The following is a 72,089-nucleotide window of genomic DNA, read 5'->3' as shown; positions in this document are numbered from 1 at the left end:
TAAATATGGCAGGCGACCAGCTTGGCTAAACAGTGAAATCCTTGCTGATCTTAAACGCAAAAAAGAAGCTTACAAGAAGTGGAAGATTGGACAAATGACCAGGGAGGAGTATAAAACTATTGCTCAGGCATGCAGGAATGAAATCAGGAAGGCCAAATCACACTTGGAGTTGCAGCTAGCAAGAGATGTTAAGAGTAACAAGAAGGGTTTCTTCAGGTATGTTAGCAACAAGAAGAAAGTCAAGGAAAGTGTGGGCCCCTTACTGAATGAGGGAGGCAACCTAGTGACCGAGGATGTAGAAAAAGCTAATGTACTCAATGCTTTTTTTGCTTCTGTCTTCACGAACAAGGTCAGCTCCCAGACTGCTGCACTGGGCAGCACAATATTGGGAGAAGGTGACCAGCCCTATGTGGAGAAAGAAGTGGTTCGGGACTATTTAGAAAAACTGGACATGCACAAGTCCATGGGGCCAGATGCGCTGCATCCAAGGGTGCTAAAGGAGTTGGCGGATGAGATTGCAGAGCCATTAGCCATTATTTTTGAAAACTCATGGCGATCGGGGGAGGTCCCTAATGACTGGAAAAAGGCTAATGTAGTGCCCATCTTTAAAAAAGGGAAGAAGGAGGATCCGGGGAACTACAGGCCAGTCAGCCTCACCTCAGTCCCTGGAAAAATCATGGAACAGGTCCTCAAGGAATCAATTATGAAACAGTTAGAGGAGAGGAAAGTGATCAGGAACAGTCAGCATGGATTCACCAAGGGGAGGTCGTGCCTGACTAACCTAATTGCCTTCTATGATGAGATAACTGGCTCTGTGGATGAGGGGAAAGCAGTGGATGTGTTATTCCTTGATTTTAGTAAAGCTTTTGATACCGTCTCCCACAGTATTTTCGCCAGCAAGTTAAAGAAGTATGGGCTGGATGAATGGATTATAAGGTGGATAGAAAGCTGGCTAGATCATAGGGCTCAATGGGTAGTGATCAATGGCTCCATGTCTAGTTGGCAGCCGGTTTCAAGCGGAGTGCCCCAAGGGTCGGTCCTGGGACCGGTTTTGTTTAATATCTTTATTAATGATCTGGAGGATGGTGTGGACTGCACTCTCAGCAAGGTTTGCAGATGACACTAAACTAGGAGGCGTGGTAGATACACTAGAGGGTAGGGATCGGATACAGAGAGACCTAGACAAATTAGAGGATTGGGCCAAAAAAAACCTGATGAGGTTCAACAAGGATAAGTGCAGAGTCCTGCACTTAGGACGGAAGAATCCCATGCACTGCTACAGACTAGGGACCGAATGGCTAGGTAGCAGTTCTGCAGAAAAGGACCTAGGGGTCACAGTGGACGAGAAGCTGGATATGAGTCAACAGTGTGCTCTTGTTGCCAAGAAGGCTAACGGCATTTTGGGCTGTATAAGTAGGGGCATTGCCAGCAGATCGAGGAACGTGATCTTTCCCCTTTATTCGACATTGGTGAGGCCTCATCTGGAATACTGTGTCCAGTTTTGGGCCCCACACTACAAGAAGGATGTGGAAAAATTGGAAAGAGTCCAGCGGAGGGCAACAAAAATGATTAGGGGTCTGGAGCACATGACTTATGAGGAGAGGTTGAGGGAACTGGGATTGTTTAGTCTCCAGAAGAGAAGAATGAGGGGGGATTTGATAGCAGCCTTCAACTACCTGAAGGGGGGTTCCAAAGAGGATGGAGCTCGGCTGTTCTCAGTGGTGGCAGATGACAGAACAAGGAGCAATGGTCTCAAGTTGCAGTGGGGGAGGTCCAGGTTGGATATTAGGAAACACTATTTCACTAGGAGGGTGGTGAAGCACTGGAATGCGTTACCTAGGGAGGTGGTGGAGTCTCCTTCCTTGGAGGTTTTTAAGGCCCGGCTTGACAAAGCCCTGGCTGGGATGATTTAGTTGGGAATTGGTCCTGCTTTGAGCAGGGAGTTGGACTAGATTACCTCTTGAGGTCCCTTCCAACCCTGATATTCTATGATTCTATGATTCTATGACAGAAATAACTTATTGGAATATCATAGTTTTGATTTCTCTGTGACATAGATGTAACCCTTCTGCTAGGTGGAGCCAGCAGCAACCAAGGCTAGGTTCAATATCTAGGGGTTCCTCTTCAACAATACAACAAATAACTGGCTTGAGCCCTCACCCAGTAACCTGGGGAAATTACCCACCTGGGCGCCTCTGAGAGGCAATACTTCCCCACTTCCAAGCACAGAATCTGAGTGTAGAAAAGAAACTTTTAATGAAAGGAGGGAAGTCACCTGACATAAATTAGGGAAAACGCCACAAGCAGGATTCATAATCATAAAACTGTGAGCAGGACACCCACCCCAGAGTGCATGGGGCAGTGCCTTCTGCCTCATGTTCTTGAGTTCTGCAACCAAGAGTTCCTTTTCTGTGCCCCTCTCTGCTCCCTCACCATGCCCCCCTCACAGTGGTTGTCCTTGGTCCATGAGGACCCAGGGTTCAGAGGCGCATCTGTGTGAGTTCACCTCCCACCCTGGGAAGAAGAGACCTGGCTTGCTTCGCCATCTGAGCACTTACTCTGGCTTGCCGCCCTGCCAGCTGTGGTTCCTGGCTGCCCCGCCAACTGCTCATGCCGCTCCCAACTGTCAGTTACCATCTGCTGCCTCTTTGCTGTGATCTCTACAGGTCAGTCTTTTAGTGATTTTCAGCTTTTAGCAGGCTGGGTAGAAATGCTGTCCCACCACAAGTGATTTCAGATCTCAATTTGCTCCAATCCCTCAGACAGAGACAAACACCTACAAGATCTTTATCAAGCATTCTTAAAACTACAATAATCACCTGGGGAAGTGAGGAAACGGATTGACAGAGCGAGACGGGTACCCAGAAGTCACCTACTACAGGACAGGCCCAACAAGGAAAATAACAGAACACCACTGGCCATCACGTTCAGCCCCCAGCTAAAACCTCTCCAGTGCATTATCAACGATCTACAACCTATCCTGGAAAACGATCCCTCACTCTCACAGACCTTGGGAGTCAGGCCAGTCCTCGCTTACAGACAACCCCCCAACCTGAAGCAAATACTCACCAGCAACTACACACCACAACACAGAAACACCAACCCAGGAACCAATCCCTGTAGCAAACCTCGTTGCCTACTCTGTCCCCATATCTACTCTAGCGACACCATCAGAGGACCCAACCACATCAGCCACACCATCAAGGGCTCATTCACCTGCACGTCTACTAATGTTATATATGCCATCATGTGCCAGCAATGCCCCTCTGCCATGTACATTGGCCAAACCGGACAGTCCCTGCGTAAAAGAATAAATGGACACAAATCGGACATCAGGAATCGTAACATACAAAAGCCAATAGGTGAACACTTCAACCTCCCTGGACATTCTATAACAGATTTTAAAGTAACTATTCTTGAACAAAAAAACTTCAGAAACAGACTTCAAAGAGAAACAGCAGAACTAAAATTCATTTGCAAATTTAACACCATTAATTTGGGCTTGAAGAGGGACTGGGAGAGGCTGGCTCATTACAAAAGCAGCTTTGCCTCTCCTGGAATTGACACCTCCTCATCTATTATTGGGAGTGGACTACATCCACCCTGATTGAATTGGCCCTGTCAACACTGGTTCTCCACTTGTGAGGTACTCCCTTCTCTTCATGTGTCATTATATAATGCCTTTGCCTCTGTAACTTTCACTCTATGCATCTGAAGAAGTGAGGTTTTTTACTCACAAAAGCTTATGCCGAAATAAATGTGTTAGTCTTTAAGGTGCCATCGGACTCCTTGCTGTTTTTGTGGCTACAGACTAACAGGGCTACCCCCTGCTACAGATCTCATTTAAGCACTTAAAATAACAAAGGCTCCTAATGGAGCCTATTTAGCTCTATGTTTGAACAGTAGGGAGGAACAGGTTAAACCAAACCGGGGACCTGTAGGGAATGTCCACACCTCCTGGCTAGGACACCTGTCCCCTTCCCTCTTACTTTCACAGGGCTCTGGCATTCAAGCCCCTAGCTTAATATGGTCCTTTCAGCTGAGGATGACCCCTCATTTTGGCACAGTTCTGCTCTCCTTTATTCATACAATAAAGGCAACAATATTGATAACAACATTTCACTACCCCTGCATTCTGTACTAAAGTGATGTGTAACCCAACACCAGCCAAAGTTGATCACTTCAAGCAACACAGCTCCATCTGCTGGCTATCTAAGCAGAGTAGATGTGTTCATGTAAATACGGTTTGCTTCTGAAGTTTCTCTCCCTCCCAGCTAGCTGTCAGGCGAAAGTTCATTCACACCCTGCTTACATAGATATTAATATTCCCTCATCAAAGATCTCTATCAAAGGAATTGGGGGGATTCTTAACTGATCTTCCCCAGGAAGCGGGGAGGGGAAAGGGTGTCCTTTCTTTCCCTTTCCCATGAAGCCAGGAGAGGAGCAAAAGGGCAGAATCATGAAGCAGAAATTGGATAAAAAAGGAATAAAAGCAGCAGAGAAAAAATGCACTATGGTAACGGATAAAGGATGAGGCCCTGCTCAAAGCATTAAAGAACATTAAGAGCCTCCAAGGAAGTGAAGTGTTATACTGCAAAAGCCTTAAAGGGACATGGGAGAGAGACAGTAACAGTGTCTGTAACAGAGGCAGAGCTGTTTAACTGCAAAGATGTAGGAAGATGCATTAACAGTGCTAAAATTAGAGCTGGGTGATTTTTTTTTTTTTTGGCAAATAGTTTATTCACTGAAAAATGCAGTTTTGGGTCAACTGTTTGTGAATTCGGGTCAAATACGGTGACAAGAGTCTAAAATTTTTCATAGCTTCATAGATTCTAGGGCCAGTCTGATGTTCTGTCAAAACACAGAACACTGAACTTCTCCCAAATTATTCCTAGAGTATATCTTTTAGAATAACATCCAATCTTGATTTAAAAATTGTCATGATGGCAAATCCATCACAAATTTTAGTAAATTGCTCCAGTGGTTAATTACCCTCTGTTAAAAATGTACGCCTTATTTCCAAGTCTGAAGTCATCTAGCTTCAACTTCCAGACATTGGATCATGTTACACCTTTCTCAGCTAGACTGAAGAGTCCATTATTAAATATTTATTTCCTATGTAGATACCTATGGACTGAAATCAAGTCACCCCTTAGCTTTCTCTTTGCTAAGCCAAATAGATTGAACATCTTGGGTCTATCACTATAAGGCAGGTTTTCTCATCCTTTAATCATTCTCATGGCTTTTCTCTGAACTCTCTCCAATTTATCAACATCCTTCTTGAATTATGGGCACCAGAACGGGACACAGTATTCCAGCAGCAGTCACACCAGTGCCAAATAGTGAGGTAAAATAACCTCTCTACTCCTACATGAGATTCCCGTATGTATGCATCCCATGATCGTATTTCCTCTTTTGGCCACAGCATCACACTGGGAGCTCATGTTCAGCTGATTATCCACCACAACCCCCATATATTTTTTTCAATTTTTTTTCAAATGTTTTGTTGCCAGGGTAGAGTCCCCCAACCTGTAAGTATGGCATACATTCTATGTTACTAGATGTATATATTTACATTTAGCCATATTAAAACACATATTGTTTGCTTGCGCCCAATCTACATCAAGCGATCTACATCACTCTGACTTGCCCTCTTCCTTATTTACCATTCCCCCAATTTTTGTGTCATCTGCATACTTTATCAGTGATGATTTTATGTTTTCTTCAGGTCATTGATAAAAATGTTAACTAGTTTAAGGCCAAGAACCGATCCCTGCAGGATTCTACTGGAAACAGACCTGCTCAATGATGATTCCCCATTTACAATTACATTTTGAAACCTATCAGGTAGCCACTCTTTAATTGATGTAATGTGTACCACGTTAATTTTATATGACTCTAGATTTTTAATCAAAATGTTGTGTGGTACCAAGTCAAATGCCTTACTGATGTATAAGTATATTATCTCAACACTGTTATCTTTATCAGCCAAATTTGTAATCTCATCAAAAATTATATCAAGTTAGTTTAAATCAAGTCCCATATCAGCCGCTCCATTATATAGCCCAAGATCAATGTCAGGCTGAGAGGCCTATAATTATCCAGGTCATCCCATTTACCCTTTTTAAAATTAGTACAATATTAGCTTTCTTCCAGGCTTTTGGAACTTCCACAGGACTCCAAGATTTACTGAAAATCAATATTAATGGTCCAGCAAGCTCCTCAGTCAGCTTTTTTAAAACTCTTGGATGCAAGTTATATAGATCTGCTGAATTAAAGGTGTCTTACTTCTGTAACTTCTGTTTAACATCTTCCAGAGATACTAGTAGAAAGGAAAGAGTGTTATCATCACCATGTGGTGAGAATTTATCATCTGTTTGTTGCCAAATAGAGAACAGAAATATTTATTGAGCACTTCTGCATTTTCTCCATTATTACTGATAAATCTTCTATTTCCATCTAGTAGTGGACCAACACCATTGTCAGGATTATTTTTGTTCCTCGTATATTTTTTTAAAAACTCCGTTTTTATTGTCCTTAACTCTGCTGGCCAAAGATTTCTCCTTGTGTCTGTTGGCTTCCCTTATCAATTGTCTACAATTCCTAACTTCTGATTTGTTACCAGCAATTTCCCCTTTCTTCCATTCGTGTACCTGTGTGTGTATAGACAGATATAAATATATTATTTTTTACAGTTGCTTTCACTTCCCCTCTAATCTAGGTTGGTTTTTTTAACTAGCACATCCTTCTTCCTCGGTTGTGGGATTGTGACTTTTGGGGCATCTAGTAAAGTGTGGTTAAATGATTCCCGATTATCATTCACATTTTTCTGATTAAATTCTTCTTCCCAGCTGATTTGGCTCATAATTGTTTTCAGCTTTGTGAAATTGGCCCTATTACAGCACCAACTATATATATATTACTAGTCTGGACTTTATTCTGCTTGCACATTATAAATGTGATCAAGTCATGATCACTTGTACCCAAGCTACCATTAATTTTTAGTTCTGTGATCATTTCCTCATCATCTGTTAGCCTGATCTAATGCTTATTGAAATCAGTGGAAACCTTTCCACTGAAGTTAATGAACATAGGAATCTGGCATCAGTTTATCACAAGACTTCTCTGAATGCATTTAAATCTTGATACCTTAACCAGATACAAGGGTATATGTTAGGAAAAATAATACGTTCACATTTAAAAACTACATATTATTTGTTTGATTGTTTTTTTAACTTTAGGATAAAAAATATGGGCGGTACAAGCACATAATTTAGACTGCCTGGGGCACTGTCTAATGTCAGGCCAGCCTAGAAATATTCCTGGGAGAAAACACTTGATTGCTGACTCATACCCCTGCTGCTTCCTGAGCATCACTGTGTTGACTGAATCACTTATTAACTTCTATTGATTGGTTCAATCTACATCTATCACACGGTTACACTGGTACTTACAATGTGCTATATTGGCCGAAGAAGTTAATAATAGTATAAATCGTCTCTCAAGTAGTAATTCTCAGAGATAGAATTACTGCAAGAGCATCACCTGCTGTCAGATTAAGAATTAACATTAGCATTTGCTGAGGATGCTGATGCGTGTCTGTTTTATTCTTTTTAGGTCTATTTTAGTTGAAATAAAAGAAGCCAGGTTTGGGATAGAAGGAAGGGTTATTGGTGCTCTGTAGATAGATAGATAGATTTACATGTGCTTGGGTTTTCACATAATGTTGTCAGTAAGATGACAGCTCATATGAAAGGGATACAGATATCTTACTGTGGAGAAAACTGTAATTTAGATGTTGTATTCTTTTAGATATTTTGCGCTGTACAAAACAGAGAAGAAGACACTGTCTCACCAGGAAGTATAAATAATGGAGTGAATTCTTGTTTTTGTAAATCAGTTTTACTATCAGACTCCTGCACAATTCCACAATTAGGAATAATTTATTGGAATATTGGATTACTGTACCTCTTGGGTTTAGAATTATAAATATTTAAGAGTACTGTCTTCTTAAATCAAGGAGTACATTCCACTTAAATAAATAAGGGCTATTCTGTAAAAATCAAGGACTATCATATGCATCTTGATATAGTTAGTTTTTAAGTACAACTCTTCTCCCATCAAAATAAGAATAAGGTAAAATTTTCAAAAGTGGCTGAGTGATTTAGGGGCCTAAATCCCATTGACTTTCAGTGGAGTTGGGCACCTAAGTAATTTAAGCACTTTTGAAAATTTTACCCATAGCGAGTCTGGGCTCAACTGAACCTTCAGAACTCTGAGTGTACAGCACTGTGCACATTGTAAAATCAGTTCTCAATCTTAGACACACAAGTGCAGAAGCTGTTTCTACAAGGTTTATGGTGATGCATGAATCCATACTGGAGGGAAGAGAGTCCTGAATATTCTCAGGATTTTTGTGTCAAATCTCCCATTAAAACAAAATATATGCTTGCATCTAACCTGGTCTCAGCTTTATCCCCCTCAAATCCAGCACGTCCATTAGAAATATACTTCCCCCCCCCCAAGATATACGTTATACCTCCTTTCTTATACAGTTCCATTACCTTCTTCTTTCTTTTACAGTTCTTTTATTTTCAGTCTCCTGTTCTTTGGTCTGTTAACCCAATCCAGGAAAGCACATAAGCATCTATGCTACTTTAAACACACCAGTAGTCCCATTGAAGCCAATGGGGCTATTCATGTGCTTAAAGTTACACACATGCTTAAGTATTTGATCATGGCCTCATGTAATATTAGTCTTCCGATCTCTTATCAACTTCAGGTCCACCCCATTTTGACATCTAATGTTATCTATTTATCGAAATATACTATATCTGTCTCTCTCTGTCTTCATATTCAGAGTATGTTTTATCATAGTTTTAAAAAGGTACATAGCTTATTTACAACACAAGTAATCAAATGGTATCATACGCTTTTTCTTGAAAAAATATTACTAAATTCAACGCTTGCAAAGAAAACAAGGAAGCAGAAAACATGAGATGTAGAAACAAGTAAGAATACTGGTGAAGGTTCCATCACTTTAGCCTTTTTTAAAACTAGACTAGAATTGAATAAATGTACAACAGTGAACAATTCTGCATTGGCAGGATGATGTTAGGCTGGACTACCTAACAGATGTTTATTCTTTTCCGTTGTAATTTGTACTGGAGGGTTTATCTCTGCAACCCCCTCTGTGGCCCTACATTTCACTCTTCCAAGGACTGACATAAAAGGCAAGCCAAGGTGGAGATGGGAAGGTGGGAAGGGGCAGTGCCATAAGGGATGCTGCTACAGCCATTGTGGCTTGCCCCGTAAATGATAGGCAGTTCCAGTGATGCTGTCATAACAAAGGCTTCCTTCCAGGCTGCCTAAGTTATGTCTGGGGCTTTTTTAGCTCCTAGATCAGCCCAGAATTGGGATGGCTTAAAACCTTCTTTGTTCTCCTCCCTCTAGGCTGGATCTTTTGTGCTGCATCTCCTAGAAGGACCGCATAGAATCTGGGCATGCGAATGAATCAATGGAATACCGCAGAGACGTTTTAGGGCTGGCCACATTTAATATCTTGATTAGTGACCTTGAAGAGGGAGTAAACAGTATTGGTGGGATTCACAAAGGTACTTGAATGCCTACACCCCAGACTTTGGTGTCTAAGACTGGGTTTAGTAGCCTAAGTCTTAGTTTTAGGCTCCACTGCAATTCACAAAACTCCTGCTGAATTCTGTAGGTGCCTAAACTCAGTCAGCACCTACATTTTTAGGGTAAAAGTTCTCTAGGTGCCTACATTCCTGCCTCTGGGTATGCACAGGGCCGGATTAAGGCAAGGGCTTTAGGGGCTGCAGCCCAGGGCCCCGCAAGGGGGGCCCCTCAAAAATAAATCACAGGCAGCAATCTCCAGGCCGCTAAAAGGGATGTTCAGGCAGGCTGCCTGAATGCCTTAGCCCCACGCTGCTCCCAGAAGCGGCTGGCTGCTGGCACATCTCTGCAGCCCCTGGTGATGGGGCTGGAGGTGGCTCTGCGCTCTGCCTCTGCCCCCAGCACCATCCCCGCAGCTCCCATTAGCCGGTTCCCAGCCAATGGGAGCTACGGGGGCGGCGCTTGCAGGCACGGGCAGCGCATGTAGACCTGCTGCCACCCTCCCCCCAAGGGGCACGCAGAGACATGCTAGCAGCCAGCCGCTTCCAGGAGCCACTGCATGCAGGCAGGCAGCCTGAGCCCTGCTGTGCTGCCGGCCAGGAGCCGCCTGTGGTAAGCACATCCTGGCCGGAGCCTGCACCTCGCACCCCCTCCTCCACCCCAACCCCCTGCCCCAGATCAGAATCCCCTCCTGCACCAAACTTCCTCCCAGACCCCGCACACCCTCCTGCACCCCAATTCCCTACCCCAGCCTCCTCCTGCACTAAACTCCCTCCCAGACCCCGCACACCCTCCTGCACCCCAATCCCCTACCCCAGCCTCCTCCTGCACTAAACTCCCTCCCAGGAAAAGGACTTGTATACAGGGACCCCACAAAATCTAATAGCTCCAGGCCCACAGAAGAGTTAATCCGGCCATGGGTATGCACACTGCTGTCTCACTCTAGGCATCCAATTGCCTAGCTCCCACCTCAACCCTCAGTATGATTCACACACTGGGGAAAGAAAGTCGCCCCTCCACCTATCTCAAGTACAAGACCCAATGTGATAGGTGGCTGGGTCTCATTTAAAATCAGGACAGAGGAGCAGAGGGAGGTGGTAGTGCTTACCTTATAACTTTTAGCCCATTGGTTGGATAATTGGGATGTGGGAGACCCAGGTTGAATTGTCCCCGATGAGGGGGGAAGAGTAATTTGAGCTGTGGGATTCCTTCAGTCTCTGCTTGAGGTTGTTCCATTGTGGATAAAAACGTAGAGTCATTGGAACAGAAAGAGTGAGCAAGAGAGTGACTCTGTAGTCTGGTAGTTAGGGTACCCGTCTGGAAGGTGAGAGACCCAAGGCCCCAATAAATTGGGTTCCTAACTCATTCTCACAAGAAGTGTGTAGGTATCTAAGCCATGTGATTCCAGGAGAAGGGTTACCACTTGTGAATCCCTAGCAGAGATAGGTACCTATCTCCATGAGGGCCAGGGATTAAGACACATCCCTGTTGTTGGCATCTCCCATTAACTATTTTAGGCAGCTCCCTGCCTAGTGTGGTGACTTTTGCAGATCACAGTCTAAGGCGCCTGTCTTTCTCCATTCATTGTATAGGGAGCCTAGCGCCAAAGTCAGGCTTTGTGATTTGCAGTTTTGTTCCTGTGATTTCCAAGATTTCTAAAAATTAGGCATTGCAACACTCGGCATCACAATGCCTAAGCCCCCTTGTGAATGTAGCCCCACAACAATAAAATATGAAAGGAATATCAAATACCAATGAGAGCCGAGAAATAACACAAATGAATAAAGAACAGGAGTACATGTGTATATATATATACATACAGAACATAATAGCTCATCTTAATGAATTAGCCTCTTAGAGTTGATATGGCTACTTCCACCTTTTCATGTTCTGTATGTATATATATCTCCTTACTATATGTTCCATTCTATGAATCTGAAGAAGTGGGCTGTAGCCCATGAAAGCTTATGCTCAAATAAATTGTTAGTCTCTAAGGTGCCACAAGTACTCCTGTTCTTTTTGCGGATACAGACTAACACGGCTGCTACTCTGAAACAAATGAATAAGAAACGTAGAAAGAAAATTAGCAGCTGAGATTAATTTCAAGCCAATGCATCCAAGAAAAAAATAAACAGGAACACAGATATACAAGAGGCTGTATAAGCAATGATATTGCATTGTGGCAGAGCAGACCAATAGTCTATGGAGCTGATTATGCAGCCACTTCATATGATTAGCTCCCATTGAAATCAACAGTGGCTCCTCAGACAACAGTGCAATCACATAGAAATGTTGTTTTCATGTCTGGGCATTCCATTGCTAGAAAGATATTGATGAATCTAAGGAAGTTCAGAGGAGAGCAAAATAAACAAATAGGGGGCTGGGGCAGTTGAGTAATGAGGAATGGTTATAAGATCTATATTTGTGCAGCTTGGCTAGAAGACAGCTAATGAGATTTCTGAGAACAGTCTGCAAATATCTGAACACGTGTAGACTAAGATGGAAGGAAATTAAGTTGCTTTGTACAGGTGTGGTATAGCTAGGACTAATGGAATGAAATTAATAAACAGGAAAATGTAGGCAGAATGCTAGGAAAGCATCTTGAGGTCCAGATCCATTAGGCTGTGAAATAAATGCCTTAGGAAAGAAGTGGAGACCCCATTGGTCACTGGAACACGTATTGCAGAGAACAATCCTGCGTTGACATAACATGATAGGTTTTCTCCATCTCTAACATCTATGATTCTAACCCTCACCCCCCACTCCCAGCATCAAAGCCTGTAGCAATATTTCCTTGAGTAGTGATCTTATCAGAAATCATAAACTAAGCAATGTCAGGATGGGAGACCTATGAAAAACCCCAGTGTTGTTGAAAGACGTGTTGGTAATTTAGTAGGTGGTGTTTTTCTCAATGAATTATTACTGAACCAGTAAACCAGCCTTGTGCTAACGGGTGCTGTGCTGGTGGAAAACAGCCTCCTTACAATTTATTGTTATTAAAGATTTTATGGGACCTTTGCAAGTGTCAGAATATTAACTCTGGAGTCCTTGCCAAATTCCAGTTTGGGTAATGTTCTGCTCACTGAAAACTTCCTCTTTCTTTCAGCTGGTATTCCTCATGTGGTAGAGTAACTCAAAGAGTTACATGCACTTACACTGGTGGGCTAACTGAGGGCACGTCTTCACTACCCGCCAGATCGGCGGGTAGCAATCGATCTATTGGGGATCGACTTATCGCGTCTAGTGAAGACGCGATAAAATCGATCCCTGATCGCTCTGCCGTCGACTCCGGAAATCCACCGTGGCAAGAGGCGGCAGCGGAGTCGACGGCGGCGCGGCAGCAGTCGACTTGCCCCCGTCCTCACAGCCAGGTAAGTCGACCTAAAATACGCAACTTCAGCTACGCTATTCACGTAGCTGAAGTTGCGTATCTTAGGTCGACCCCCCCGCTGTAGTGTAGACCTAGCCTCAGTGGCCTCTGCACACAAGAACCTCTTCAGAATTCCAGGCTTCAGGGCTTCTGTTTTATTTCTTCAAAATAACGTAAGTTCAACATATCTATCACATCTTTTTCCCCAACCCAGAGTCTTCTGCAGCGGCCCATCTACACCTGCAGGATTATACTTTACAGGCATCTGCCTGAGGCTCATGCATCAACTGGGATCTTGTTCCTGACACAGGGACAGATATATGTCTGCTTCTCTGTCTAATTTAGGGTACGTCTACACTACCTGCCGGATCGGCGGGTAGCGATCGATTTATCGGGGATCGATTTATCGCATGTAGTGTAGACACGATAAATCGATCCCTGATCACTCTCCCGTTGACTGCTGAACTCCAGCAGTGCGAGAGGCGGAAGCAAAGTCGAAGGGGGAGCCGTGGCTGTTGATCCAGTGCCGTGAGGACGCGAAGTAAGTAATTTTAATTCGATCTAAGATACATCGACTTCAGCTACGCTATTCTCATAGCTGAAGTTGCGTATCTTAGATTGATCTCCCCCCGCCCCCAGTGTAGACCAGGCTTAAGGTACTGGCTTTGATGAGGACCAGGATTTCATCCAGCTCAGCTGTCACCTGATCCCTGTGAGTCAGCTGATTAGTCACAGGTGTGGCTGGGCCCCAACTCCCCTTTAGAGACCAGCCAACTGTGGCAATGCATCAAAATGTATTAAACATATTTGGATCTAAACAAGGTGCCAAGAACCATGGGTTTAACTGTAGTTATATTAACTAGTTCAGATATGGGAGGGAGATAGTTGGCTGATGGTAACAAAGTTGCCATCAGTAGCCTTTGCCAGATCCTTCAAAGGAGGGTGCAAGAAACCCTGCGGTGGTGAGTTACGGGACAACCTGTCCTCAGAGAAACCATCGCTCTAACCCCCAGTTGTTAGAGATTGACTTAATCTTGAAGCACGAGGGTTCATATCCCTCTCCGCACCCTTGTTTATTTTTTCTTTAGTATTTATTGTCATGACTCTGGATATTTGTGTTATCCATGTAAATGTCCAGCCCCTTTTTGAATCCTCGAAACCCAGGGGAGCCTTAGACTTCCTGTGGAAGCCAGGCTCCATTCCTGGGTCTGGGCCTTTCTGGGTGCCTCTGCATTACTCTCATGGATCTCCCTTCCCATGGCAGTACAGCTCTCTCGGCCTGATTCTCCACTGCCTCGTGTAGTCATTTTCAACTGTAGAATGTGAATATAAAGTAGGTGCAAATCATGACTGCGTAAAGCTGGTCATGTTCAACACCCACTCTGCACAGATATTCTCTTTTTGGTGGCTTCTTCTTAGAGCCCCTTAGGGGACATCTCCAGGAGACATACCCATGCTAGCTGTGGGTGCAGCTCAGGCTCTGAAGCCTAGGGAGGTGGGGTGGGCTTCAGAGCCTGAGCTCCAGACTGAGCTGCAACTTCAAAGCACTGTCTATACAGCTATTTTTAGAGTGCTAGTGTGAGCCCCTCAAGGTTGACAAGAGCTGAGAGGCTTGTAGACTCGCCCTAAATGTTTGCTTAGCCAAACTCTTAAATATTTGAATTCAAGAATTTTCGTGTCAGGGAATAAAATTAAACCTTTGAAGAAATAATTAAACTAATTGTTTTCAGTTAAACACTTTTTATTCAGTCAACAAATTATTTAGCATGAACATTCAAAGTGTTTAGGGGAAAATAAATATTACTGGGTTTTCTCCACTAGAGGTCTCCAGAGAAATACAAGTTGCACTAGTCAAAATTACTACAGATGCATTAAAATTTTTATCTTGACACTGTTCAAATGACTTTAAAGACAGAAACCAATCTCTACATTTTGTTAAAAGAATGAATTTTGTGATCTATCCCTGTATTTGTTCTGATACTTTTCTCTTACTGTAGATAGGATGTAATCTTTGCAATCATCACTAAAACAAAGGAATTTCATCCCTTATTTATTTTTAAAGTATTTTTAATGTACTTTTAATTAGATTTTCAGCACCATATACCTTGGGGAGTACAATATTCCAGAAAGTAATAAGGCCAGGCAAAATAAACAAAGGGATCAGGCAATAACATTGTTAAAAAAATTAAATAATAGATTAAAATAAATATAATGCTAATACTTACAGATGAATAAACCCAGGATTGGTTAACCAACATAGTAGTTTGGTTTAAAAATTACAAACTGAACATATAATTGTTTCCTTTAGTACTTTGGTGTGCCATACATCTAATTTTTTGTGACACCTAATGGTATGTATATGGGCTCGAGGGTGTGGGTATGTTATTTATTTTAATCATATAATTCTCTGTATTTTATAGGGCACAATTATTCACCTGGAATTTGATTCACGAAGCCTATTTCCTTTTTTCTTTTCTAGATTCATGGCAATTTATGTTTTTTTAACATATGTTTGCTAACTGGTAAGATTGCACAATTTCTGTCAGTTTGATTAGTTATAAAATGACAATTTTCAGGATTTACAGAATTTCTTTAGTCATAGAGTCATAGGTAATAAGACCAGAAGGGACTATTGTGATCATCTAGATGGACCTCCTGTTTAACACAGTTCATAGGACTCCCTTAATTAATTTCTGTTTGAACTAGAGCATATCCTGTAGACAAAAACATCTCATCTTGACTTTAAAATGACCAGGGATGGTGAATCCACAACAACCCTTGGGGTACATCTACACTGCAATTAAAAACCTGCAGCAGACCCATGTCAGCTGACTCAGGCTCACAGTGTCCAGGACAAGGGCCTGTTTATCTGTGGTGTAGATGTTCGGGCTCAAGCAGTAGCCCAGGATCTGGGACCCTGCAAGCAGGGAGAGTCCTAGAACTCAGGCTCCAGTCCAAGCCCAAATTTCTATGCAGCAATTAAACAGCCCCTTAGCCCTGAGCGCTGTGAGCCTGAGTCAGCTGACACGGGCCAGCCGCTGGTATTTAACTGCAATGCAGACCTACCCTTGGAGACCATGTGTATTTGTAGTCACACTTTCCCGACAATCCTTAATGCATGCAATATTAGGCCAATGGCTTATGAACATTATAGGAATATTAGGGTTGGAGGTCAAAGATATTCATTCCTTTCAATTATGTTTTCATTTGGCTCACAAAGGCCTCAATCCTGCACACACGTACACATGTCAATCACAACCATACTATTTCTGTAATGTTCCTAACTGTTCTCCTAATGTTGCCTGAGGTAAGCTTTGTCAGGAAAGAGTGACTGTCTAAAACAAACAAACAAACACTCTGCAATGGGATTATTCATGTGCTTACAGTTAAGTGTAGGTATAAATCTTTCCAGGATTGCACAAAACCTTTATTAGACATGGCTAAATCTGTGTCGGTCACCATGTCAACAGCTTCCTTGAACAGCGTTTGTGGAAACTCCTGCAGTCGCACGATATATGAAATTCCGTATTCCACACTTGACTCCCGTGAAGAGATGAACAGAAGGCTGACCTGCATTACTGAGATTTTTACAGGAGTGTATGTTTTTCTCCCAAAACTTTGCATCTGTGTTTCTTTATTTTTAATATAACTGTTGTCCATATTACTTATCCAGCAAATGAACAGTATAATGACATGTCACTAGGGATGCTACAAATTAAGGTTGATTTTCTTCTAAATGGGACTGATTAATCTGACTCAGTTAATATTTATATTTTTCACCAGCATTTGCTGTGCTGTTTTACCACCTCTGGGAGCCCCCTCTGATATTAAAGCAGCTATATATTAAAAGTGAGGCATGTAATATTCATTTTAAATTCTCTTTGGATGCATTTGAAATGGAAATGAGAGTTACTTAACACTCATCTTTACTCTTTACATATGAATGGAAAGCAAAAAAAGTTTTGGGATTTCTGTGATTTAATGCTTAATATGGGATCTGCACTCCCATTGGTACATTTGTGCAGCTCCCATTAGCATCAATGAGAACTGCAAACAAGCAATAGATGTTAGAAAGGGATTTCTGCCTATGAGTCAAGGCCCAATACTTTCCCTGCAAGCCGGTAGAAAGCCAGCCATACAAAGTCCATTCAGCTGGGGTTCTATGGGAAGGGGTGGGGGGAGAGAATCTGTCTAGCCAGAGGTTAAGATGAGCCTGAAAATAGTTGCCCTATCCAGCATGCTCCTCCTCCAAACCTGGAGGATGTTCCTCTATGTGAATGGAACTCAGTGTTGCTTGTTGCAGCATTGACTTCCACCTCATGCTTAGTGAGCCCCACTGAAGTTGTCACAGTATCAGTACAGGAGAGGGAACAAGGAGAAAATGACGTGTACCAAATGGGAGGGGAAGCTGGAGACCAGCTCTGACGAGCTTGCTGCAGGGATGAAACTAGATTTGCCTGGCGTCCTTAGCGTCCTTGAACTCGTTAAATCTGCATCTCTTTTCAATCAAGATTGAATCTCATTTCCATTGACCTCAATATTTAAAGGTTTGGGTTCGTTTTTATTTTAAATGAGACTCGAAAGGTACACATTTGTGTGGTCATGATACCTACTCTAGTTTAAAAGTACAGCCCACTGTGGAACAGGCAATGCATAAGAAGTTAAAAACCAAATTCTAAGTGCAAATCCAGCCCAATTCAATAATGAACAAAAGGCATTGGCACTTTATGGCTGTTTTGTGGTAAATTAACTTTACCACAGTGATAAACTCACTTTAGTTCTGAGTCACAAAATCCATGAACATCATATGTGGCACTAATTGGCAACCTTTTTGGAAGTCTAGAAAGCCAAGGCAGAATGGGCATAGAAGAGCCAGGAACTCCTGAATTCTAATTCTGGCTCCACTGCATAGTTACTTTATGACCGTCGGCAAGTCACTTAACCTTCGTATCTCATAGTTTGCCCATCTGTAAAATCTTAGAATTGTAGGACTTGAAGGGACTTTGATAGTCCATTCCCTTACACTGAGGCAGGATTAAGTATGATCTAGACAATCCCTGATAGGTGGGAACATGAATATTATTTACCTACAAAGGTTAATTAATTAAGGTTTTATATATAGTGGCTCTGGTAGGCACAGCCAGAGTTGTGGATTGCAATGGAGAGGCCTCGCAACTGTGACTTTTCTCAGAGGCAAGCTGTCTGCAGAGACGAGAGGGTGATAGAAGGTTTCCAAGGCACTAGAGGGAGCATGCCAAGAAGTTCCTATACTTTCTATTTTAGAGTTGTACCGTATGCTTGCCCCATCACTGTCCCTGGGCCATCAGCTGGTATGGAAGAGGTGAGTACATGGCCTTTGCTCTTCCCCTTGGGAGGGACTAGGGATACTGATAGTCTTATGACACCTGCAGGTAGGACAAGCATTGGAATTCTGTCTGCAATAGAGAAGGGCTCTCTATATTTTCTCCCTGCACTTTATGTGCCTGCATGGTGTCATCCAGAATCTGGTCCTTTGAAGACATAAAGTGCTATATTGGTTCAATGTATTATTATAATCCTGAACTATCTTCTCCTCCTTAGATATGGTCCCTCCTTGTACTTATGTCTGGGGAAAGTCCCACTATCTCTGCCCAAGCTGTACCTGTTCTGTAGTGAAACAGAGAGCTTCAGTCCCAGGAATGTTAATCCAACATTTTTCATGAGCACTGCACTCTCCTGCACCACATATATACACACCTGTTTGTTTAATTTCAAAATGTGATAATTACCAATTTTTATTTCACTTTAACTGCAGTATGGTAGGTCTTTTAAACTTAGGGTTAACATTTTCCCCATTTTCATAAATGATGGATTATAAATTGAAACTGTAGGCATATATTTGTTTAAAATATTCAAAAAACATTTCTGTGTTGAAATGGAGAAATTTGCACTGATCTGGGGGTCAGGAACTTCTGTATTCCAGTCCAGTCCTCTGACACTGACTCAGAATGTGCCCTCAATCATGTCACTTCACTTCTCTGCCTCAGTTCCTTCATTTATCAAATAAAATTGACACTTATGAACATAAAAATGGCATACTGAGTAAGACCAATGGTCCATCTAGCCCAAAATCCTGTCTTCCAACAGTGTTTCAGAGGGAATGAACAGAACAGGGCAATTATTGAGTGATCTATCTCCTGTCATTGAGTCCCAGCTTCTGGGACACCCAGTGCATGGCATTGTGTCCATAACCATCTTGACTAATAACCGTTGATAGACCTATTAACTTATCTTCCATTAACTTACCTAATTCTTAAATCTGATACCCAATAATTTCATTGGATGACCCCCTGGTTCTTGTGTTATGTTAAGGGGTAAATAACACTTCTCTATTCACTTTCTCCACACTATTCATGATTTCATAGACCTCTGTCATACCTCCCCCCACCCCCAAGTCATCTCTTTTCTAAACTGAACAGTCCCATTCTTAATAATCTCTCATAATATGAAAGCTGTTTCATACCCCTAATTATTTTTGTTGCCCTTATCTGTACTTAGTCCAATTGTAATATTTCTTTTTTGTGATGGGGCAGCCAGAACTGCATGCAGTATTGAAGGAATCATATAGTGGCATTATGATATTTTTCTGTCTTATTATCTATCCCTTTTCTAATGGTTCCTAACATTCTGTTTTTTGACTGCCACTGCACATTGAGAGATGCTTTCAGAGAGCTATCCATGATGAGTGGTAACAGCTAATTTAGACCCCATCATTTTGTATGTATAGCTGGCATTATATTCTCCAATGCGCATTACTTTGCATTTATCAACACTGAATTTCCTCCGCCATTTTGTTGCCCAGTCACTCCGTTTTGTGTGATCTCTTTGTAACTCATCCCTAGTCACCTTTGGACTTAAGTATCTTAAGTAACTTTGTATGATATGGAAACTTTGCTACCTCAGCGTTTAACCCCTTTTTCCAGATCATTTATGAATATGTTGAACAGCACTGGTCCCAGTACAGATCCCTGAGACACCCTGCTATTTACTTCTCTCCACTGTGAAAACTGGCGATTTATTCCTACCTTTGTTTCCTGTCTTTTAACCACTTACTGACAGGGCCGACGAAAGGGGGGGAAGCCGGTACAAATTACCAGGGCCCGGCTTCCCCGGCTTCCCCCCGCTCTCGTCAGCCCTGTTTAGCCGGTCCACCCGTGCTGTGGGGCCCAAAAAAATGTGTTCACCGGGGCCCAAACCCGCTCTTGGCGGCCCTGCTTACTGATCCATAAGTGGACCTCTCCTCTTATCCCATAACTGCCTACTTTGGTGAGGGATCGTGTCAAAAGCTTTCAGAAAGTCCAAGTACACTATCTCAGCTGGATCACCCTTGTCCACATGCTTGCTAGCAACCTCGAAGAATCCTAATAGATTGGTGTGGCCTGCCCCACCTGCCTCATAGGAGGCTTGTGAGGACTACTAAGGCCATAGTTACGCTATGGATGCTATAGCACCATAGATATGGGGCCATAACTGTACTACTGTAACCCCATAGTGTAGATGCAGACTACAGTGATGCAAGGTGCGTATTTCTGTCATGGTAGGAAGTCCATCTCCCTGAGCAACAGAAGCTAGGTTGATGGAAGCATTCTTCCATTTCCTCACTGTATCTGCACTGGGGGGTGGGTCGGCATGGCACTGGCACTCCCCGCGCGGTGTGTGTGGATTTTTCACACCCTGAACACTGTAGCTATATCAGCCTAAGTTTTAAGTGTAGACCAGGCCTTAATTAATGTCTGTACAATGCTCAATGTAAATACTAAGTATTATTATTATTAAATTAATTCACTAGTTAAGCTATCATTAAATTATATTACTAATTAATAAGTGTATTAATATCACTTTTTCTGATCACACACTATCTCATGTTAGTGTTATTGACAAGTATTGATAGTGACATTAGTCAGTTTCACTAATAAGATGACTGAACTCAGGTTACAATAGTGAACACACAAAATACAGTAAAAAAAGCAAGGTATAGCTCTGTGAGGCAGAGACAGTGTCTCCCTCTGTGTTTGTGCCACACCTAACACAATGCAACTCTGATCCCGTCTGGGGCAGCTGGATGCTTCTGTATTCTATCATAAATATCAAATCATAAATCATGCTCTAAAATTCTTTTAACTACGCTGCTGTTTTAAGTGTCAACTGAACAAAATGATAAACATCTGCTCTTTATAAAATAAAGAACATTAGTCACAATGGTGGGAGAGGGGGATGACACATGCTTTGCATGTTTGATGAATGGTATTAATTCAACTAATTGAAGCTGGCAGTTTGAAGTTGCTATTCCTGGAAGAGTCTCAGGTTGATACAATGTTCCCTCCCACAACCCTGTAGCATGTATATAAACTGTGAGCTCTCCAAAACTTTTTGCCAGTTCTCTCCTTAGACTAGGCAGGAGGAACAGGGGATTAAGGATGAAGATCCTTTTTTTATCCACCTTCTCCATTTTTTTGTTGTCTGCTTTTGATCCAGCAGACTCTTCTGCTCATTATGACAAGATTTTGTCCCATAGTCGAATCAGGGCACGTGAGCAGGGGTAAGTACGTGTTTTCTCTTTTATAATACCCTAAAAGGAGTGTTTTAAAGTTCTCTCCCCTACACGGAGCTCAAGATTAGCCATAATATTAAAATGAGATTTGTGCACTGTAAATTCTTATGGTGTGTGAATCAAATATATTATTTCTAAAATGCAAATGGTATGAAATATATTTCCAAATTATTTTTTGTAGAAAAACCATACAAAATAAGATTAAATATTGTTAAACTTTATGAACTGTTTGAAAGCTAAAAATTATATCTGAAGCTAAGTAAAATACATGTGTTTCAGTATCATTGAAAGTAATTATAGTTTACAACAGATATAATGTGTGATCAGACCTGTTTAACATGGCCCATTAAATATTTTACCAGCATTAGTGTATATTTCACAACATGTACTTTTTTTTTTCTCGTAGTGAGACGTATGAACTCTACCCAGTTTTCTGGCAATTTGTAAATGCACAATTAAAGTACTTTTCAAAAGTTCACTTCCCACTTAAGCTTTATAATAATATTGCACAGTAAGACACTGAAATGCAGTGATTAGAAATTATTTATTTTAACAAATTGTCTCAGAGTAAATATTAAGGAATCTAAACATATCTGTTTTAAGGTTTATTAGTAAAAGATAGTTTAGCTCTGTGGTTTTTTTTTTTTTAAAGAATCAAAAGGATTTTTGCCCCCCTGCTTACAAGATGAATGGGGCTTTGTAAAATAAGAGTTTAATGGTTTCCTCTTTTGAAAAGTGTTATGTTCTAACACGCCGACAGAAAAATTACTGTAATATATAAATTAGAGACAAAATGGAAATTTGCTTTTGAGGAAATGTCTCTTTTGCACACAACAACATTACAAAGTTTTCCTTATTTGAATTTTCTGACTTTTTTTATACAACAGTTTACCCTTTGGTCCTGTGTAATTACTAGGCTGTTTATTTAGGTGCTCTTGACATTCCAGACAGTGGCAATCCAAATAGCTGATTGAGTTACTGAAGAGGGGGTTCCTTCCTGGATAAAGAGAAAGTCAGCTTTCTGCCCTTCCCCCTCCCCATGACATACAGCCACACAGCTGTGCACAAGACGAACTCTGATGAAAAGAGCTCTGCAATAGTCGCAGTTCAGTCCCTAGCGGATAGTAATTCACTTCAGGAAAAAAAATGCAATGCATAATAAAGCTTGATTAGGCACAGCTGGCAGTGACTGTTCACTAGAGATACAGTGCTGGGCTGGCAGACAGGGGGAATCACCTCTTGCTTCTAGGGAGTGTGGTCTTTCCAAAGAACTCAATAGGGCGGTGTCAGGAGCTTGGACAGTGGTTGACTGAAATCACACCTGCTCTGGGAATCAGGACCAGATGTTCATTTCTGGCTCTTGTCCATTGAATACTGTATTCAAAACTATTTTTAATCACACTTTTTCAAATATGTACAATGACTTTATGTGGTTTTTTTTCTCCAGTCCAAATGTCTGTGCTCTTCAGCAAGTTATGGGCACCAAAAAGAAATATTTCAGCACCTGCAGAAACTGGTATCAGGGAGCTATCTGTGGGAAGAAAGCGTAAGTGCTATTTGTTTCCTGACTATCCAATAGTTACAGAAATGTTATACTATTATTACAGAACTCTTCTTCTTTAGAGGCATATTACATACTTGCTTCAAATGCAGATCTTCCAGTGCTAGCAATGGCAATTTGGAAAATGACAACATTGTGCAAAGCACTTAAATTCCAAGTGCTTTCCAAATAATCCTCACAACACGCATTTAAAGATGATAGAACTGAGACAGAGGGCTGAAGTGACTTGTCCAGTGATACAAAGGGAGCAACTATCCAAGTTGGGGACAGAATTCAGTATTTCGTGGCTCCAGTCCTGTGCCCAGACCACACCTTTATCTATGTACATGGAACAAGAATAGAATATTCCTAAGGATTTGGTGAAGTTATTTTGTCTGTTGTTTACTAAGTCTAAGTGATTTTGGTGTCTTTTTAGTACCTTAGAGAAATGTGTTTCTTTACGTTTATTGTAATTGTGACCTCATAATTTCAAGATGAAATGAGTTGTTTCATTATCCCATGATGGTGATGACAAATTTCACTTCAGGGCCATACCATCAGAGTCATTAATGCCTCCACTTCTGGCCATGCACTATCTTTGGGGCATACTCACCCAAGCACCTAAAAGCCAATGCAGAACTTTTCCTGCACCGCTTTTCTTGGTGCTGCTGCCATGAGTGACTAGTACAGCTGGTTAAATCAGTATCCTTAGAAAAAGCTATTCTGCCACATTCTGCCACTATAGAGCCACTAAACTATCCAATTAGTATTTTTACAACATTCCACCTTTTCTTTAGCTGCTGAACTACTATTGGTTGGATAATTTATTCGGCAACTATGGCAAAAATCATTACATATGTTATTTGACTACTAATCTTGGTCAGGCAGATCTAAGATAAAAATTTCAAACATGCCTAAGTGAGGGAGGGATAGCTCAGTGGTTTGAGCATTGGTCTACTAAACCCAGCATTGTGAGCTCACTCCTTGAGGGGGCCATTTAGGGGTCTGGGGCAAAAATCAGTCTGGGGATTAGTCCTGCTTTGAGCAAGGGATTGGACTAAATGATCTCCTGAGGTCCCTTCCAACCCTGATATTCTATGACTTAGGCACCTAAGTTGCATTTTCAAAAGTGATTTGGGCACTTAGGCATCTACATCTTATTGAAAGTCCATGGGACATGGTCTTCTAAATGACTAAAATACTTTTGAAAATGGGATTCATGCAGTAAGTCACTTAGATGCTGTTGAAAATTTTAGCCATTGTATTAAAAAAAATAACGATAGCAAACACCCAGAACAGGAAGTGACTGACATTTTCCAAGCCATTTAAAGGAACATTGTCACTTTCCTTTACTTCGTGGCTATTTTCAAAACCAATTAAACGTTAGAATTCATTTTTAGCCTTTGCTTTCAAATTAAACCAGAATTCCTAAGTAAGCCCTCAAAGCCTCAAACACCCATTAATTAATTTATTTGGACTTCAGTAAGTACTCACAACCTACATTGTTGCTACTGGGCATTGTGCACACATTAAGAGAAGTGTAACCCATCAGAAGCTTAGATAGCATGGTGACGTGCATGATATAAATGCCTACACAAATGTTCTTCACACTGTTACAAATTAGATTTGTGAATTCACAGTAGCTCAGCAAAGACCTGAAGCAACCCTGTACTGTGGTTGCTACTGGTGCTGGTCAGTGTTAGAAGTTCATGAGACTGTTTTGCATTTCTTGAGATTCCTGACAGACATCCCATCTTGTGACACAACACTGGAATGGCCCCTGAGGAAAAAAGAGTGGGAAGAGATGGAGGAGGAGGATATGGGCTCCAGTTTTTTTCTTTATCAGAAAATATTTTCAGCAGTGTCAGCATAACATAGAATTATGGGGCCAGTTATGTTTTTGATACACTAATCAAGCAAAGTTTACAATATCTAGTCTTGTGGTGCAAATATTCCAATAATTCTGAACTCTAAGGTCAGTTGAGATATCAGGGCTAAAATCTGGGCCCCACTGAAGTTCTCCCATTTACTTTAATGGGGCTAGGATTTCACCCTGGGCTTTCTGTTATTATAAACTTCATATTTCCTCCAAGAGCCACGGATTAACAGCTGTATTATATTAACATTATCACGAATGATACAATGACATTCTCTCCAGAATAGGCACAGATACCTCTTTGAATCTCCAGAAGCTTCTCTGGAATATAATTTAGCATCTAGAATTCTAACCCTCCCATTTTGAGTTAGACTGATGTTTTCGCAAGGTTTTTTATTTCTGCAGCTGAGTCAGGATCTGTCTCCCCTTTATGCAATTTGATCAGCTCAGTTATGCATAAGATTGGGAGATTCTGTGGAGACAATGTAGTTTAATTTCCAGGACTCAGATTGGTGCTATAGAAGTTGTGTTTGATCATCCTTCCAACATCTAGCCTGGGTTTCCCAGGCACTTTAGTTTGTTTTGTGGTCTTTCTCCCTTCCAGTCTTTCCTTTTCCTCCTGATGACATTTCAATGCAATAGTGACATCCATTTTCTTCAGAGCATATGGTGTAAATTGTCCAAGATATTTATTCACCATTTATGTAAAGCCTGCCTTACCACTGTCTTCTTGGCACAGCACTTTCTTTCACTAGTGACACATTAGGGAGAAGGATGCTTCCTGAAAATGCTTTAGACTGAACTTCTGTGGACATTTTCAAAGCTGATTTTGGAACATTAGCTGCTTCTGCAGACTAACTGCTTCATTTGTGTCATGTCTTGCCAATACCCCCTAAGTGAAAGACTGCTGAGTGCTTTAAGATGACATAGAGAATCATTATTCAGCTGAACCACAGTGGTAGCATGAGTTATTTTTTTGTGGCCAGAGACATCATGACATGACAGAAGAAATATTTTGAGGCCATGAAGAGATTTTACAGTACTCAAAATAAGATTCCTTAAGTGTAGTTTGGACTCATTGACAGTGAGGTTACACAAAGGTATCACATACATTCTGAGCTCTGCTTTGGCGCTTTTTGGGTTGTGCAAATACTAGAAAGAGTAGATTTGAGGAAAACTTTGGATTGGATTTGGATTGAATGATAGGCATACTGGTACTTTTTGTGTGGTAACAGTAGAACATCTGGTATAATTTAGATGGTGCCGAAAGTAATGTAATTATTAACAGGAGATTTTGAACAACGCCAAAAACAGAACTACCACTATTCCTAAACAGATTAATTTGCTTCCTTCTCATTTTAAAAAACAATGTTATTTCTTACAGTTATAACAGTTCCATGGTAACTCCCTTCAGATTGTATATTCTGATCCAGAAAATGTACAAAAGATACCAAAAGGATCTACATTCTATCATTTCCCATTTCCAACTGTATTTACAAATTCCCCAGCTAAACTACTGACCTGAGGGCTCTGTAGAAACAGGGGCCCTATTGGATCATAAAGGTTTTTGTCATTTTAATAGTATATTATGCCTGCTAACAAGACAGATAATTTGCAAACAAGCCTCAGGGCCACTCTGAGCTATGCCAGCCACCAACAGCCCCAAGAGGATGCTTGACTATCCATAGAGATGCCCTGGCCATGCCCCCTCTTTCCTTGGGAATGCCCTGTATCCCTGGGGGTGAGATGGGAGTGGCATAGAGCTGGTTTTCTTTACTTAGGAATGCAGCATTACATCATTATCTGAAGAGTCACTTCTCTTCAGTAACATCACACCATGTGCTGAATTTGCAGAAGTACGTAACTGAAAGTTTTTTGGAGTGCGATATTAGTGTAAAGGCAACTTTGCTTTGGATTTTATATAATGTCTCTCTATGTGGGGGACGGACGGGGGACTGCGTTCTTTTTTTCCTCTAAATTGTCCTTCAACCTGAAAGGTGCCGAGCAACTGCATCTTACATTGATTTCAATAGAAGCTGCACATTCCACCTACCTCAGCATCGGGCTTATTGACAACCCTCACTCCATCACATCTACCCACACTTCACATACACTTGATACATCAGCTTTCTAGTTGCAATCAACCATGAGGGAACATATGGCTTTGGATACTAAAAGGAAGAACTGGCCAGACTTTAATTACTAGCAGTCCTCAGAGGAAGCATGCTGTATGTTAAAAGTAATATGATAACCCAAAGGTGCCAGCATTGTAGCTCTTGGCCAGAGAAGCATTTCTTTTGTCCATTGTGCTCTATAGCCAGTTTTCTGACTCACATATATTGTACTCATATCAGAGTCAGTCTTTTCTCTGCTGAATATGGTGAAGAAGAGTAAACATGCAGTGTCTGATTGGTGCTTAGTCCCCCTTTTCCTGTTATCAAAACCTAAGTGAGATGTCAAAACACACAGGATATTTTCCTGTTTCCTTTTGGAATATTTTCTCTCTGAAAGAAGTATATATTCTTATAACAAAGCAATTCCCTGAACGGCAGATGCATGCTAATTGCTGGTTTGTGGCAGAGATTCCTCAAGAGCCAGGTTTTGTCTGACTCTAGCATGGGTGAGCAGGAGGCATGGGAGGAATGGTGCAAGGAGCCCTCTCCCCACACTTGTGTGCCTTGTGAAAGGGCCAGGAATCACTCCAAAAGGGAATCTTTGGGTGCACAGGGTGGGAGGAAGCAGGACAATTGTTGCATCCTCTGTGATAGAGCGGGTTTCACTATTGCTGCTTGCTCGGGAGTCGGGGAAGGCACAAACCTTCTCCAAACTAAATCTAGTCCTACCCATGCCAGGTTTGCATGCTCCCCTACCTGGTGGAATATGAAGCCCACAATGTAAAGTTCTGGGGGATGGGCGTAAAGTGCATTGTCATCATCCACAGAGAAGTATATTACAGACTGTTGAACAAAACTTTTTTGAAGCTCAGTTAGAATTGTCTTTTGTAAGGTTTCGCCAGCTGAAAAATAAATAGATTCATTTATTAAAAAGAGAAAATAGGGAGTCAAACAACCTACATTCATAGCACAAACAAATCTAACATGGCAAAGCAAATTCTCTATAATGGAAAGCTCTTTGTTCTTTACCAGCTATCACTTTGCAATAAATTATGTAGCTCAGAGTCTCATTTTAAACTCATGCTTTGTAATGTTGTTTTTATTCCAGTCTGCTTTCATTTTTAGGTTTTTTTATTTTTAAGATTTAAGATTTTATTTCATCTTCAAATAGATTTTTATCCCAGAGTTCTGAAAATTCCAACTTTCAAGTAATTTGAGCAAGCCATTTAGTTTAATGTATTTGTTGCTAATACTTTGTCAGCTATCAGAGGGGTAGCCGTGTTAGTCTGGGTCTGTAAAAAGCGACAAAGAGTCCTGTGGCACCTTATAGACTAACAGACGCATTGGAGCATAAGCTTTCGTGGGTGAATGCCCACTTCGTCAGATGCATGTCAGCTCTAACTCATTACAAAAACCTACAAGATCCCACACAGCTGCCTCTAGGGAGCTTCCAGCTTCAAAATTGAGATCCTTGAGCCACATGCATTAAAAAAATCATGTAAAGCTCTGATTGCATGTTTTTCTAGTAATTCAGTCTGCAGTAATTACTTTGAAAAGCAATAACTGCAGAAGAAAGAGTTTAGTGATTTATGTTACTTTTCACGTTTCAGTAAGTCTATATAATTTCCTGGGTTTCTTTATCCTCTAGCAACCACATTCATCCTTGCCATAACTCCATTGACTTCAGTAGAATTGTGCTTATTTACAGCGGGGCTGAGTTTGGTTAAAAATGTCCATTTTAAGGCTGTTACTTCCTTCAAATCAATAAGGTACAATAAAAAGCAATCCATAATGCTGAATGCAACATTACATAGCACCAACCTGCTTCTGAGTACAGTTTATACATTCAAAGGTGAGGTGATTTCCTTGAACAACTATACATCAGGCACTAATCAATTTCCAGCTCAACTCCATCCTTCCCTTCATGGCTAAGCTCTCACTTCCTCGCTGCTAGCTCTTTCCTTCATTTGTTACAATCTGGCTTTCACCCTCTCTACTCTAACTAATGAGACTAGGGTGACCAGATGTCCCGATTTTATAGGGACTGTCCCGATTTTGGGAGCTTTTTCTTATATAGGCACCTATTACCTCCCACCCTCTGTCCCGATTTTTTACGCTTGTTATCTGGTCACCCTAAATGAGACTGCTCTCACTAAAGTTACCAATGACCTTTCCCTTGTCTTCTCCATATTCCTTGATTTTTCCCCTGCTTTCAACATAACCAGTCAATCTTTATTGATTCTCTCCTTTATTGGCTTTTACAACACTGTTCTTGAACAGTTTTCCTTTTTACCTCTTGCATTTCTCTTTTAGTGTTGTCCTCAGTGGCTCCACCTCCTCCCACTTTCTGTCAGCATCCCACAGGGCCTATTCCTAACCCCCTGCCTTCATTCCTTCACATTATCCCTGGGTGGTCTTATTTGCTTTCATGACTCTAATTACCATCAATTTACCCTTCACATGTAGACTATTGCCAAAGCTTGGCGCTTTTTTTCTTTACATCCACACTGTCAAAAGCTTGTACATGCTTTGATAATCCTCCCCATCCCTCTCAACCTTGATTCTGTTGATCCCTCCTGTAATCTTCTCTTTGGTTTTCCAATCCCTTCTCTCCTAGCCAAAATGTCACCATCAGATTCATTTTCTTCACCTGCTACTGCAATCACATCATTCCCCTTTACGAGTCCCTTCACTAGCTCCACTTCCCCTCCCACATCCATTCCAAGCTCCTTGTCAACCTTCATGACTGTGGATGCTACGTAGCTACAGAACACAGTACAGTGCGGCCACTTAATAGGGTCTGATTTGATACCAACAGAAAATAGGCTGCTGAATGTTAAAAAAAAAAAAAGATGATTAGGTAACTCTAGCCAAGGAAACTGAATAGAAGTAGATAATTTGTAAAAAAGTAAAACTAAGATAATTAACTGTAAATGGTGTCATTTCGTTTGTACTTTATTTAATCTAGTTTTATTTATACCCTGCAGAACTGTCTTGTATGAATGTTGCCCTGGCTACATGAAGTTGGATGGAATGAGAGGTTGTCCGGCAGGTACAGTCTTAGATGCGCATGATCTTTACATATGGGTCCCATTCTAACACAGGAGATTTTTCAGAAGTGGTCTGTAATTTTGGGTGCCCAACCTGAGACATCTAGAGCTTGTTTCTCAGAGGGGATGATTGAGGATCCACAACTTCATTTGATGTCCCTGAGTGTGGGCAGCACCACTGGAAATCATCCCCACGGTGTTTGACATTGGACACCGAACACTGAGGCATCCATAATTAGAGGCTACTTTTGAAAATTTAAGCCAAAACCCTTAAAATATGAACCTGCCCACTATGGATAATCCTGGCAAGTCTTGGTCCTGCTGATGTGATAGGTTCCCCGGCAGCAGAAATATCACAGTCCCACTGTGTAAGGGGACAGGATTTGGGGGAATTGTACATGAGGCATACATGAGGAGGCGGGATAGTTCAGTGGTTTGAGCATTGGCCTGCTAAACCTAGGGTTGGGAGTTCAATACTTGAGGAGGCCATTTGGGGATTTAGTTGGGGATTGGTCCTACTTTGAGCAGGGGGTTGGACTAGATGATCTCCTGAGGTCCCTTCCAACTCTGATATTCTATGATTCTTGTGTGGTGTGGCGTTCCCTTCTGTGTCACTTACATAGTTGCTTGCAGTGGACTAAGCACCATTGGGTAGGGGGAAGGATGGTGCAAAACCAGGTATAGGAGGTGAGATGGGTGGGGAGGGATGGGTATTAGAGGTGTATAAGAAGGTACCAAGTACTACTCAGTAGAACTGGCTGGCTATACAATTTCCAGTGGAACATTTTTTCATGGGAAAATGCTGGTGTCAAAATGAAAACTTTTGCAGGAACTTTTCAATTTTGTCCAATTTTCCTATAGAAACCAAGCAGATTTTCAAAGGGTTTTCTGCCAGCTCACCTGTCACATGGGCTGCCAGGATCCTGGAAGCCCTGGGAGCCTTAACACAAGCCAGAGTTTTCAGGACTTCTAGGCTTCTCAATAACCTATCAGATGGGCAGCTGGGGCTCCAGGCAGCTTGGGGATTTTGTTTAGAAAAAATAAAATCAGAATGCCATTTACATTTTTTCTAAACAAAAGTTTCAGACCTTCACCTCTCCACAACTTGGGGTGGAGAATTCCTCCCCTCTGGATATTTGTTGAGTTATTTTTTCTGGGCACTGTCTGCAATGACGATTTGGCATATATGGCAAATTCTGCTTAATTTGAACCCAAATTATGGAATTTTAAAAGCAATGTTTAGTTAAAAGGGTTTTATTAAGATGATTCTCTCCTCCAGTTAAAAGAGTGGTAATAGGTAATGATTTTGAGAGACTGACTTGTCAAAGAATTTACAGTAGTCTTGTCTTGTGTATTTTAGTTGCTCCTATTGATCATGTTTATGGCACCCTGGGCATTGTGGGAGCAACCTCTACTCAACGGTATTCTGATATGTCAAAGCTGAGAGAAGAGATTGAAGGACGGGGATCATTCACATTCTTTTCACCAAGCAATGATGCTTGGGAGCTGTTGGATCGAGTAACTATATATCTATATATCTCTATATACACACACACACATTAATGTTATGAGTGCTTTTTTGTATCTACAGTAGCTGTGTTTTAAACCACATTAGAAACAATGATGATTTTTTTATATATCAGAGATAAATATTGAAACTCAATTATTATATTATTCTAAACTAAACTATGCTTAAGGAACACAGGTATTTTACATTTAAAAAAAAAAGTCTAGAAACAATGAACACTTGCAAAGGATATCTGTTTGAGCACCGTCAAAGAGAAATTGTTTTTATGATTGTTGCTCAGCACCCTGAGTACTTTTGTGATTGGCTGCTTTATAAATACAATTATCATTATTAGTCTTGTCAGCATAGCTTTGGGAATAGTTTTGAAAACTGAAGTAATTCCAATAAGGGAGGGTGACAGACATTTTTGTGCATGACTGTAGGGTACTTTCCCTAGAACTACAATGTTAATCAAATCCAGTACAGAACCAAAAAAAAAAACTTGAATGCCTTGCTTATGTAATGAGGCCTGCTGTCTTCGATACTTAATCAATCTAGAGAATCCTCTAGCCAGCTGCGTACCAGTAAGGTATGTAACTTAAGTAATTTACCTAGTCAAATGAAATATACATTCAAAAATATGTTGAAAGCGTATTTTGTTGCAAAGAAATCTGTATAACTAGCTGATTAAGATTGTCCAGAAAATGTCTAACTGAATCTTCTTCCTCAGGAAATTCATAGTAATTTAGTTGACAATGTAAATATTGAACTGTACAATGCCCTCCACAACCATATGGTAAACAAGCGTATGTTGACAAAGGATCTTAAGAATGGCCTGACTCTTGTATCCATGTACAATGATCAGCAACTGCTTATTAATCATTATCCTAATGGGGTAAGTTTATTTCCATAAGCTTCTTTGATACCGTATTTCAGAGTGGTCACTTTCATTAACTCTGTGCATTTTTTTTATTTATCTAATGAAGAATCGATAAAGTCATAACGAGATTATCACTTGGCATGTCAGTTATACATTTTACCTTACAAATGCTAGGAATACAGAATAAATCTATCCATTAAAGGACTCTTTCATAGACTGAAGGCTAATTGCTAAGAAAGGACTGGGTAACAAGAGCTAATTTTTGTTTTAAGAAAGTTGTAAAAACACGGAATGAACTTTCCTCTAAAGAGGTAGCCTTTTGTGGATAGGACAGATTATTATCCTTCTAAATATCAGAAGTTAGATTTATTACTTTTTTCATATATTACTAAATACATTTTAATTAGATTTTTATTCCAATTGCAGCATGTGACAGAAATATTTAGTCGTAGAAGAAACGCTTATATTATCTTCCTACATGGGATTTAATTTTTATAAACCAGGATTCCCAAAGTAAAGTCACTAGTATTTATTTTTTTAAATTCATAGAAACTACATGTTAGGTTGGCACTGAAATTAGTGTAAACCAAAAGCAAGAACCATTTTAACCATTCAGGGAAATGGAACGCTAAACAATTGTAATATGGTTGGAAATCAAGATGACCTGCACAAGTTGATCTATTGGTAAATCTAGGTGCACAGGCACTGACTTTTGTTTTTGCCAGTTTGTGCTCCTCTCGCCCCCTCCCCCTTTGCGAGCAGTGGGCGGGTCGTCGGGGGAAAGAGGCTGGGTGGGGGTGGAGCCTTGGGGCAGAACGTGGGCTGGCCCTTAGGGGGAAGAGGCCAAGCAGGGATGGGGCCTGAGGGGGAAGAAGGCTGAGTAGGGGCAGGGCCTCAGGATGTAGCGGGGCCAAGGCCTTGGGGCAAAGAGACCAAGTGGGGCAGGGCCGCCCAGAGGATTCAGGGGGCCTGGGGCAAAGCAATTTCGGGGGCCCCTTCCATAAAAAAAAGTTGCAATACTATAGAAAACTATATTCTTGTGGGGGCCCCTGCAGGGCCTGGGGCAAATTGCCCCACTTGCCCACCCCTCTGGACTGCCCTGAAGTGGGGGCAGGGCCTCAGGCAGAGCTTGGGCAGAGCAGTGGGTGGGTTCATGGTCCGGATGCTGGGGCCTACAGAAGATTAATCCAGCCCTGCAAGTGCTAAGCACCCCCAATTTTTTTTCAGTGGGTGCTTGAGCCCCAGAACACCCACAGAGTTGGCAATTATGGCTAGGTGGATGTCCTCCTTAAAAATAAATTAAAAGAGATAGGATGCTTAATATTCTACTGTTCAATTCTTTAAACATAGGTTGTTACTGTTAACTGTGCCAGAATCATCCATGGCAACCAGATTGCTACAAACGGTGTCGTTCATGTCATTGACCGTGTCCTGACCCCTGTTGGAAATACCATTCAAGAGTTCCTTGAAGCTGAGGATGATCTCTCATCTCTTAGAGTGAGTGGGGGAAAATAAAATGCTAACAAGCTTCTTTGGCCTTGTAATTTTCCTTTCTTTTTCTGTAGTCTTAGATGTAAGAAAAGATTATTAACACATTGTCAGGGGAGTGAAATGAACCAAATCAAGGACCAGTCCACCATATGATGCAAGGTAGAAGAGCTATATATTTTTACATAAGTGCCCAGTCCTGCTTTTGTGATAGTCGTGTAATTGACGTCACTAGGGCAGATTCTGGCACCCTTATTCGCAGTGAGTAGTCTTTACTCCTTGAGCCCTGGGGCTGTTCGGAGAGTAAGGTATCACTCAGTGTGAGTACAGATCACAGAATCTGGTCCTGTCTGATCAGAATTAGATCCAAAATGGGGACAATAATTAAAAGTAATGGAAGTAATAGAGATATCATCATGGAAGCTGAAGTGATCCAGTTGGTTTCAGAAAGTTGGTTAGAGAGTGGTGAGAAGGATATTTACTCGCTGGCTTGGGCTGGGGCACCAGGATATTATGAAATCTTTCCAAGCCTCTCCCTCACTCTCTTCCAGAACTGAAAGACTCTCTCATTTGCCTTCCTTTCCTCTGATTTCTCTCATCTTTTCTTCCTTCTTTGGAAGAAAGAGAAAAGTTAGAAGCAGCAGAGAACAGAGAGGGCCCAGCAGACTCCCTCTTTGTAGCATGAGGAGGTGAGAAAAACTATGGAAGGTGTGTGAAGTCAACCCTTATATAGGGCTGCTTTTCTTATTTCCTGGTCGGTGGAGTCATATACGATGTCAAAATATAATTGTGTTGTTATGCTCAAATGACAAATGGGAGACATTCATGACAAGATGTAACTATAATTCTTATATAAACCCAGACATCTTAATATTAAAGATAGTTTTTTAAATAAATTGGCTTAGAGATGTTCCCATCTGTTCAGCAACGTATCTCAAGTACACTTACACTGTTCTGTAAATAACTATATTAATCTAGATAACTTATTTCAATGTTTTATATTTTGACACTGGAATTAGTAGGTTCTGTATGAATGGGCTTATTTAGTCTGCAGAAGACAAGAGTGAGCGGGGATTTGATAGCAGACTTCAACTACCTGAAGGGGGGTTCCAATGAGGATGGAGCTAGGCTGTTCTTAGTGGTGGCCGATGACAGAACAAGGAGCAATGGTCTCAAGTTGCAGTGGGGGAGGTCTAGATTGGATATTAGGAAAAAATATTTCACTAGGAGGGTGGTGAAGTACTGGAATGGGTTACCTAGGGAGGTGGTGGAATCTCCATCCTTAGAGTTTTTAAGGTTCGACTTGACAAAGCCCTGGCTGGGATGATTTAGTTGGGATTGGTCCTGCTTTGAGCAGGGGATTGGACTAGATGACCCTTTGAGGTCTCTTCCAACCCTAATCTTCTATGATTCTATGAACTCAAAACATGATAATCCCATTGGTCTGATGAGTTCCAGCTTAGGGCAGGTTTTCAACAGGGCAAATCAAACATCAAAAATGTTAGCGGCTCAATTCAGCTATGCCTCCAAAAGTTCTGGAGTAAATCCCAAACCCACTGAAGTCTAACGGCACAGCCCCTGTCAACTTCAATACAGCAAGGATTTCACCCTGGTGTTTATCTGCACTTGTCTGGATGTAGCCAAACCTTTGTATCTGAACAAATGATGTGAAAATCTTATGCTTTCTTGAAAGACTCTAATTCTTTCCAGTATCAACTGGACCAAAGCTACCTATAAAACAGCCTCTCAATATATTTTTTTCAGTATACCTATTTATCTGAGCATGGACAAGCATATGGGCAGGGGGAGAACTTAAAATAAGCAAATTAAGAAAACTTTTTTCTTTAATCAGAAAAGGGTTGGCTTGATTACACTTTTAGGACAGGAATTGAGTTAGTTCATATTTCATTCAGACTGATTCCCACATACCTAGTTTCCAGGAAGTAAAGATGAACCCCTATTGAGGTTAGATATTTCAATCCTAGTTCATATCTACTGTGATTAGATACCTTTCATCATTAATGTCCATTAGTCAATCTGAACAAAATTGAAGGAATTAAACCATGTAAACATTATGGCTAAATGTATCCTTATGCCTTAGGAAGGGTTAGGAAACAATGTACTGTACAACACATAATTCACTAGCTGTATTATGAAAGATTTTTTACCTTCTTCAGAAGTATCAGGTCTTGGCTTCTATTCCAAAGGTAAAACAGTGGATTAGATAGACTGTTGGTTTCATCTGCTATGGCAAAACCTATGTGCATATGTTCTTCAAGGCACTGAACTTTTTCAGGATTCTTTGTATTCATTTAACCTAAAGGTTTGTATATAGAATTTCACTCATTCAGCTTTATTTAAATTTACTATTGAGTGTTTTCATGTGGTGGATGAATCTAATGAACTACATTCAGAACTACATTCTGATTTGGACTAGAGTAAATCCAATCTATCTCAACTGAAATCAACAGAGTTATGCTACATTTGAATCATTATAAATTGTATCAGAATTGGGCTCTTTCTTAATATCTGCTAAAATATCAAAGAAACTCAGAAGACTGAGCCAAGATGTTTCCCTAGAGTATTTAGTTTTCTACATTTTGTTTCTGTAATTTTACTTCTGTAAACAGTCTTTTCTCTGAAGAATATTATAATTCATTTCAACATACCACTAAGATATCTGGATACAAATCCTAAAGTGCTAAATCATAATATGGTATCAGTTGCACGGAAACTATGTGCCAAATTTTACCTACAGATTCATATACAACAACTTCCACTGTTCTCAATGAGAGATGAATGTGAGCATTCAAGTGCAGGATTTGACCCTCTGAGGTTTTGAAATTAAGGGTTTTGCTTTTCTGCACCCATAAGTTTAATGTATTTGAACAATGTTCTCAGTAAGCAATACATTTCTTTTCTAGGCTGCTGCCATTACATCTGGTGTATTGGACACACTTGGAAAGCCCGGCCATTACACACTCTTTGCTCCTACTAATGAAGCTTTTGAGAAACTTCCACGGGGAGTCTTGGAAAGGATCATGGGCGACAAGGTGGCCTCTGAAGGTACATCAGTGATTTTGTATATGGGAAAATGTGAAAATATATCAAACATAATCAAATCAGGAATTAGCAACAAAGGGATTATAAAACCATACACATCTCTCAAAAGAGTGATCAGAAAATTATAACTGTTTGTATTTATTTAATAGAAATGGACCTCAGCTTTATATTCCGGGGCATCTGGATCTGGGCTTTTGCCTCAAACGCCATCTCAGCTATAGCTCTTTCATAGTAAGGGTATATGTATTCTATGGGCCAAATTCTACTGTGTAAACTTTTCAAGGGATTGTCTTATTTTTTTACAGAGCACAGTGGGGCTGCAATCCTAATTCAGTCTGTTGGGTACTACTGTAACACAAAGAAATAAAAAGCACAGACAATTTGGTCTGTGAAATGCTATGCACATCTATGTGCTGTGTTAAAAATAATAATAATTACCAATAAAATAACCTTCAGTTCATTTGAGAAGGGTACTCAAGACAATTTGATTTTACTTCCACAAAAATGTACACTGGTTCCCAATCCCACAGGGATCCAACATGTTGTTTATGGGTAAAATTTTCCAATGCACCTAAGTGATTCTAGAAACCTACTTCCCATGGACTTTCATGGAGACCTAGCTGAGTCACAGAGGTGCTTTTAAAATGTTTGCCCTACATGCTTTAAACTGGATATTCCTATCTCATGCAGGCAGAATTGCCATTGAAGTTTATGGAAGCTATGCCTGCAGGCCCTTTAATGACAGGCATCAATTGGAAAACAGAGCAGAATGTGCTGGGCCAGATCTACAGGTGGTGTAAAGTGGTATAGCTAAATTGACTTACACCAGTGGAGGATCTGACCCACCATTTATTAATGAAGAAGAATCATTTAATGATGGCTGTACATTGCATTTTAAATAATGGGGCAGATGCCAATTTTCTTGTCCTACTTATGTCTGTGGTGTGTAAGTGAAGGTCAAGAAGGAAGATTGTCTTCAGTTTGTCTGTGCAACTATGGTTTCAAGACAATCTAATTTTAATCCTTTAAAAAGATGTTACCAGTCACTGAACCCCCAGTCCTTAAGCAGATTGTATGGCTATTACATCACTTTCCAGCACATTTATCTGCAGTGGTCTGATACTTGGGGATAAGAATCCTTTAACAACCAAGCTGTCAAAAGGAAGACTATGCATCTAATGCAATCAACATTGGTTAAATGCATGCATAGCTCATAAAATTTACTTTCCACAGAAAGGAAAAGGAAGTCCCATTAGAATCATTATAGTTGTAAGTTACAGCTAACATCTGTCCTTCTCATTAAGAAAGGGCAATTGCTATATACTGTACTGTAGGAGTCAGAGTTTCTGTCCTGCTTTAAATTACCAAACAATAAATAAATAAATAAAATAAAATAAAAAAGCCAAGGGATTCAGAATAAGCATTATGAGCAGGATGTCTGAAAGAAATCTATGGAAACTATGTTGTAAAGACTGAGACTGCAGTTTCTGTATGCACTATGCTGCATATTTGAGGCATTTTAAAGGTGAACTGCAAAGGGCACTTTTATGCCTTTTGGTAAGTTCTCCTTTACAAAGATTAAAGATGGTTCAAAGTTTTCTTCCCAAACTAAAAAGCAAACAAAACAAAACAAAAGTGGGGGGAGGGGAATTTAGACATATCAAGTTTTGATTTCATCTTTTCTTCTGGAGCATTCCTTGGAGGATTGGAATCTATGGGATGTTTCCTAACAATTTATTGAAGCGTGTGTAATCTTTCAAAAATACAGGTTTTCTCCCCACTGTTTGTGAGGAGTAAGATATTAAAGCAGTAAGTTAGTTTATTTATCCAATTCTCCAAGAAGTCCTCCAGCAAAAAAGAAAGAACTCAGGACCTGATGAGGATGAGGGAGGCAGTCTGGGGACTGTAACAGTCACCTGATTCTCAGAACATAAGAACATGAGAATGGCCATACGGGGTCCAGCTAGCACAGTATCCTGTCTTCTGACACTGGCCAATTCCAGGTGCTTCAGAGGGAATGAACAGAACAGGCAATCATCAAGTGATCCATCCCCTGTCACCCATTCCCAGCTTCTGGCAAACAGAAGCTAGGGACACCATCCCTGCCCATTCTGGCTAATAGCCATGGATGGACCTACCTCCATGAATTTATCTAGTTCTTTTTTGAACCCTCTTATAGTCTTGGACTTCACAACATCCTCTGGCAAAGAGTTCCACAGACTGACTGTGCGTTGTGTGAAGAAATATTTCCTTTTGTTTGTTTTAAACCTGCTGCCTATTAATTTCATTTGGTGACCCCTAGTTCTTGTGTTATGAGAAGGAGTAAATAACACTTCCTTATTTACTTTCTCCACACCAGTCATGATTTTATAGACCTCTATCATATCCCCCCTTAGTTGTCTCTTTTCCAAGCTGAAAAGTCCCAGCCTTATTAATCTCTCCTCCTGTGGAAGCTGTTCCATACCCCTAATCATTTTTGTTGCCCTTTTCTGAACCTTCTCCTATTCCAATATATCTTTTTTGAGATGGCGTGACCACATCTGCACGCAGTATTCAAGATGTGGATGTACCATGGATTTTTAAAGCAGCAATATGATATTTTCTGTCTTATTATCTATCCCTTTCCTAATGATTCCCAACATTCTCTTCACTTTCTTGACTGCCGCTGCATACTGAGTGGATCAGGGCAGATTTGTTCTGGTCCTGGACCCACATAATTTATAGTAGCCTAAGGATTGCTCTATCTTGTGCTAACTAGCTATGGTCCCTAAGGGAACAAATGCCAGTTATTAATCGGCAGAGCTCCAGTTGACCCTTGTTATGACCCCAACAGCGTTTGTGCACTCTGCTGAGGGTGAGGCATTAGGAATACTCTGTGTCACGTTAAACAATCTGCAAGCTCCCCTACTCCAGGAGAATTCTCATTAGGGCCAGATCAGGCAACTTGCCATCATCTGAGTGGCATAAAGTGGCAAATGCTGGAGGGAGGGAATCTGGGCTGATACTTGGAATGTAAAAAAATAACCAAGAAAAGAGAAATTTTTGAAATCTCATAGAACTTCTTTATGCATCATAAAAAAGTAAAATGTGATTTTTTTAAAATTGCTTTTGAGTTCACCTATAAGAATTTAATCTTGTCTTCTGGGCACCACACCCAGAAGACTGGACTCTGAATCTCACTTCTCCAATATGTACCAGAACCCCCTCTTGTATATTGGACAACAAAAAGGAAGAGAAATCTCTGCTGGGGCTACACACCTGTGAGCTGAATTCTGTCCTTCATCGTACAATGAAGGCAGCAGGGTTGCCCATGGACAGAATATGGCCCACAGTGTTTTCAGTATCTGCAAAAAGTAAAGAACTGAAAGCAGCAGACAGTCCTGTAACACTGTCTTTAAATTCCTCCACAAAGTTCAGACCACCTAGGTTATCCTCAGCTCCACATGTCTAACAGACTCTCCCCACTGCCAGCAAGTAACCACATTTCACACTCCCTTCATTTTACAGGGAAGAGTAAACATCTGTGTCTACTACCAGCCTCTCCACAGACTGGTTGCAGATGTTTAGTGACTGACAACTAATGACACTGGTGTATCTGAAGGGGTAAGGCCACTAGCTAGAAAATCCTCTCACTGGATCACTAGCAGGAGGATATTTCTTGGAGGTGCCCTTTTTCCCATTATAAAAAAGAAAAAAAAAAGGAAAAAAGGAGAAACAAAAAACCCCGTGGGAGCTACTAGAACCAAATAATGAACAATAATAATAAAAGCCGAGGCTTGGTTCTGAATACCCAATACAAAATATGTTGAGTTCCACCAGCAACCTAATTTTACCCATGACCATTAAACTATATCCTCTGGAGATCTAATTAACAGACTAGGATGTATTTAATGATATCATGGGAATCACTAAAAAAAATTCTTAACCATAATGTGCTATAGCAGTCTGCACGTATGAGTTCTTGTACAAATAACCCTATTTTCAGTGACCAGAAAAAAGAGTTATCTGTACAGCCATTAAGAGAATATTATATTTTGTATTTTTCAAACTTGGTATGAAAAATTATGGGAAATAAAGATAGTTATTCAAAGTTATATTGTAACAACATTAATTCAGTCAATGCATTAAATTCTTTTAAGCAATCCTGTTACAATCAAGTGCCTGTCTCTTCTTTTCTCCATAGCTCTCATGAAGTTCCATATTTTAAACACTCTTCAATGCTCTGAAGCCATCATGGGTGGAGCAGTCTATGAGACCTTGGAAGGGAGTACAATTGAAGTAGGTTGTGATGGTGAAAGCCTGACTGTAAATGGAGTCAAGATGATAAACCGCAAAGACATTGTGACAAGCAACGGTGTTATCCACCTCATTGACCATGTGCTGATTCCTAACTCTGGTGAGTAACTGACATAGTTTCATGTATGTATCACAGAGATAAGGAATGTTGACTACAAGACATTCTCCACCTGAGAATCTATACAAGCCTGTTTATTGAGAGGACCTGTGTGCACACCTCCTCTGTACCTTATCCAAACCCTCTAAACCCTCTTGTATTGAATTGTAATTTGTAGGGAGGGCAGTCGCTGAATCAAGAAAACTAATTAACAGGCTAAAATTAATTATCTTTTCCTTTATCAATTGCAGCCAAGCAAGTTATTGAGCTTGCAAGTGACCAGCAGACCACCTTCATAGACCTTTTGGCACAGCTGGGATTGGTTTCTTCTCTAAGGCCAGAGGGACAATACACTCTGCTGGCTCCTCTGAATGGTGCTTTCTCAGGTAGGTAGCCTTGGAGGGGAATATTCCCTCTTTCTGACATAGTGTCAAAAGCATCTTTTCTGCCATCATGGTTTTCTAAAACAAACTTTTTCCCCCAGTCTATGTTTTGAGACTGCAAAGAATTGGCACAACTGAGAATAAGAGATTCTTTGTCCTTTTCAATATGCACAGTGGGTAAAATTTACCACTATGCAGAGAGACCGCAGAAGACCTATGTGCCACTTGAGTCTTACTTAAGCCTACACAATTTATTTTATTCAGTATATTGAGAACCTCTTTATTTGATGGGAAAAGTAGAGTTAAAATAAGATGCAAAACGTACCCTAATGCTTAGCAGGAGAGCTGGATGAATAATGTAATAATATATTACAATAAATCCCCTTAAATTCACTTGAGTTGTCGTCAGAACCCCCTTTATTTACTGTCCAAGTAGTTTCACACAAGCACATTTTTATTTACCATGATGTTTGAGCAAAGAGAAGGTGTCACATATGTATGTGTCAATACACATTTGAATTCGTATTTGCATTAGGAGTGGCCACATGGCCCTTCTGAAAGCTCTATGTGGATTTGGTAGTCATCCAATCAGAGATAAGAAACAGCTCCATATGACTTAGATGTCACAACACAGAGTGAATTACAAATGGTGAATACTCAAAGCAATAGTTACAACAAATATTTTACAAGTAATCTAGAGGTTAAAACATGCCTATACATAAATCATCTGCCAAATATCTACTAAAGAATTAGAAGCCTGTTTACAGATCATTTGTAATCATAAAAAGGAGTTAATTTCATTTCGGTGAATAGTTTCCTAATTTTATTAAGTCTAAAATGATTGATCTAAAATGTAAACAATGCAAAAAGAACAAGTATTTTCATGATACTCAAACATAGTGTGTGCAGTGAACCTTACCTGAATGAAGAAATCATTTATACATTATTGTCTAAATGATTTGGTAGATGACACTTTGAGGATGGACCAACGCCTTCTTAAACTGATCATGCAAAACCACATTTTGAAAGTGAAAATTGGCCTCAGTGAGCTCTACAATGGACAGAAGGTGGAGACCTTGGGAGGAAAACGACTCAGAATCTTTGTATACCGCACAGTAAGTGAATGAGGATTTCCAAATCCTGGGGCAGTGACTAATAAAATCTATCCAAAACCTGAAGCTGGAGAAGGATGGAGCTCACTCGAGAAGACAATACTATTGGTATTATAAGAGAACTCACCATTGAAAGTCAAAATTACCAACAGTTACCACACCACGGTACAGTAGAGAGGTCTTTGATTTTGACATATTATGCAATTAAATTAAATTAAACTTTGGCTGAAATAGATGAATGAGTGAAAACTAGAAGATGGCTTCACAATTTGGCTTGAGATTAATAATAAAAATTTCTAGTTTCTGAACAGCTAACAATTTTTTCAAGTGACACAAGTAATCAAGTAATCAAGTTTCAAACTATTTACGTATTCATTTACCACATCGTTTGCTTCCTTTTGCACATCTTATTTGAAAAAGGAGGAACAAATAACTTGCCAATGAGAAGTTGGAGAAATTCTATTTTTAAATTGTAGAGGCTACAGAGGAGTTCATGTTTCAGGCTGATTACAAAAAATATGCTTCACTAATGTCGCCATGGCTGTGGCATGGACGCTGTGACTATAATGTCGGGTGGTTTGTCTTGTTTTTTCTTTTATATCAGGCTGTATGTATTGAAAATTCATGCATGGTAAGAGGAAGCAAAGAGGGAAGGAATGGTGTTATTCACATTTTCAGACAGATCATCAAACCAGCCGAAAAGTCACTGCGTGAAGTGTTGAAGAATGATAAGCGCTTTAGGTAAGCAAAAGGTTTTCATAGCATAGAAATCTCTCTATGGACGTGGTTATGTCTACACAAGAAATGCTCCAGCAGCACAGCACATACTATAGTGATGGGTTCTTCGGTCACTGTAGTCAATCCACCTCTGTGAGAGGTGGTAGTTAGGTCAATGAAAGAATTCTTCCATTGACCTAGTGGTTTCTATACCAGGGCTTAGGTCAGCTTAATTACATCTTTCAGCATATGACATTTTTCACAGCCCTGAGCAATGTAGTTAAACTGATCTAACTTTGTAGTCTAGACCAGCCCTCGATCAATATAGAGTAGAGCTGCTCTGAAAAATCAAATTTTGACAAAAAATGGTAGGGTGGGAAATGGATTTCTTTCTCCATTTTCCATGCAGGTATATTTTATAATACCAGAATGGTACAGTGAAGCTATAGGCTCCCATTCTGGGCAGCAGTCTAGCTCTTTCATGCCATTCCAGTGACAATAAGGTCCAGAACCCAGAACTCATTCCCTGCTGGTAAGTCCTCCAGCACCAGAGCAGTGTAGGGCTGGTGTAATAGCTTTACATGGCCACGCATGCTCAGCTACTGGCAAGATGTTCACAGGGGCTGGGACAGTAGGGGAGCAGAGAGGATGTGTCTAGAGTGTTTTCAATAGGACTACTTCTCATGAGTAAATGTGGCTACAGCCTGGGGCCTTAATTTTTCTCAAACCCTAATCCCTGTACACAACTTGCCTGTACACAGGGTAGCCTGAGTACATACTCTAGTATCCCATTTAATGAAGTACTACTCCCTTGAACTCACTTATCTTACTATTATCTCCCTCTTCCCTTTTATCTACTGCCCTGGGAGCGTACAGTCTTCCTCTCCTTCTACTTCTCCACTGGATTCTCATTTCTGACTGCTCCACTCCATGAACAGTACTTGTATCAAGGTCACCAACATCCTCCTCTTCAGTCTAGCCATTGCTCTTGACACATTCAATGACTCACCACCTCCTCCACTCTCCCTCGTCCTTGAAATCATTGGGAATAATTGCAGAGTAAGGTACTACACAGATGCTTAGAAGTGACAGGAACTAATTAAGCAAACTTTTGTGTGCTGATGTTGCCTGCAAAATTCCTTGTGTAAACAAGTCTTTGGGAACTGGACCATAACTTAATGTGTGCTTTTTTTTCTGATTAGCATATTCCTTAATCTGGTAAAAGAAGCCGATTTAGATGATGTTCTATCCCAACCTGGAGAATGGACTTTGTTTGTCCCAACTAATGAGGCCTTTAAAGGCTTGACGGATGAGGAAAAGGAAATACTGAGAAGTAAGTAGGACAAGAATATTAGAAATGTAATTAACTAGGGGTGAAATCCCACTGAAGTCTATGGGAAAGATCCCAATGACTTCAGTGGGGCAGGATTTCACCCTCAATGTTTAATGTGCCTGAAATCTGCGTGCTTCATACTCCTAGGATCCACCAAAGACCCTGTCCCTGCAAGGAACTCTGTGTACCCCCAGGCAACGGGATCAGAGTTTATAAGCTGGCATCCCTCCTTTTCTTTCCTTTCTCTTCCCCTGCCTCCAGCACAGCCATCTCTGCCCTCACCCTCCTATTAGAAAAGTATATCTTCACTGGGTCCTTGCTACTTTTGCTACTTATACCACAATACTTTGCATTTATATAACGACTTTCAAACAAGGCTCTCATGGCACTTAAAGTAGCTTTTTTAAACCCCACAAGGGATGTACACTGCTCACTTCAAACACTACTGCAGTCGGGTGCGTTGTGGCAGGGTACAAAGACTTTGACCACTTTGTACCTCCCTGGGCAAAGGCCAGAAAGAGGTCCAGTCCCCTCACTTTACATACTGGAATTCAGCAATGATACCAGGGTTAATATCTCATATCCTATGGAAAGTTCTAGAGGATCTTTAATGAGTGAAAAGAGTAAAGATCAGAGCCATAGTGTAAAGCTGTGTCAATCAATTACACCCCATCCTACATCTCCAATCATTCTGTCACTTACTCACCCAATTGCTTCAGTTAAGAGCTACACCATAACTTATTATTATTTGCCTCAAAGGCTGAACTATTCCACAGGAACAAATCTACTTTGTCATGTCCCTCTAAATTCATTAGAGAGATAAAGTGGGTGAAGTAATATCTTTTTATTGGACCCACTTCTGTTGGTGAGAGAGAGGAGCTTTCTGGCTACACAGATTGTTTAGCATAAGCAGTTAACACATCTTGCAAGGGACCATTGAAGGTTAAGTGGCTGATTAACACCTCTCCAGTCATAGGGAGGAAAGGAAAAAAAGCTGGTGGGTAGGAGGGAGGTTACGTGGGTTATAGATTGTTGTAATAAGCCTTAAATCCAGTGTCTCAGTTCAGTCCATTGGAATCTAGCAACGTTATGAATTTAAGCTCCCGGGCTCATCTTTTGAAGGTGTTGTGCAGGTTTCCTTTGAGGATGAGGACTTAAATGTCAGATATACAGTGATCACTTCGTGAAAAGTGTTGATCCAAGGCATAGACGACTCGTGCCTCTTGATACTGGGGCGGCACAATCTAAAGGGAAGGACATGTGACCACCCCACGTGTCTCCTCTGCCCAGCGACCTCCCCGCCCTGTGCCCAGCCTGGGGCTGCTGCGCTCTCTCTGCCCCACCAGACTTACCTGCAGGGGGGAGGCGCTGTCCTTCTCCCGCTGCGCCTCCCCTCCCCCATACGTTTGGCCATTCTCCCTGCTGGCAGCTGGGCCCAGGTGGGGAGTGGGAGGGAGTCGCTTCTCACACTGGCTGAAAATGGCCTCTCTGGGTTGGTGACTCTGTGCAGCACAGCGGCTGCCTGAGAGAGAGCCTGACTGGGGTGGTGGCCTGCCCCGCTCCACCCTCTCTGTTCTCCGCCCTGGCCTGGCTGCCGGGGACAGCAGCAGAGCGAGCCAGAGCCCCACCTCCCCCCATCCCTGGCAGCTGGGCATGGGAGGGGAGCAAAAGGGCTGGGTGGGCCACTGCCACATCCAGACTCTCTCTCAGGCATCCGCCACACTGCACAGAGCAGCAACCTAGCTCATGAGAAGCAGCTGGTCCCACCCCTTCAGCTCCCCGCAGGCCAAACAGAAATCTGGGGGGGGGGCACTTGACCCCACATACCCATCCTACGCATTGCCTATCCCCAAAGGTGAGATGCTGGTTTTGTTTTTTATCATTTTTCTGTGTTAACTACTTATGCTAAACAATCCGTTCTACCTTGTGTTTAGCTGTCACACTCTGAGTACACTTCCCAGATCTGAAGAAGAGCTCTGTGTAAGGGCTTGTCTACACTTAAAATGCTGCAACAGTGCAGCTTCTCCACTTTAGCACTTCAGTGAAGATGCTACCTATTGATGGGAGCAGGTCGCCTGTCAGCTTAGTTAATCCACCTCCCCAGGAGGCAGCAGCTAGGTGGAAGGGAGAATTTTCCCAGGGCTTAGGTCGATTTAATTGCACTGGTCAGGGGTGTGGATTTTTCACACTCCTGAGCAATATAGTTATACCAACCTAATTTCCTACAGTAGACCAGGCCTAAGCTCAAAAGCTTGTCTCTCTCACCAACAGAAGTTGGTCCAATAAAAGATATTAACTCAACTACCTTGTCTCTCTAATATCCTGGGATCAACATTGCTACAGCAACACTGCATATAACAATCCAAGTCCATTGTCACTCTCTTTAATTCACTACTTAACTTTTCACCCAGCATTTACTTCTCCTATTTTCTGCCATTATTTTCACTCTGAGAATTCCTATAAAGCCTGGATCCCACTGGATTTTTTAAATGGCTTAGCTTTCTGAATTTGTTTAATATACTGCAGACTGTTCAATATGATCTCATTCTAGCCATAGTGGGCTTGGGACACCATTACACTGTTGTCTGGTAGATGCTTTTTTATGGGATTTAAGTAAGAGGAGATCAGACAAGTATTTAAGGACTGGAGAATTCATAGCTGTGATTTTTCAAAGCAAGTGAATAGGAGCAAAATGCTGAACACTTTTCTGTTGTATTCTATATAGGTTCTAATACACCCTCATCACTGTATTTTTTCTTAGTGCCTTCTCATTAAGCAATGTGACTAACATTTGGTCACATCTGGTTCATGCTCTCACTCATCCTCTTCCTAGGGGAAGAATGGTATGTGCTTTTGAATATGCCAGGCCATGTGTCTGTCTAAGCAGTGATCTTATTCAAGCATCATTCCATGAGTCCTTGGTATCTTTACAAATGAACTAAGCAGTACCAATTAATGGCTATTTTTATAGGGGACAAAAACGCTCTCAGGACTATTCTTCTTTATCACCTGACAAAAGGAATTTACATTGGAAGCGGTTTTGAACCTGGTGTGACAAACATTCTCAAAACTATCCAAGGAAGCAAACTGTACTTGAAAACAGTAAGTACTAAAAAAACTTATGATACTGCCTCTAATAGGGAATTGGCATATCAGGTCCAAATATTAAATAGTGTATATTACAGAAAGATGTGTACTTGAACAGTAATAAACCACCGTAGTAAGACTAAACTTTTTTGGAAACATACATGTTCAGTATCTTGAGTTCTCTTTTCGTTGTTTGTTAGGTAAATGACACAGTTCTGGTGAATGAACTGAAATCAAAAGAATCTGATCTCATGGCAACTAATGGTGTTATTCATGTTATAGATCAACTCTTGTATCCAGTAGGTGAGTATTGGCTTAATGCAGGGAGTAAATCTATAGAAAACCTCTATCTACCTCTTCTCAGACATGTCTAAGCATATGCAAAGAGTTAGCAGTACTCTATGTTTTGTGTCTTTTAAAAAAATCACTACTTTTATAATTACACAATGCAGAAAAGCAAATAAGAATCGGTTTTTGGACAACCCTTGCCTGGTGCTGTGGTAGTTTCTTAATTGTGAGAATACCTGAGGCTCAGTGCTTAATTTGTAATGAAAGAGGTGCCAGGGCTCAGGCAATTAGGTGCTGGGGTTCAAGCAAGTTTTTTTACATTCAAAACTGATGCAGCAAGTCCAGATGTGTGGGGGCTATGAACTGCCAAGCCTAGCAGTGCGGGGCTCAGCTTTGGCAAGCCCTGGCACAAATTAAACACTGCTGAGGCTTATAGTAGAATACAAGATGATACAGACTATGTACCCAATAGGAGAGAGATTTGGACTCCATGTCCATGGTAATCAAAATCCCTTCGGATTGCTAAGAACAATGGCAGAAGGAAATAATTAGAGTTAAAGATGTCAAATGTACATGAATACTGTTTCTTCACAGGGTTTCTAGTCTTACTAATAGCAAGCTGCCTTTACCATTATTAAAATTGACATATTTAAAATTGACATATTTTTATTCATTACTGGACTTCAGATTGTGTCATTTAATTATAAATTCAAATCTGAACGCTTATTATGAACCTCAAGAAATGCCTTCAGTTCAGAACAGTGCAGTCCTTGGCAGCTGATCAACGGAAGATCTTTACAACTGTTTCCTTTTCCCAAAATATTTGCATTCCTTTTTGCAGATGTACCTGTTGGAAATGATCAGTTGCTCACCATCCTTAATAAGATGATTAAATACATTCAAATTAAGGTACTTTTTTAAATAAAGGTTTGATTGTTTATGCTTTTAGCCATATATATGAAACAGAAGAGTTCCCTCCACCAGTATTTCTTCAATGAACAACATTTAATCTGACTGATAGAGCCCTGTTTGTTCTAGAACAAGGATCTACTTTCCATAGAGTCATCCCATGAGCCATTATATTCACTGTCAAATGAAACTCGTAAATACCAGATTAAACAAATATCCTGCCAAGTATCTTTGGTTACAGTACATTTGAACACACTGAAGTCTCTGACACACTCTGGACCAGATTCAGATTCCTGTTGTGGTTATATTCCACCCCTCCAGCAGCATAAACCAGTTCTAAAGCCAGATGGCTCTAAAATGAGGATTCCCCTCTCTGCAATAGTGGATTAATGCCTGGGTCTATGGGGCTCATGCCCAGGGGCCCTGGCCAAGATGGGGGCCCCCACAGGAGCTCCAGAACCTGAGTGGAAGTGGGGGGGGGGCTCCTACACTGGAACTGTGGCCCCGCCCCCTGCTTCTCCTTTTCCCCCCAGAACCCCACCCACTGGCCAGAACAGAAGCCAAAGCTGGGCCATGGTAAGAGACTCCCAGGGAGCCAGGGCCGCCGTGGGGAGCCCCGGACCCTCTGCCTGCCCTAGACAGGGGCCAGGGTGCCCATGAGCAGCCCCTAACCCGTGTTCCCATCCCCCAGGGCACCCCACTGTGAGTCGGACCCAGGGACGGGGGCTCTGGTCAGGCATCCTGCCCTCTCCCTGGGACCTGCAGACACACTCTGCAGGAGAGGAGGCCCGGCCCTGGCTGAGAGGCACTGTGGGGAGCCCCGAGAAGGTCACAGGCAGTGAGGAGCCGGGCAGGGAGGGCTCTTCTGGCACAGCTCCCATTGCTACTGGCCGGGCCTCAGCAGCCGCCACATTCTGCCCAGGCTCGCTCAGTGCCTGAGCCCAGTTCCCGCTGCCAGGCTGCCCCTGCTGGGTCCCTCCTGCTCCCGGTGACAGGCTGCCCCTTCTGCTGCCTGGGCTTTGTGCCCGAGGCATCACCCACGTGCGGCAATGCTCCTCCTGTCATCTCTGGCCCAAGGCTGCTGTTTGGGGAGGGGCAACGCCCCCCTGCTACCCTCCAAAACTACCGCCACCTTGTGCCTGCTCAAAGCCACTACACCCATATTAAAAAGTGGGCAGGCATGCCCCTCCCATTTTTAAAAGTATGGAGGGGCCATGGCACAACTGGCCTGCCCAGTTCTGGCACCCCGGGGCCCCCAGGGTGTGGGGGGACCAGATGTTCTTTGTGCCCAGGGCCCCAATAAATCTTAATCTGCCTCTGCCTCGCTGGGAGAAACCTTGAGTGGCAAAGGATCTGCCGTCACCTCTGCCACCACACACACCAGCCCCAGCATGAATCAGGGGGCAAAAGGAGGCGTGGTCGAGGCACCGCTAGAAGGGACCTCAGAGGTTTGGCCCTTCCACAGAGGTGGGCAGAAATGGGCAGACCATTATGGTGCACTAAGGTGTAGAATTTTTAGAGGGTGTAGCAATTGTCACTCTTGTGTGTCCTCTGCCAACATCCCTCATGGTCTGTACAACCAGGGGCTAGAGCCTTGCACACCCTCATGTCTCCAATACTACTGTGGCATAGGGTCTGATCCAATGCCTAAGGAAATTCAATATGGATCTTGCCCATGATCTCAGTGGGCTTTGGATCTGGTACATATAGTATTTAATGCATTAAAAAGTAAGTTTTTATTGTAAAAGTCCTTATACGTTTGCTGGATTTGTTCTTTATTTATAGTTTATTCATGGCAGCCGCTTCCAAGAGATCCCCCTGACATTTTTCAGTAAGTTAATTTGGAATATTTCCAGATACATTTGGTGATATTGCTTTTAAAAACTGTTGCCATTGCAGCTTGAAAAGCATTTTTCAATTAAAAAGAAAGTCATCGCTATGAAATTAGGCCATTCTCATGGCGTATGGATGAAGGGTAGTACAAAGACACCGATTTGTCTTTATCATGATACCCAATGCTGTATTTTCATATTTCACATCTGTGATGGGGAAGCATCGCGGAAGGAAGCAGTTTAAATTCCACGGGCTACAGTGGTGGGAAAAAAGTCCTCGTTTAGCTTTCAGCCATAGCCCAGTGTTAGGGGCAGTGCAGAGTTATATTGCTTCAAAGAAGTGGCAGGAGACAGCATTGACCTGTGAGCTCTCTAGTGTAGCCATAGCCCAACGCTCTGGTGCCACAAAGGCTTATTCATGTTAGACTTTGGCAGATGCCTACGTCTTTGCAGGACTGGAGCCTAGATCTAGAGAACACTGCATTGGGCTTTAGAGAATTCGGAACTGATAAGCTGACGTTCAGATTCAGTTCTCAGAATGACATGAGTCGATGCTGTTTGTTTTTTGTCTCCCTATCACCTGTGCTGTCTCCTGAAAAAAAATATAGAATTCAAATTTTTAAAAAAATGTTAGAGAATTGTAGGAGTCTCTGCTTTCCATTGTTTATCTTCTGTTGCCATGGAGCTGACATTTTCAGGAGATACAAACAAAGGTAAATGGCATATTTGTGTAGTCCAACACTATAATCCCCAAGCCTAGAACGCTATTGGTGCTATACAAACAATAAAACCTATTAATACATTTAGTTGATTTTTCTGTTGAATAGTTTCCTTCTGTGCATAACGTGTATAATGTCACAGCTTAATCACTAGAACTGAGTAGGTTCTTACTCTGGATCTCTAAAAAAGTCCTTTTTTGCATACAGTACTTCACACTGATTTTACCTGATTCCTTATAGCCACACCAAGTCTGAAAGAGCCATCCTATAAAGAGATCATAATAAAGGAACAACTTTGTTTGGATGCTTTTATGTAACTGTGCTTCATATTCCACTTTCTGTACTTTCAGCATCTAAATTTAAAGTGAAGCCAAATATTAAAGTGATTGAAGGCAGCCTCCAGCCCATCACCAGAAAAGAGGGTAAAACTGGCTCCTTTTCAGCTTGAAATACATTGATGTAATAGGATTAATTTTGGAACAGAACAAATCCAGGTTTCCACATGTTGCTTGAAAAGCAGAGATAACAACTAGAAGTGGCCAAACTTTTCTGAACAAAAAGATCTTTCTTAAAAGGCCTGTTTTCTAAAGTAATTTTTGTCATGGGAAATGACTTGCATTTTAATTAAAACAAAAAACCAGATTGTGCCTTGTTTCAAAGATTTGTTGGGTTATTTTAAGTACCAAAAACGTTACTCGGTTTTCAGTAAATGAAAAAAAACAACTGAAATTTTCGATAGTGTTTTGGTTAACATTTTTAAAAATGGGACATTGAACAAAAAATGGTAATTAGCACCCACCGACAGCCAAGCTCCCCTCCTCCCCCCAGCACTTCCTGCCTGCTGGCGGCCCCACTGATCAACTCCGCCCCCTCCCTCCGAGTGCCTCCTGCACACCACGGAACAGCTGGGAGGGAGGGAGGGAGGAGTGGGGACGGGGAGCACTCCGGGGAGGTGGTGGAAAGAGGTGGGGCAGGGATGGGAAGAGGCAGTGGGGCCTTGGGGGAAGAGGTGGGGCAGGGGGGGAAGGGCGAGCCTGGGTGGAGTGGCAGTCGAGTACCCCTGGGTAGAGAGAAAGTCACCACCTCTGGATGGTGGGACCAAAGAAAGTGGGATAGAAATCTTGGAAGGGATTTTCAAAAGCATTCAATGTTGACCTAACTCTGCTACTACTGAACTCCAAGGAAAAACTCCCATTGAGTTCATTGGAAGCAGAATGAAGCCAACACTGAGTACTCTTGAAAGTCTCATGACTCTCATCCCTACTGGATAAATTCTATGAAAGAATAAAAAATCTTCAGTCATTTAAATGCTGCCTCGTGAACTTGGTACATAAGGCAGAACACAGTTACGCTGCTTCCTTAGGCACCCAGCACATCACTTGGAAGCCCCCATATCCCACTGCAATGTTCTGAAGGGAATTTACTGAAGTCAAACCCAGCGAAGAAGGGATTAAATAAATGCTTGTAAAGTTTCTATCAAGGTTATTATCTGTTGTTGAGGGGGTTTCTTCCCAACATGAAGGTTGTGATCTTGCTTATTCCACAGTTAATGACAATGTGAAATGGCGTGAGTTGGTACTTTCTGATGCATGGGTCAGAGCCATTCACCAAAGCAAGATGAAATAACAGTACAAATAGTGAGCATTGACTAGTCACTTCATCCAGCCAACTATCACTGGGTGGCAAATCAGTAATCCTACCTCTGGCTATACCTCAGTGCATGCTTTTTGTTTGCCAGTGTTCTGACTCCGCCCATATTCTCACCATTGAGTCTCACTCCTGGTGAAGCCAGTTTTGGCTCTCATGGTTTGCCAGCAGCAGCTGCAGCAGTCCCCAAAAGACACAAATGCCTGCAACTGCCATTAAAAAAATCTCCCAAAGTTGCCAAAATGTTATTTTTTTCTAGCTATGGCAGAAAGTCATAGACAGATCATAGTGCTAGAGAAGATTTAGTGAAAATAAATACTCTTCCAAAGTCTCTTTAGAGGGTAGGGTGCCCAGTCCTTCTCTGTATTGGCAATACCTCCCAGCTTTGTGTCATCTGCAAACTTTATTAGCACATTCCCACTTTTTGTGCCAAGGTCAGTAATAAAAAGATTAAATAAGATTGGTCCCAAAACCGATCCCAGAGGAACTTCACTAGTAACCTCCCTCCAGCCTGACAATTCACCTTTCAGTACAACCCGTTGTAGTTTCCCCTTTAACCAGTTCCTTATCCACCTTTTGATTTTCATATTGATCCCCATCTTTTCCAATTTAGCTAATAATTTCCCATGTGGAACCGTATCAAATGCCTTACTGAAATCGAGGTAAATTAGATCCACTGCATTTCCTTTGTCTAAAAAATCTGTTACCTTCCCAAAGAAGGAGATCAGGTTGGTTTGGCACGATCTACCTTTTGTAAAACCATGTTGTATTTTGTCCCAGTTACCATTAACCTCAATGTCCTTGACTACTTTTTCCTTCAAATTTTTTTCCAAGACCTTGCATACTACAGATGTCAAACTGTCAGGCCTGTAGTTGCCCAGATTTTTCCCTTTCTTAAAGATAGGAACTATGTTAGCAATTCTCCGGTCATACGGTACAACCCCTGAGTTTACAGATTCATTAAAAATTCTTGCTAATGGGCTTGCAATTTCATGTGCCAGTTCCTTTAATATTCTTGGATGAAGATTATCTGGGTCCCCTGATTTCGTCCCATTAAGCTGTTCGAGTTTGGCTTCTACCTCGGATGTAGTAATATCTACCTCCATATCCTCATTCCTATTTGTCCCTAAGCTCCTCATTAGCCTCATTAAAGACTGAGGCAAAGTATTTGTTTAGATATTGGGCCATGCCTAGATTATCCTTAACCTCCACTCCATCCTCAGTGTTTAGCGGTCCCACTTCTTCTTTCTTTGTTTTCTTCTTATTTATATGGCTATAGAACCTTTTACTATTGGTTTTAATTCCTTTTGCAAGGTCCAACTCTACATGGCTTTTGGCCTTTCTCACTTTATCCCTACATGTTCTGACCTCAATAAGGTAGCTTTCCTTGCTGATCACTCCCATCTTCCATTCCTTGTAGGCTTTCTGCTTTTTCTTAATCACCTCTCTGAGATGCTTGCTCATCGAGCTTGGTCTACAACTCCTGCCTATGAATCTTTTCCCCTTTCTTGGGATGCAGGCTTCTGCAACTTTGACTTGAAGTAATTCCAGGCTTCCTCCACCTTTAGATCCCCAAGATCTTCAGTCCAATCCACTTCCCTAACTAATTTCCTTAATTCTTTAAAGTTAGCCCTTTTGAAATCAAAAACCCTAGTCACAGATCTATTTTTGTTTATCCTTCCATTTAGTTTAAACTGAATTAGCTCATGATCACTCGAACCAAGGTTGTCCCCTACAACCATTTCTTCTATGAGGTACTCATTTTTCACCAAAACCAAATCTATAATGGCATCCCCTCTTGTTGGTTCAGCAACTACTTGGTGAAGGAATCCATCAGCTATCGCATCTAGGAAAATCTGAGCCCTATTATTATTACTAGCACTTGTCCTCCAGTCTATATCTGGGAAGTTGAAGTCTCCCATGATCACACAATTCCCATTAGTATTTACTTCATTAAAAAGGTGTCTATCCATATCCAAATCAGATCCCGGCGGTCTGTAGCACACCCCAAGCACTATCTCGGGGAGGCTCTAGTAGCTTTCTTTCCCAATGTGATTTTTGCCCAGACAGACTCTGTCTTATCCATTCCGAGGAATGGAAAACCTGTCATATGAAAGGAGACTCGAAGAGCTTGGCTTGTTTAGCCTAACCAAAAGAAGGCTGAGGGGAGATATGATTGCTCTCTATAAATATATCAGAGGAATAAATACCAGGGAGGGAGAGGAATTATTTAAGATCAGTACCAATGTGGACACAAGAACAAATGGATATAAACTGGTTATCAGGAAGTTTAGACTTGAAATTAGATGAAGGTTTCTAACCATCAGAGGAGTGAAGTTCTGGAATAGCCTTCCAAGGGGAGTAGTGGGGACAAAAGATATATCTGGCTTCAAGACTAAGCTTGGTAAGTTTATGGAGGGGATGGTATAATGGAATAGCCTAATTTTGGCAATTAATTCGTCTTTGACTACTAGTGGTAAATATGCCCAATGGCTTGTGATGGAATGTTAGATGGGGTGGGATCTAAGTTACTATAGAGAATTCTTTCCTGGGTGTCTGGCTGGTGAGTCTTGCCCACATGCTCAGGGTTTAGCTGATTGCCATATTTGGGGTCGGGAAGGAATTTTCCTCCAGGGCAGATTGGCAGAAGCCCTGGGGTTTTTTTGCCTTCCTCTGCAGCATGGGGCACGGGTGACTTGCTGGAAGATTCTCTGCACCTTGAAGTCTTTAAACCATGATTTGAGGACTTCAATGGCTCAGACACAGGTTTGATACAGGAGTGGGTGGGTGAGATTCTGTGGCCTGCATTGTGCAGGAGGTCAGACTAGCTGATCATAATGGTCCCTTCTGACCTTAAAGTCTATGAATCTATGAATCTATAACCCATCCTGAACTAAGCAGAAGAGTACTGCTTTATGCAGCCCTCTATGTGCCACATATTTCAATTGCACTAGTCTGACAAAAAACAAAGCAGATTAAGGTTAAAAGGAGCAGGATTTTAAAAACCACCACATCATTTTATGAATAATTGTATTGAGTTGTGTCATTAAATTCTATTACATTGCATTATTAAGTACTTGTATAATATGCCCGCAATTAAAATGCAAACATGCCTCTAAATTTAAAGCAGCAACAACTGAGCATAGTTGTTATTGATGTGGTCACTAAAATATATATGTATGTTTATCAGAAAAACCAGGTAGAAAAATCACGAAAGTAGTTGGTGGTGCAACAATTCGAAAAGTTACTCAAGGTAGGATTTATAAACAGAGCTATATGTTTTGTGATGCACCAGTGTGCTCTAGATTGAGGTTCATTTAGCTAGTTATTTAACTAGCTAAAAGCTAATCTAGGACCCTGTGCATCGCCTCCTATTGCAACATATAGGAGGTCCAGCAAGTCTGGACTTTATTGTTTTAACCACTTGACAATAAACCAACCTGTATGAAAACACAATGTCAGATTAATCCTGATTAATAATCATAAAAAAAAAACCCTTCTTATGGAGTCAACTTCTATGGAAGGTCAACTTTAAAAAAAAAAAGTGACTATCTGTTATAAAAACAATGAGGAGTCCGGTGGCACCTTAAAGACTAACAGATTTATTTGGGCATAAGCTTGTTAGTCGTTAAGGTGCCACTGGACTCCTCGTCGTTTTTGTGGATACAGACTAACATGGCTACCCCTCTGATATCTGTTACAAAGGGAGGAATTGTACAATAAATGTCCGCTAATAAGGTTACGGACTATATCATGCTATTAGCACCGAAAACAGAGTAAGGGGAGGTGCAAAACCACATCTCTCTCTTGGGAACACCCTAATACTCTGTAAAGAAACTGCACTGATGTTGTGTTTTAAACTTAGTCATGCATTACTCAACTGCTGCCTTACAATTGGAGATGAGTCTGAGCCAGACACTCAAACTCTGCCTCCCTGAATCAGACTTTGGGGCCTGGTTCTTTGCTGTCTTAAATAATGTGTAGTTATTGTCGTCAGTATAAAATGGCTTTAAAATACTAACTGATTGGCATGAGGATCTATGGGCACCTCACCCCTTGAGCTGCAAAGACAATAGTCACCTGCACTGACAGGTGTTCCTACCGCACCAGTCCCTACAGGCTGTTCCATTGGCCTCCACTATGGCTCTGCTTGAGATATGCTACCATTGACTGCACAGTGGCAGCTGCAGAGAAATCCTACAAGGAGGTAAGGTTGATTGAAGCAGAACTAACTGGGTATCTGAGTGGTTAGCAGGAGACAGTGCCATGAAGAGAGTCAGGAGTCCACCTCCCAAATCTTCACAGAGCTTGTTCCATGCAGAGCTCTGGTGGAGAAGCATCTGTAGGGTTCCAAGGAGTGGGGACAATGTCAAAGAGGAGATGTGTCCCAACTTATACCCAGGAAGGCAGATCCCGAGGAAATGCTTTTGCCACAGACAGGACACAGGCTAGTCAACAAATCTTTAAATTCCCAATATACAACAGGCTGAGGGATATTATAACTCCAACTGGTGTGAGAGAGAAAATGCAAGATTATACAGTTGTTCTCATGAATGGATACACTTATTTATATGAGAAAATAAAACTCTCTGGCTTTATACAAATGTATTATTATAACAATAAATAATCAGAATGGAATATTATATGTTATGGTTTTTATGTGGAGGGTGTTAATGCCTTTTCTACCTTAGCTGTTTTGAATAATATATATGTTTTTTCCAGGCACGAGAATAATCGAAGGGGAACCAGAAACAAAATTGTTTAGAGAAGGCGAGACAATAACTAAAGTGATTCATGGAGGTGAATAAACTTTCAGTGGCTAGACTTTATTAGTCAAAGTACTTATGGAAGATTTATAGTTCCAAGTCAGGTTTTATTTCAATGAAAAGCCATGTGGATTTTTATGAGTCATCGGATTTGCTTTTATTATTTCATTCAGGAAAAATAGTAGCATTTCATTCCTACTGGTTACAGATTTTTCCTAACTCTTCTCAAACACACTGTATCTGATGTTATGATTCCAGCACTTTACATCCTGGGTTGCCATCTGTCTCAATTTAATTGTGTTTGGTAGCTGTTGTCCTGCCTTCTAAAGTGCAGTGGGTAGACATGTGATAGAAAGTGAACATGTGTTGACATAGAAGTGAATCTTAGAGGCATAGGACTGGAAAGGACCTCAATTGGTCATCTAGTCCAGCCCCCTCTACTCAAAGCAGAAGTAATAACTGGACTGTTCCTGACGGGTGTTCGTCTAATTTGTTCTTAAAAACCTCCAGTGATGGCAATTCCACAATCTCCCTAGGCAATTTCTTCCAGTGCTTAATTACCCAGACAGTTAGGAAGTTTTTCCTAATGTCCATCCTGACTGCCCTTGCTGCAATTAAAGCCCATTGCTTCTTCTCCTATCGTCAGAGGTTAACAAGAACAATTTTTCGCCCTCCTCCTTGTAACAAACTGTACATGTCAGTTTGAAAACTGTTATCATGTCCCCCGCAATCATCTCTTCTCCAGCCAAACAAAAAACAAACTCAGTTTTTAAAATCTTTCCTCATAGGTCATGTTTTCTAGACCTTTAATCCAATTTGTCCACATCTTTCCTGATGGTGCACAAAACAGTGTACAATACTCTAGTTGAGGTCTTATCAGCATGGAATAGAGTAGAAGAAATACTTCTAACGTCTTGCTTACAACATTCTTGCTAATACATCCCAGAATGATGTTCGTTTTTTTGCAACAGTGTTCCACTATTGACTCATATTTATCCTGCAATCCACTATAATTCTCAAATCCCTTTCCGCAGTACTCCTTTCTAAGCAGTAATTTCCCATTTTGTATGTGTTCCTTCCTAAGTAGAGTACTGTGCATTTGTCTTTATTGAATTTCATCCTATTTACTTCAGTCCATTTCTCCAGTTCGTCCAGATCATTTTGAATTTTAATCTTATCCTCCAAAGCACTTGCAACCCCTCCCAGCTTGGTATCATCTGCAAACTTTATAAGTATACTCTCTAAGCAATTATCTTATAATTTATGAAGATATTTAACATAACCAGAACCAGGACTGATCCCTGCGGGACCCCACTCTATATGCCCTTCCAGCTTGACTATGAACCACTGATAACTACTCTCTGGGAATGGTTTTCCAACCAGTTATACACCCACCTTACAGTAGCTCCATCTTGGCTATATTTCCCTAGTTTGTTTATGGGAAGGTCATGTGAGACAGTATGAAAAGCCTTACTAAAGTCAAGATATACCACATCTACCACTTCTTCCCTATCCACAAGGCTTATTACTCTGTCAAAGAAAGCTATTAGGTTGGTTTGACACAACTTGTTCTTGACATATCCATGTACTTGTCACCTTATTATCTTCTAGAGATGTTTTCAAATTGATTGCTTAATTATTTGCTCCATTATCTTTCCGGGTATTAAAGTTAAGCTGACTGGTCTGTAATTCCCCGGGTTGTCTTTATTCCTCTTTTTTATAGATTGGCACTATATTCGCCCTCTTCCTGTCCTCTGGAATCTCTCCCATCTTCCATGATCTTTTGAAGATAATCACTAATGGCTCAGATATCTCCTCAGTCAGTTCGTTGAATACTATAGGGTGTATTTCATCAGGCCATGCCGACTTGAAGACATCTAACTTGTCTAAGTCATTTTTAACTTGTTCTTTCCCTATTTTACCCGCAGAGCCTACCTCATTTTCACTATGTTCGACATCCGATTGCCACTAACCTTTTTGGTGAAAACTGAAACAAAAAAAGTCATTTAGCACTTCCCATTTTCTGTTATTGTTTCCCACCCCCATCATTGAGTAATGGGCCTATCCTGTCCTTGGTCTTCCTCTTGCTTCTAATGTATTTGTAGAATGTTTTCTTGTTACCCTTTATGTCGCTAGCTAGTTTAATCTCATTTTGTGCCTTGACCTTTCTAATTTTGTCTTTACATGTTTGTGTTGTTTGTTTATATTCATCCTTCATAATTAGACCTAATTTCCACTTTTTGTAGGACTTTTTTTAAGTTTAAGATAATTGAAAATCTCCTGGTTAAGCCAGGGTCATGTCTTGCCATATTTCCTATCTTTCCTATGCTGTGGGATAGTTTGCTCTAGTGTCCTTACTAATGTCTCTTTGAAAAACAGCCAACTCTCTCAAACTGTTTTCCCCCTTAGACTTACTTCCCATGGGAGCTTATCTACCATCTCCTTGAGTTTGCTAAAGTCTGTTATCTTGAAATCCATTATCTTTATGCTGCTGTTTTCCCTCCAAACATTCTTTAGAATCATGAACTCTATCATTTCAAGATCATTTTCATCCACTTCCACTTTCCACGTGGACACTGGCATTTCCTCCACTTCCTCAGGTCCTTGAAGTGTTTCTAACAAATATGGGCCTCAACCAAAACTTTGGATATGGCCATCCCTGGACTTGAGGGAAGCTTAGGTCCTGATCCAGATCCAAGCACTGAGGCCAGCTCCATAGGGCCATTCTTCTTATTATTATTAATTTGTACTAAAGTAGCACCTAGGGGTCCCAATCAAGATCATGATCCCATGGTGCTAGGTGCTGTACAAACACATAGTAAGAAACAGTTCCTACCTGAAGAGTTTACTATCTAAATAGAAAAGACAAATAAAGGGTAGAAAAGAGGAAATATAGGCACAGAGAGGTAATGTGCCTTGCTGTAGATAAAAAAGCAGGTCATTGTCAAAGCTCTTGAGTCCCAGTCTGGTGCCCTATCTGACAGTTTATTTACTTTCCAATGTGAAAGCAGGATCACCAAAATGACATATCCAGTATATTCCTCACCACTTTATTAAGATCTTTAATTTTTAAAATATCATTATAGAGCCTATTATTGAAACATACACCAAAATAATTGATGGCCATCCTGTCGAGGTGACTGAAAAAAAAGTGACAGAAGAGAGAATTATTCAAGGTAAACTATGTGAAGCACCTTTCTATTTGGACTGGCTGAAATTCACCTTTCTGCACCAGGCCAATCTATGCATTTCTGAAGTCCCACTCTGGCTCTTGTGGTGCACTCTGCAGAAAGGTGAATGCCATCCAAAATTCTTAAGCCTTTCCCACTGCTCCTAGGGAAGGCCAGCTCCTGGCTGTGGGTTGTACACAGATGTGCACAGAAGTGTCTGCAATATTTTAAACACAAAGTAGAACTATCAAAAGTCAGCATGTTTCTATATCTCAAAAAGGAGTCCCTTTTGCAAACATTTCACTAATGTATGCCATGGTGGGTTTTTATGATTAAGTATTAGTATTATTTTTTAGTTTTTAAAAAATAGGCCCATTTTCAAGATAAGAAGATTTCTGAAGAAAAAGGATAAAAAAATCACATTGCTGCTATGGAAAGGACAATTTTATCAGTATTTCAAATAAAGCAAAATTTGGGAAGGTGGCAACATCTCCAAAATTAAATTTAAAATTTTAGTATTAACAAGTAATGTATTACTAGCATTTAAAATAAATTAATACATAATAAATTATTAATTAATAAAACAATTATAGGCATGGTGGGTAAAATTTTCAAAAGCACTTACGTGAATTAGGATTCTAATTCCCATTTTAAAAATGGAACTTAGGCTCTTAGGAATCTAAGTAAGTACCTTGTGAGGGTGGGGGGTAGGGGGGAAGAGATCTATATAGCATTCTGGGGTCATCTTTAATTATAATTTGAACATGATGATTCTGTTAAAGACAAAAACATACTAGATGTTTCATAGGAGAAAATACAATAAAATGCAATAGTGTAGTCTTTGTTTCAATGCTGCCCCTTTTAAACTTTGTTTCAGGTCCTGAAATTAAATATACCCGAATTACTGCGGGTGGTAGAGGAGATACGGAGGAACAGTTGAAGAAATTGCTTGAAGAAGGTTAGTATTTTTCTTCTCAAAGAAAAATGTAGGCGCCATGAGATCTACCCAGGTATTTAGTTTCTGAAAATTATGCATCTTATAATTTTAATAAATATACATATACAAGGTGGGCCCAAGCCACAAGTTCAGAGCTAGAGATTAAACACTGCAAAGTTTAGGAGTGCTCAGATCTGAGGATTTGATTTGATCTATTATAGAGATGTAAGGTTCCTTGAAATCTGAACCTCATAGTTGAGGCTTGTTTGGATCTATATAAACATGTGCTTGAAATGCAGTAGAGAGCTTTATTTTTCAACATGTCCAGTTCCACATCAAGACAAGAAAAGAAGTCCCAGAAGGAGGTGTGAAAGGCATACCACAAATGACCCATCATTGGTATCTGTCTCAATATGTACTTCATTAGCAATTCATTTTAAGGGAAACTGCTCATGTATACTGTATACTGAGAACTGATCAAAATGATTGCTTTTCTGTCATGATGATAACCAGATGTTTGGCATGGAACTTACTATAATAAATTGATTTTGTAGTTACTCAGCTTGTTCATTAATGTAATATAATGTAATTTAGAATTCTGAATGTCTTATGTAAATCAACTTTATGCCATAAACATGTATCCTCTCAGAGGTTACCAAGGTGACCAAATTCATTGAAGGAGATGGTCATTTACTTGAAGATGAAGAAATCAAAAGACTCCTGCAGGGAGGTTAGTGAGTGTATGACAACTAACCTTTACATAACAGGTTCTGGTGATTGAAACCTCTCTCAGACAATTTGATCTCTTAACATTTTAAAGATTGACCTAGCTGATCTAGTTTAAATATAAATCTACCAAAAAAAAAAAAAAAAAAAAAGGCCTCCTGAACTATAAAATGGCAAACTTTGAACAGCCAATTTTCATACTCGCATTGATCATGAACAAATAGAAGCTTGTTTGTTTTTTAGTCTTTAAAATGTTACCTAATTCAATCCTACGGGAGCAATGAAGATTTATTCTATTAGCTGCAAACTTTTTTCCAGGAAATAGTTAACTTTGAGAAACACTAATGAAATGGAAAGTGTTACAAGAGGACAAATCCATTTTGCTTTTCTGTTATCCAGAAATGAATATTCATTGCCCTCAAGTTAACAATCAAAGGCATGTTTAGCATCTCTCTTTAAATACTGACAGGTAATGTGGGTTAAAATATTAACTTTAATTCTCTTCAAGTACAGCATTCCTGGTAATGATTCTCTCTCTCTCTCTCCCTCTCTCTCTCTCTATTCTAACAGTTTTAGCAATAAATAACCAGTGGATGTAGAAAAAAAAGTAGAAAAATTTGTGCATATGAAATTAATTCTTTATCTATAAATACGGAATGTCTTCTGCTTATTGCATAGATTAGAACAACTACCTGTAATAGCAAAGGTGACAGTGAAAAAGAATTCAAGTATTCTGCGGAAATTTAGTATTGGCCTGACTAATAAACTCGAAAGGCTATTTGTCTGTTTCTCGAGTCATACAGTAAAACCTCTGATTCAGATTAATTGAATCCATTTCTTCTTGTCATCTTTTTATTAATGACAAGTTTGGAAGTCAGTGAAGTAGGTCAAACACAACCCTGGACCTAATCCTACAGACAAATTCAACTAGGCTCAGATTCTGTAAGGTATTTAGTTGCCTAACTTCCCATTGGAATTAGGCACCTAAATTCCTTTGAAGTCTGGGCCTTAGAGATTTGCCTAAGTAAGGATTTAGTAAAGGCTGTAGGATATAACCCTTAGCTCTTTTATAAAGTAAAACCATCACAGTTAACACTCATTGGTCCACCTTAACTTAACTGGTAGTCTCAGCAGACAAGTAAAAGACTGGTCATGGAAACTGAACTGCTGCATTATCTTTACTCATAAGCTTCTCTAGGTCAGGATTTAAAGCACTGGGATTAGGGCAGTGTGGGAAAGCTTGCATTACTGCTGAATATAGTGTACACATACTAGCAGTAAAGTCTCCAGGGCTACCCATCTTGTATCTTTTACCTGCAGTAAATTCAGTTAGAGCTATTTTAAAATTAAGTTGAAAAATTACAAAAGATATAGCAGACAAATTAGAAACACTAGACTAAATTCCATTGTCTACAGTGGGGGTGCAGAAGTCAAAAATGCAGAATTTACCCCATATGGGTCTGCAAAGCTCTACTGTTGTGAATTAGAGTGTCCTGACACTTTGGATCTCTTCAGTACCTAGCTATTGCCCTAAATTATCAAGCTCTGCAATTAAATACAATTAATCTATAAAGATATATGACTCTACAGATTTATATAATGGTGATACATTGAGTATTAGTAATAAATTGGGTAACACAACATAGTCTCTTGAATTCTTTTCTTCTCCTTGCTATCATAAGGTGGTTAGTAAAAGCCTCTTGCTTTATGTAATGGATCAAATGAGCAGATTATCTGTTTTTCTTCAGTCTTCTCTACACTTTTCCATGTTTTAAACCAGTCTTTTACACCACAGTACAGTACTTCTAGCCAAGAAGAGCAGCTACACATGCTGCATTGTGGCTGCTGTAATAATGGTGGTGATGGCTCCCTGCTCCTTCCAACTGCATCAGAGCATTTCTGTTTTACAACAGAGAATTCCCCAAGCACTTGAACAAACCTGAGTCCAGTCACAAATGTATGTCTTGCCTTTGTGCAAAGCAACACACTCTCCAATGGGCTGTTATAAATTTATATATAATCCAGCAGAGCTTGCTGCACTTGGCAGTCTTTGCTGAAACAAAACCCCAGTTCAGCCCTAGAGAAGGAGACTCCCCAGTGTCAGGGCTGAGAAAACCGGCAGGATTGTACGATGTTTATAACATGACATCCTGCTCAACAGTATGCCCCCAGAATGAAATGTGTCCAGCCCAGGCACCCTTCATATTGAAAAATGCTATCCCAGATTTAACTCATTTGTTTTTAATGCTTATCATAGCTGGAACTGAGTACACCAAGGTTACTAAAGTAATTGAGGGAGAGCCACTGATTATCGAGAGAGAAATCAAGGAAGTCCATCTGGAAGGTTAGTTTGTCTAATAATGCAATAGCACTGAGACCATCTTCATCTGCAGTGATCATCCCAGGTGGGGTTTTATAGTGTCTGTACACATAAGTTGCTTAGCTCTGAAACGACAGTTTTAGCAGAAAGAGTTTTGTCAATTTTTTTAAAGGATTTGATCGTACGCTGACATTGCAGAGAATCATTTCAAAGTTTGTTTTGAGGCTCATCCTAAATAAATTAATTGTCATGTGTAGTAGGCAAAAAAAAATGTCTAGCTGCAAAATCTAGGCAAGAATACTGAAAAATGAGCATAATAAACTTACTGCCTTTTCTATGAGCAGCACTACAAGAAGAAGATGTAAGTTCTCAATAACTTTAGTTTGTTTCCTGTTTCAATCTTCATCCATTATGCTAGGGGTTCTCAACTGCGGGGTCACAATCCCTGGGGGGGGCGGGGAGGGAAACATAAACAGGTGTCAGTGGGTTGCGACCATTCTTCCCTTCTCATATTGTTAAATGGGAAGGAGGTTCTAGTTAGGGGTTCTGGAACAATTTGAATAGTGGGGTGCGGAGAGCCATTGAACCAAACTGTAAACCCTGTATATGATGGAAACCACTGCAAGCAAGGGGATGTGGCAGTATTCCTAGTTTCAGCACCTGTGGTTCCAGTGGGATCTGAGATCCAGTGGGATCCCAGTATTAAAAAGATTGAGAATCACTGGACTATGCAATGAAATTCTTAGGGACCAAATTCATTCCTGGCTTATGCCTGGGCTGAATTTAGATGTTCTAATTTAACTTGCAGTTACTTGCAAGTTGCTTATCTAACAGTACCCACTGTGAGTTAAAATAAAGCAGTGATTTCTTGTGGTATTTGTGTGTGTCCTCTTTGAAGTAGCATTTCTAATCATTCAAGATCGGTCGCTAAAGTTTATCTATTTCTTAACTGTTCACATTCCAGATATAGGATACATAGAAACAAATATAGCTTCTGGTGAATGAAGTTTCTCATGTTATCTGAAGTACCAAGAAATTAATTTGTTTCAACTGTATTTTCAACTTATGTTAACTTAATGGATTTTACAAATGTGAAAGAAATTCAGAGGGTAAATTTACAATATACCAGAGGATTTGTTTGTTTGGTTGGTTGGTTTATCATAAATAGTCACTTTTTAATTGTTCAAAATGAAGTGCCTGGTATTTGTGTTTACAGGACTCATGATACAACTGTATAGATAAGGGGTGGCCAAACCATGGCTCGCGAGTTGCATGCGGCTCTTTTACAGTTAAAGTGTGACTCACAAAGCTCCCCATACTCCTCCCCCCATTCGCCACCTACCAAACTTGTGGCTGGAGGAGCTCAGGGCTTCTGCCCAGCAGGGAGAAGGGGCTCATGGCTTCATCAAAAGCAGGGTTGAAGCCTCAAGCCCCTGCCAGGAGCCCCAAGTCCCGGCAGGTGCCTCCCATGGGGCTGGAGTCCCAAGACTCCCCTTCCCTCAGCCCCGAGCCCTGGCAGGCGCACCCTGCAGGGCTGGAGCCCCGGCAGGCACGTCCCAGCTCTCAAACATCTGATGATTGTCGTATGCGGCTCGGTGGGTCAGTAAGTTTGGTCACCCCGGTATAGATACTTATAGGACATATACTGCATAATGGTGCGCGATAAACGCTGGGTTTGATCATACACAAAGAAGATGTGGAGTATTGTGAGTATAACTTCAGTGATAAGCAGGACAGGGGAGGCAGAGAAGTCTGATCTTCCATCAGTGAGAGAGATGCCCATTAGCTATGAGCCTAATAGCTGATGTAACTTTGAGCAACCTCAGCTGGGAGGATATGTTCCTAAAAAGGGACCTGATTGTGAAAGGACTTGCACAATCAAAGTGTTGAGGTAAACAAAGTAAAGTGGAAGGCTAGTTAACTGCATGTGTTAGTAAATACAGCCTTAGTTGTCTGATGGATTCTAAGGGGAATATTCTCCACTCAGATCAATGGATCTTGACTCTAATATTTTGGTCTCTCTTACATGTTCAGAACTCTGATGACATTAACAGGCATTCCATGCATGTAATATCAGTGGCGAAATCTGCTGTAAGGATGTCAGAGAAGATTTGTTTTTCTTCCTCTGGAATTTTTCTCATATTTATGTTTTCTTGCACTAATCTACAGATGTGGGTCACAACCTTTAGCAAATGCCTGTAGAGTCACAGATCAAATGGATATTTTGGAAAACACCTACATGTCTATTAATCAAGGGTGCCTCTCCAACATATTACTTGCATCATTCCTGTAAGCCTCTCCACTCAAAAGAAGGGAATTCTGGGAATCTGAATTGTATATACAATGGTGCTGCGACATCACAATACTGACTGTACTGTACATGGTTATTTGGAATTTCCAACTAGCATCTCAGAGATGGTTCACCTTCAAGAACTATACAAAACAGTACAAGTCTTATGTTTATCTTCTGAGATCAGTAAGTTATCCATTTGCTCCCGTTTCCAGGAAAAAATAGCTTGTCAGCAGCACAATCCACCCTAATGTTAAGGATAATTCTGTATTTTTAAAGGATGATTTTTGTTACAATGTGTAGAATGAACAAAATGAAAATGTTTTATTATTTTTTCTTAGTACAAGCCTTTGTGTTGCAGGTCATCAGTAATCCCAAGCTTATTAAATACCTACAACAGTGTTGACTTCCTTTTTTAAGCAATGAGTTTCAAATCAGCTGTTGAATGAGCTCTAATTCAAATACTTGTTTATCAGTCACTCCTGACTGCAATATTTCTGTTTTGTAGATACAGCAGTGAGGAAACCAAAACCACCCAAAAAGGCACAAGGTACAAGAAAGCAAGCATTTTCATATGATACTTTTTCTAAGACAATAATCCTTTCCTGAGACTAAAATACATTCCAGTAAAAGGAATGGTAGTCATTGTTCACTGTGCTCTTTTACAAGAGTTGGTCATGTTAATGTTTTTTTACAACACTAATATGCCTGAAAACAGCTCCTAGGGACTATGTGCTCTGGATAAACTGGGTTGCACATTTCATTTATTGAAACAAAAGTTGAATATTGAAAGGTATTAACCAGTACTTCCACTCTGAATACAGGCTTTATAACAATGGCGTTGTGGGGTTCCATCTCTATTGTGTTTCACAAATTCGATAGCAATCTTGGTTGCTTGACAAGGAAAAGGATGCTTTTTACTTTGCTAACTGCCAGGCCTGCAACGCAATGTGACATCTGAAAGTCAAGCTAGATACTTTGTTTTTCATGATTTGGCAGCAGCAGCAAAGATAAGCCAGTCATACCCTTGGTTAGACTAGTGGAAGCCCATTCTCTCTAAATGATGTCCTCGGCTGGGTTTGTGTAACCTCATTAGCTTTCACTGGAGTTGCAGATGGGCATCACTGGAAGATAGTTAGGTTGCATTTGGCCTGCAGCACTGATATGGTGAAGTCATTAAGAATTTTGCTGGTATAAGGAATAAATAATAACTGTGTAAGGGCCTCAGGATTTGTCCCATTAAGACTAGATATGGGATTGAGAGGTGTCTAGATTCCACGTATTCTCAAAGTCTGGGGGTATTTGGATCCAGGGTTTTAGTGCAGTCCTATTATCAAATGAGTGGTAATCTATGAAGTTCAAAGCCAGATCTGTTGACTTCCATTGGGCTATTTGCAGGAGCAAGGAAGGATTTAGGACAAATTAATTGTTTACTTTATTGACCTATTGACTATCCATTATATTTGCAAATAACTTTCTTCTATTATGTTTTGCCACTAGGAACACCACGGAGAAGGACAAGGCTAGTTCGTCCTTAGAGCTTTCCAGTGAGATAGAGTTCATAGAACTAAAAATGAATAGCCTGATCTTTGAGAGGAAAAGAAGTTGTTTTAAAATAAAATCAAAATGAATGTGTCATTTGCGAATCAAGTATAAACTGAACCATGAGCCCACACAAAGGGTCTGATTGTGTAAACATTCACTACTGGGCTTAGTGCCCACTAGTATGAGTATTCTATTACAGTAAATGAGACCTCTCTTGGCAGTAAGCATTATTTAGGGTGAAATGCTGGCCGCACAGAAGTCAATAGCAAAACTCCCATTGACTTCAATGGAGCCAGGATTTCACCCTATGCCTGGTAATAAGTGTTTACAGGATTGGGCTCAAACTGAGCAGGGAACATTTCAGAATGTAAATTTTATTATTTCTTATAAATGAGAAATATACATGAAATTAGATCATTTCTAGAAATATATAGTTTAGGTGACTTGATGATGGGTAATCTAGGGAGAGCTGTATAAACCTAGCACTTTTGGTTCAGTAATATCATGCATTTTGATGTCAACTTTTGTCATGTTTTTAATGTCATTATGACACAACAACATTACCTTTTTAAATTAACAGTTATACCATATATTAAATGTATCATCTAGTTCTGCATTACATATTCAAACATTTCCTGGTAATATGGCTAAAGGATGTTCTAAAAAAATATCACAAATGAATTTACTAAAATGTATTTGTGTAGGATGGTGCTGGCTACATTTTCATCTATTAATAAAAATAATTCCTATTATAGGAATCCTATAGGAAACACAAAATTTAAGATACTAAAGGGATAACATTTTAAATAAGAATGAGCCCTTGAAATGTTAAATCATAAGGGATAAATAAAATGCATGCAAACTGTTACCTCTGCATGGAAACAAGCATAACAATAATTGGTGCTTGATATGAAAGCTTTTATATCAAAACATGCTTTGCTAATGTCTGGTACTAATGTGGATTTGTTTGTAAATTATGTCATTTTTATAACTCTAGTTTTGTACTCATAAAATGTTTAAGTCATTTGCCTTTTGCAATATGTTAATGTCAAATGTTGGAATGCAACTATTTGAGAGGAAAGAAAAAAATATTTCTTCAAGGTGCCTTAATTCTGCAGAACCAAGGTTGAAGAGGAGTCATTAGATATTATTCTTCTGTTTTGAAACAAATACTCATTAAAAAAAACTGGCTAAATTATGCTTCTTTTTATTTGTAAGTAAACCCTTTTGTGATCGGGCAATTCTAAATATTCTTATGATCCCTAGGTAACTTTTAAATAAACACATGCATTCATATAAACAGATTTTTTCTTTTTCCCACTTAGCATATGGAGTTTATCCTAAACTTAATGTGTAGGGTTTTAGCAGCACAACTCTGTAAGTACCTAATCCGTAGCCCCTTGAAGTCAACAGAAAGTCTCCCACTGAATTCAAGGGTCTATGAATCAGGCCCTAAAACACTCCATAAGAGTCCTTTGTCAATTGAGTAATGAGTGACAGGGGTAGTTATGTTGTCAGCACCGGACAGACCATTTAGTCTTACTGGACTAATATAGTATCTTTATCTAGGAATTTATATGGTGACTTAATAGGCTGGGTGTCCTTTAAAACTGGGGATCAGATCCTCAGTGGTTGTATATCAGCATAGCTCCACTGACTTTATGCCTTGGTAGGAGGTCAGCTTTAAACTGTAGCCAGGGCTGTATATGAGCTCTACTGGTGGAGGCTGCCCAAGAAATGGCCAGAATCAGCACATTTCCCCAAAGCTCTCAACTGTATGTTCCACAGTACAGCTGGTTCAGCCTCTCTGTCACACTGACCTGCATAGTCAGGTGTGTTTTGAAAGATAGGAGCTCATGGCCTGCAACTTTGAGACCTCTGCTCTTCTGCTTGCCTCCAAGAAGCCGAGAGAGACCTGTGAGGGAAAGAGGGGATCTGGACAGGAGCTTACAGAAGATTCCAGATAGGGGAGTTGATGAAGAGGGACTGATACCTTTTTCACAAGAGGGGTGGGGGAGAAGGAGCAAAGCCAGACCACAGCTGCCCCCCGCTTTCTGCTTCGATGACTCACACACCAATTTACCTAATTCTTAAAATGGTAACAAACAGTCTTACTTTGGAGAAGTGTTTATTTTTTGTATCTCTTTGTGTCTCACAATTTTTTCTATTCCTTCAGGCAAATACCTTCACTATTCACTAAAGTATGTAGTTTTATTAATTCTACTTTAGGTAATACACCAACATATATGGTATGAATTATATTAAGGGGGACTCATTAATCAACATTTTTATTTCCTTAAATGGAGCTAAAATGTGCCATTCATTTTGAATGCTTAGTTTAGTACAGAATGTATATACCCAACTGTACTATATACACCCTTTCGATGGAATTTTTTTTCCAGCTGTCAAAACAAGATTCTGTCTTCTTCGCAACACTTCTAAATTAAGAAAAATAAAACTCTGTTTGATCTGTGTGTGCACGCATGCACCTACTTGCCCAAAACATTAGCCACTACAACTCACATTTCCTATAACCCTCTACATCTCCTATAACATTTTAACTTATTACAAATGTTGCTGGGGTCTACAGAGGAACTGCCTCAGAGACAAAAAGAATGTAGATAAAGATCATTTATACTATCACAACCTCACAGCACTCTGTGGGAGAAGGTATGCGGAATCTTCTTTTCAAGGCTCGTACTACACATGTGCGAGAGAAACAGTTGCAATGGCAAGAATACTTAAGACTGACAGTAAGTCTGTACCTAATATAGCTTGTGAAAAAGTTCATCCATGTGCAACCC

At 40.7% G+C, this 72,089-nt stretch overlaps 1 protein-coding gene across 11 annotated transcripts; it reads left to right on the top strand.

Annotated features, from left to right (window-relative positions):
* The first annotated feature begins 21,395 nt into the window (after positions 1-21,395).
* Positions 21,396-70,480, top strand: LOC113406778 (periostin-like). 11 transcript variants are annotated; one of them, XM_026653455.1, is made up of 25 exons: positions 21,397-21,581; positions 23,041-23,139; positions 30,111-30,175; positions 31,534-31,691; positions 32,411-32,575; positions 33,911-34,057; positions 36,973-37,114; positions 41,295-41,507; positions 41,756-41,890; positions 42,854-43,002; positions 43,604-43,740; positions 44,919-45,049; positions 48,021-48,151; positions 48,337-48,439; positions 49,266-49,333; positions 51,119-51,164; positions 52,235-52,306; positions 56,722-56,784; positions 58,254-58,331; positions 61,384-61,473; positions 62,345-62,425; positions 63,054-63,134; positions 65,388-65,474; positions 68,249-68,290; positions 69,241-70,480. In XM_026653455.1, exons 1-25 carry the CDS (start codon positions 21,460-21,462, stop codon positions 69,276-69,278), a joined length of 2,643 nt encoding a protein of 880 aa, XP_026509240.1. In that variant the 5' UTR covers positions 21,397-21,459; the 3' UTR covers positions 69,279-70,480. The 11 variants fall into 11 exon arrangements, with proteins under 11 accessions (XP_026509244.1, XP_026509243.1, XP_026509246.1 ...); XM_026653459.2 differs by lacking the exon at positions 61,384-61,473 and having other exon boundaries at positions 21,396-21,581; XM_026653458.2 differs by lacking the exon at positions 65,388-65,474 and having other exon boundaries at positions 21,396-21,581.
* The last annotated feature ends 1,609 nt before the right edge of the window (positions 70,481-72,089 follow it).

Source organism: Terrapene carolina, unplaced genomic scaffold, assembly GCF_002925995.2.
Source record: "Terrapene carolina triunguis isolate 2854851 unplaced genomic scaffold, T_m_triunguis-2.0 Scaffold139, whole genome shotgun sequence".
Classification (NCBI taxonomy): Eukaryota; Metazoa; Chordata; order Testudines; family Emydidae; genus Terrapene; species Terrapene triunguis.
The sequence above is the reverse complement of the archived record's forward strand: the minus strand, read 5'-3'. Positions and strand labels throughout refer to the sequence as shown.

Excerpts from the sequence above, each read along its gene's own strand:
- LOC113406778 (XM_026653455.1), top strand. The coding sequence starts at position 21,460 with ATGAAGATCCTTTTTTTATCCACCTTCTCCATTTTTTTGTTGTCTGCT. Across the intron at positions 34,058-36,972 it reads ATGATCTCTCATCTCTTAGA|GCTGCTGCCATTACATCTGG; the intron begins GTGAGTGGGGGA and ends TTTCTTTTCTAG. Across the intron at positions 48,440-49,265 it reads TCAACTCTTGTATCCAGTAG|ATGTACCTGTTGGAAATGAT; the intron begins GTGAGTATTGGC and ends TCCTTTTTGCAG.